Here is a 72,089-nt window from a genome sequence, read left to right on the forward strand (position 1 = left end):
CGACACGTCATATAGAAATTTAATAAGGAAATATCTAACTGACAAATGTGGTGCAAAATTGCAGAAAGAAGATGTGGTGTTGTGTGAAAGTGTCCAAAAAGGGTTGGAGACACCAGCATATCGTAGTGGAAGATATGTGATGCCAATTGAGAAAGGAATCCATCATTTCCACTGTTGGTTGCACCAAGTATTGAAGTGATAGCAGCAGATCAGATGTTCGTTTCTTAATTTCCTTTTATTGGAATTGGATAATTATAATAATAATAAGTAAAAAAGTAAAATTATAATGTCATGTAGTTGAGATTGTTGCTAGAGTTGAGCGTATGCTCCTCATGCACTTAGTTATCAAGTGTGTATGTGTTTGGTCATGGACAAAATGTTTCTTGCTAGAATTTATCATATTATAAGGTGCTAATGTCCAATATAAATAAACACCATAGCACCCCTTTCCCTACTTAAGAAATTATATCCCATTTATTTTCAGGGGTCTATGAGAAAATCATCTATGAACATTAATTTTTGACTCGTGTATGGTATTTCATTTCCATCCCTTATGTAGGATGAAGTAAACAACGAGTGTATCAAGTTTTCATTGAATTTCTGTTTTACCGATTTTTGTTAAACAAAATCACGGGACAATTGGTGTTATTAAATATTAAGACAATACAAATGTTTCTACTATGTTTAATCTTTTAAATTATATATCGTTTTTCTTAATTAATTGAGGAGAAGTTGTCGAGAACGAATAATCATAATTATCTCTTACTCAAAACAATTTTACCTTTTGTTATATTAAGGATAGTTATAATTTTAGGAGATATCTTTCTATTGGTAGTGCCTATTTTATATTGCTACTAGGTTATACCCAGTGCCATACACGGATTATATTTAAATTAACATTGTATAAGTATATTTACATATGTAAATATTATAATAGATTATAAAATAACCTATTTGCCAAACAGATATTTAAAAATATGAATTTTACTATATACTGCACTGTTGAAGGATATATCAAATATTTTATTTATGTAAATTAGAAATTTTGTTTTATACTTAAATTTATAGTTGGCAATAAATATAAAGACGTATCAAATATTTCATTTACGCATAATATTTGTTTTTTATATGGAATTTCTTTTTAAAAAATAAGTTAAAATATAAGGGATATACCAGAAAATAACACGTGTCATTGCTAGTGTGTCTTTTAGTATGTGGTACTAGGTTAGTTCCTGTGCCATGCACGATAAATTTCAATACTATTATTAAACTATCTTATAATTAGTTTTTTATAAACCAAAAAAAAAAAAAAAAATTAAAATTTTAAAATCATTGTTGACAAATTTGGATCAAAATGAATGATTATGAAAGTTATGTTAAATATAAAATGATGTAGAAACTAATCAAAGTTATGTTAAGAAATTTTTTTTTATAGTTTTATAAATATTTGTATTAAAAATATGTCAAATCTTTATTATTTTAAGCTACATTATAAAGATTTGACATATATTTAACACAAATATTTGAATATAATAATACTTCACTTTCTCAAGCTAATTATATAGTGAACTCTATTAAAATATAGTAGCAATACATAATTGTATATAATAGAACACCTAATTGCTTAGCTTGTTACCAAAAGTGAGTAAACTATAAAGTTAATTAAGTAAAAGATATCAATTGATATTTAAATAAAAGATATCAATTGATACAATCAATAAGATATCAATTGATGCAATCAAGATAATTCTAAGTAAATCATATCTTGAATATATCTCAAAAAAAGTTAACTTATTTGTTAACTTATTTAAGAGAATATATCTCAAAAAAGTTATTGTAGTATGAGTAATTACCATTTTTTCATTCAGATTTTCAAAACATTATATTTGTATGTGAGTCAACTATAATATTATATGCTATGATATATCAAACGATATTTATAGTTGCCATTATTAAGTGTGAATATATTTAAGTTAATTTTTTTTAAAAAAAATATACTATATATTTAAGTTAATTACTTCATGGTGTGTTTTTTTTTGGAAAAATATATGAGATCTTCTAGAATACAGAGTAACTAAGTATATTGCTATATTTACATTTTTGCTTTTTTTAGGAAGGATATATCAATATTTACATGTTTGCTTTTTTGGAAAAACATATAAAATCTTCTAGAATATTAAATAAGTATATATTGTTATATATATTTGCAAAATATTTTTTTCTTAAATACAAATTGTTTTTTAAAAAAAAAATTAAGGACACACCAAGAGATGACACGTGCCATTACTAGTGTGTCTTTTAGTATATTGTTATTTATTGATGATTGATTGATTGATTGATATAAGAAATTTACATCTTCTTCTCTTTCCTTATTGGCTCCTTTGTTTCAAAACAAACTCCTCCCTCTCCTCCCTCTCTTGCTTCCCAGACCAATTTGCTAACTATTACACCACCCCTTACTCCCTTAGTCCTAATTCCAACAATCACAACAACAACAACAATAAAGCCATAGTTCTAAAATAATTTCGGACAGGCTAACATGAATCGTCATAAGCAATCGTAAATATAAAAAAACAGATAAAACCATCATTTAAAATAGTTTGAACTCAGTCACAAACCTCCCAAAGGTTTTTTTCATTTCCGTGTATTATGGGTGTATTTTCTTTCTTTTGTTCCCTCTCCCAAATCTTGGATTTTTTCTATACAAATTTTATTGTCCACAATAGTGAATAGGCATTTGTCAACCCTTAAAGTAAAAGTATAGAGTCGAGCATTAGTTAAGATAAGAAGATTTGATAACAATAAAAGGTTTTTAGTAAACACTATGCCTACTATGCTTTTCAGCCCGTTTTATGTGTAGTTGGCCACACTGTGTTACCACTTAGAAAAGAACAAAATAACCCTTATAATATTGATCGGTAACCTCTGTAACACTGACCGAGTAACCCTTATAACACTGACCAATTAACTCCTATAATAGTTGGCCATATTAGTCATGTTCACGGATCGGATATCAAATCCGAAATGTCGGATCGGATACCTGATTCATCGGATGCCTGAAATTGAAATCCGAATCCAATTCGAAAATTACGGATATCCAATATCCGATATTCAAAATTGTTTGGATCGGATATTTTGGATATCCATTATCCAATATTATTGAAAACTCAAAATTGATTATGCCTATCTTATAAATCTCAATAATTGTATCGATTTATTATCGTTCAGCCTGTAATCCTGTACAATATATTTGAGCAATGTAGTAATCTTTTTTGCAAATTAAATTATCAAAAAACCATTAAATATTAATTGACATACAACTCCTCGAATATGAAGCAGTAACATTAGACTTAGTGCATTACAATCCAACTCCTCAAATTAAAAATACAAAGCTTAATAAAGTCTCTATTATAAAATAAGGGGAAAGGGAGAATAAGAGAGAGAGATGTAAAGAGGTAATTGTGTTGTCTCTATTCATCCATTTCATGAGTCACCTATATATATACATGATAGAACATTGTAACCTATATGGACAATGAAGAGTCCATTCATGAGAGGGTTAATGAGACCTAATGACATATGGAGGGTTACAAGGATGTTATTACTACCATACTTAAGGTAGTCATAAAAGAGATATTTACAAGCTATAATGGCCATCCATAATTAATATATTTTATAACACTCCCTCTTGGATGGACATTATCTAAAATAGATTTAATGCGCATATATGCTGCCTCATTAACAATCTTTCCAGGAAAAACCCTATGGGAAAAAAAACCATGGATAAGGGAAAAAGAGTGCAGCGCGCAATTACTCCCCCTCATTATTATATCACTGAAGATCTTTGAGACGACACAATCCAATACGATAAACTAACTTTTTAAATGTTGCTGTCGGAAGAGCCTTAGTGAATAAGTCTGCTAAATTCTCACTTGAACGAATCTGCAATACATTTATATCTCCATTCTTCTGAAGATCATGAGTAAAGAAAAATTTGGGTAAGATGTGCTTTGTTCTGTCGCCTTTGATGTATCCTTCTTTAAGTTGAGCAATACAAGCTGCGTTATCCTCATATAAAGTTGTCGGTGCCTCTTTCCCAGATGATAAACCACAAACTTCTTTTATATGTTGAACTACCGACCTTAACCATACACATTCACGACTAGCCTCGTGAATTGCTAAAATCTCAGAATGATTGGAAGAAGTAGTGGCAATGGTTTGTTTCATGGAACGCCAAGAAATGGCAGTACCACCATATGTGAACACATATCCTGTTTGTGACCGACCATTATGAGGATCAGATAAATAACCTGCATCTGTAAAACCAATCAAATTTTCTTTGGACAACTTTGGGAAAAATAAACCCATATCCTTCGTACCTTGAAGGTAACGAAGTAAATGTTTAATCCCATTCCAATGCCTTCGGGTTGGACATGAACTAAACCTTGCTAATAAATTAACTGAAAATGATATGTCGGGTCGTGTATGACTTGCAAGGTACATTATTGCTCCAATTGCACAAAGATATGGTACTTCAGGACCAAGAATTTCTTCATCATTTTCTCGAGGTCGGAATGGATCTTTCTCTACTTCAAGTGATCTTACAACCATAGGGCTGCTTAATGGATGTGCTGTATCCATAGAAAATCTTTTAAGAACCTTTTCTATGTATGTTGATTGATGCACAAGGATTCCATTCTCTAGGTGCTCTATTTGTAACCCCAAGCAGAATTTTGTCTTTCCTAGATCTTTCATTTCGAACTCTTTCTTTAAATAATTGACGGTCACTGAAATCTCTTCAAGAGTCCCAATGATATTCAAATCATCAACATACACTGCAATTATAACAAATCCTGATCCAAATTTCTTTATAAAAATACATGGGCTGATAGGATCATTCTTATAACCTTCTTTCAACAAATACTCACTTAGACGGTTATACCGCATACGCCCAGATTGTTTCAATCCATAAAGAGATTTGTTCAATTTAATACAGAAATGTTCTCGAGAACTAGATTTTGCTGCTTCTGGCAACTTGAATCCTTCTGGGAGCTTCATGTAAATGTCATTATCCAGTGGGCCATATAAATAAGCTGTGACTACATCCATCAAACGTAAGTCAAGTCCTTCTCTTATTGCCAGACTAATCAAAAATCTAAAAGTAGTTGCATCCACCACAGGAGAATATGCCTCCTCATAATCAATACCAGGTCTTTGTGAGAATCCTTGTGCAACTAAGCGTGCCTTATATCTTACAACTTCACCCTTTTCATTTCTCTTTCGCACAAAGACCCATTTATATCCCACTGGCTTTACACCTTCAGGTGTACAGACTACGGGTCCGAATACTTCTCTTTTTCCAAGAGATTTTAATTCTGCTTCAATCGCTTCTTTCCATTTTGGCCAATCATTTCTTTGTCTACATTCTTCAATGGATTTTGGTTCATGATCCTCATTATTATCCATAACATCTAATGCTACATTGCATGCAAAAACATCATCGACGTCGATTTGATTTCGGTTCCATGTAATTCCAGACATGATATAATTTCTTGAAATTTCTTCATTATCAAGTACCTGAATTTCTTCTTGTATCATGTCTAAAGTCTCTTCTGGAGATCCTTCGGAAATTGTTTCTTCAATTTGACCATCATCAATCAATGCTCCTTTTCTTTTCCGAGGATTCTTATCTTTGGAACCTATTGGTCTTCCACGTTTCTGACGTGGTTTAGACTCATTAGCAAATTTATTTTGTCCTTCCGGGACATCTGTTTTAAATGGAGCATTTACAGCTGGAATATGTGACTTAGTCACTCTTTTTGGGTCAGCAAACGAGTTTGGCAATTGATTCGCTAAACTTTGTAAATGAATAATCTTTTGAACTTCCAGTTCACATTGTTTATTTCGAGGATCAAGATAGGATAATGATAATTCATTCCATTTAATTTCCTTTTCCAGCTCTCTTTTTTCTCCCCCTAATGTTGGGAAAAGTGACTCGTTAAAATGACAATCTGCAAAACGAGCCATAAATAAATCCCCTGTTGTAGGCTCAAGATATTTAATTATTGACGGGGATTCAAACCCAACATATATCCCCAACCTCCTTTGAGGACCCATCTTAGAGCGGTGTGGTGGAGCTATTGGAACATAAACCGCACATCCAAAAATTCTTAGATGGGAAATATTTGGTTCCTGGCCATAAACCAATTGTAATGGGGAGAACTTGTGATAACTGTTGGCCTAATGCGAATTAGTGCTGCTGCATGTAATATAGCATGTCCCCAAGCAGAAATTGGGAGATTGGATTTCATAAGCAATGGTCTAGCAATTAACTGAATACGTTTAATTAATGACTCTACCAGACCGTTTTGTGTATGAACATGAGCTACAGGATGTTCAACATTTATCCCAATGGACATGCAATAATCATTGAAAGCTTGAGATGTAAATTCACCAGCATTATCAAGCCGAATAGTCTTAATGGAAGTATCTGGAAAATGTGCCCGTAACTTAATCAATTGGGCAAGTAATCTCGCAAACGCTAGGTTACGAGTTGATAACAAAGACACATGTGACCATCTAGTTGATGCATCAATTACAACCATAAAATATCTAAGTGGTCCACATGGGGGATGTATGGGCCCACAAATATCTCCTTGTATACGTTCCAGAAAACTAATTGATTCAAAATTAATTTTAGCTGGTGATGGGCGAATTATTAACTTGCCTTCTAAGCAAGCAGTACATGAAAAATTATTATGAAGAATCTGTTGGCTCTTTAAAGAATGTCCACATGAATTCGTAATTATTTTTCGCATCATTATTGAACCGGGATGGCCTAACTGGTCATGCCAAACAACAAAATTATCAGTAAACTTCTGGTTTACTATAGCATGAGTTTCAATAGTATTGATTTTTGTGTAGTACAAACCACTGGAGAATGTAGGGAGTTTCTCCAAAACATGTTTTGTGCCTTGAGTTATATTTGTGATTTGAAGGAATTCGTTATTTTCTTCATTTATTGTCTCAATATGATAACCATTGTTGCGAATATCCTTAAAACTTAATAAATTTCTTTGAGACAATGGGGAGTATAAAGCATTAATTATTTTAATTTTAGTTCCCCAAGGCAATTTTATAGTGGCTCTTCCGAAGCCCTCAATGATATTTGTACTACCCGATATGGTACTCACATTAATCCTTTTCATCATCAATTTAGAGAAATATTTTTTATTTAAGTATTGTATGAGTAGTTGCATTGTCAGCAAGACATAATTCTTCACCATTCATAGCAAACTGAACTTGAGTAATATCCATGTTCTTCATGAAATAAAATATATGTCAAAATATTAAGCATAAAAATAATGATGATAAAATAAATAAATCAATAAAACACTCAAATAGTTCATAAAATCATAAAGCAAAAGTCCTTATTACAACCATAGAAATTACATAAGTAAATAACTAGATAAAATCTAATACTTAAAGTTGACACAAAATAATATAAATTTAATTATTCCCTTCCGGGGCATTGAAGAAATCACCAACTTCTAAATGAGTTGTACTGCCAAAATCAAAATTATTCCCTTCCGGGGAAGTAAGGAAATTAGCAACATCGAAATGATTTGCATTGCCAAAATCAAAATCACCTTCACCATCTTCAAGAACAAGGTTTGCCTCAACTTTCTTTCCTTTCTTCAATGATTCTTAGTAAAGTTCAACAAGATGCTTTGGAGTTCTACAAACCTGAGACCAATGACCTTTTCCTCCACAACGGTAACATATATTAGTATCACTTTTCTCTTTATCATCCCTACGTTCCCACTTCTGGTGGGAATGTGAGTTTGTGAAATGACCTCCACGACCTCTACCATATCCACGTCCACGACCCCGACCGCGCCATTGGCCACGACCGCGACCTCTACCTTGACCACTATTGCCGGAGTGGTCTCTGTTTTTAGTTTCTTTCCCGTTATGGGTTGTCACATTCACTTCAGGGAATGGAGTAGAGCCAGTAGGACGTGATTCATGATTTTTCATTAACAGCTCGTTATTTTGCTCAGCCACAAGAAGGCAAGATATTAATTCAGAATATTTTTTAAAACCTTTTTCTCTATATTGTGTCTGTAGGACAATATTATTTGCATGGAAAATGGAGTATGTCTTTTCAAGCATTTCTGCATCAGTAATATTTTCTCCACATAATTTCAATTGAGAAGTTATTTTAAACATAGCTGAGTTATATTTACTAACAGATTTAAAATCTTGCAATCTCAAATTCAACCATTCATAACGAGCTCTAGGGAGTATCATTGTTTTTTGGTGGTCATACCTTTCCTTTAGATTACTCCAAAGGATTTGTGGGTCTTTCACAGTTAAATATTCATTTTTAAGTCCTTCATGGAGGTGATGGCGAAGGAATATCATGGCCTTTGCCTTATCTTGGAGTGTTGCTTCATTACCCTCCTTAATGGTTTCACCAAGGCCTTTAGCATCTAGGTGTATTTCAGCAACTAACGCCCATGATAGATAATTCTTTCCGGTAATATCAAGGGCCACAAATTCAAGCTTGGTAAGGTTCGACATATTTCACTATACAAAATAACAAGACACGATTAAATAGCATACAATAAACATATACTATATGAAAACAATAATACTACTGTTAATGATTTAATCAAAGGGGATATCATGAGTTATACAATTCTTAACATATTTACAAGACATATTAGTAGTCTAAGCAAAATAGTCATCAAACTAAAATAATATAATCCGAATTATTAGAAAAGAAAAGTAATAATTCAGAAGAAAAGCAAAATAGTCATCAAACTAAAATGGTTAGGAACGAGAGTGAAGGTGGAAAGCATTTGCTATAAATTCCTATGCGTGTTAATATAAAACATTTGCTAGCATACTTACGGACAATATAATTTCTAGCATCAATATTTGATACGTGTTAACTAATGTTATAAAATGAATACCTTTGGACTTTTTTCTTGGCTAGTACTTACGGAGTGATCAATGTAATAGTTTCGTTTAGAGTATGGCGCTGATAACGTATTATAAAATAAGGGGAAAGGGAGAATAAGAGAGAGAGAGATGTAAAGAGGTAATTGTGTTGTCTCTATTCATCCATTTCATGTCACCTATATATATACATGATAGAACATTGTAACCTATATGGACAATGAAGAGTCCATTCATGAGAGGGTTAATGAGACCTAATGACATATGGAGGGTTACAAGGATGTTATTACTACCATACTTAAGGTAGTCATAAAAGAGATATTTACAAGCTATAATGGCCATCCATAATTAACATATTTTATAACAGTCTCAATATTACAAAGTTTAATAAAGTATGAATATTACCGTTTACTAAATAAAAAAAAAGGATAGTAGCAATAATACTCCTCAAATGAATGCCTTAAATGTAGTCATCAACAACCGAAACCTGCTCAACCAAACTGGACAGTTCTACACCAAAAAAAAAAAAAATCAGATAAAAATCGAAATTCCCAACAAATATAAGTAGATTGAAAATCTAACAAAAAATTGATTTTCCCAACAAATAGAACGAAATCCAGATAACAAAACGAAATGAACAACAAATACTAAAATAAAATTGACAAGCAAACCACCAAAAACATCAAAACAATGAATTCGAAATACATACCAAAGATTTGCCGAGCAAATGCGAGTACAAGAAGAAGAGATCTGAGCGTAACTCTCTTGGAAGAGTTCTGGGCGTAACTCTTGTGAAAGAGATCTCGGCGTAACGGTGGCCACCGGCCGGTGAGAGGTGGCTATGAAAGGTGGGGTGGCACCTGAGTGTAGAGAGAAAAAGGGGAGAAATTTAGGGTTTTTACTTTAGTGAGAGATTGAAAGTGAGTGAGGAGTTTGAGTGGTTTGACTGATTATTAATTTGTTTTAGGAATATTCATTTTTTTTAAAAAAAATATATCTACTTTCAATATTTACCCTTTAAAATATCCGAAAAATATCGAATATTGGATATCCGAAAATTTAAAAACCAATATCCGAAAATGTATCCGATATTCGATTTTTCGGATCGGATATCCGATCCGAAAGGAAAACTCGGATTGGATATCCTAAAATTCGGATCGGTTACAGATCGGATTTTGGATTCTCGGATAGTTTTGTACAGGCTTAGACAACATGATGTGGCTAGCCACATACTCCCTCTATTTTTAAATACTTGCTCCATTTCTCTGTGTGCGGAGTTTTAGGAAAAATTGGAGAAAATAATAAAATATGGAGGTAGTGAGGTTAGTTAAAGGTAAATTTGGAGAGAGAGAATCTAAATATAATAAAATATAATTATATTGGGTCCCACTAGTTGAGAGAAATGAATTAAATATTATAAAAACTTGTCAAACAAGTAATTGGAGCAAGTATTTGAAAACGGCCTGTAGACACCTGATTGTGTCTCCCCAAAAACCAAACCCAGTGATGAGTACCTTTCGCGTCATTAAATATTGAACACGGTGAAATGTTGAAGAGTCTCGTGAATTCTTCTGTTTTCTAATAAAAATAATTCATTTCTGTTTTTGAAAATTGTTTCTTTTGTATCCTATTTATTAAAAACGTCCAATCCAATTTAGTTTGGTTCATAATATGGGTTTAATAATTATGTAGTTGGATGAGGTTTGAAAAGACCTTTCCAACGATATGTTATAAGCCCAATTCCGAGTTGTAAATAAGGAAGTTATGGTCAAAATGCTAAATTGGGTCCTAAATGAGTTTTATGGGCGACTCAATGATCATGTGGAGGGTTCATTAATTTTGATTATATTCCTAAAGTCATTAGGATTTATCCTAAACTTCTAGAATCTTCTAGAAGGTTATTTTGAGTTCTAATGGGATTAGGATTTTTATTTTTTTATTTTTATTTATTTATTATTATTTTTTTTTGAAAACAAGGGATTAGATTATTAATTATAATTATATTTGATTTTGATTAAAGATAAAGAATTCTATTTGGAATAAAACAAGTGTTTTTAAAAGATTAAATCCGGTTTGATTAAAGATAAATACGGATTCCGAGTAACCTAATTTGATTAGGTGAAGGACTCTGTACAGAAACTTTATCGTACAGCAACCATCGCGCCGCGATAGGTTCATCGCGTCGCGATGGGCTTATCACTATGCGATGGACCTATCGCGTCGTTATAGCCATGTCGCGTCATTCTGACTATTTTCTATCGTTCATGATCGATTTTTCTCTATAAATAGGGTCTTTTTCCTCCGTTTTGAAATCACAAACAATCACCCACAATCATCATCTATTCTCTCTTTCTCTCTCTAAGCTAAAGGTTGTTCTTTCTCTCTCTCTCTTGTTTTCTAAGCATAGCCTTTTCTAAATACACCATACATCCATCACTAGACTCGAATAAACATAACCAAGCTCGAAGTTGCCTTAGACCTTGACGCGAAAGGTTAATAGTTCTGAGGGTTTGATCCCAAATCTAATTTCAATTATTATTTCTATTGTTTAATATTTTTATTAAAATTACTAACGTGTGTATTGTTTTGATAGAAAGAGATAAGAGGCTTCAAAGTGAGTAATTCAATTGCTCTATTTCTTTAGAAATCATGCTTTGTTTTATTAATTCCTAGTATCATGTTAGGATGCTTTTATTGTTTTCTAGTATCATGTTAGGGTTAAAGCTTTGATTTTTATTGTTTAGTGACATGCTAGGATTTGTTAGTAATCATGTAAGTATCATGCCTAGGATCTTGCTAATATTATTATTATTATGCTTTGATGAGATTGAGATTGTTATGATTATAATGATTTGTTGTACCAATATTATATATTTCTTATTATTATTCTTATTGCTAGATCACGCCACCTCTTACAGGTTTAAAGGGAATTTGTACTTGAAATCACGCTTAATAAGATAATTAATAATTTTATTTTGGCTAATATGATTTTAATTAAAGTGATCGCCAATAATAGATTTGTTTGTGTATTAATGTTCAACCAACATAGATTAAACAGGTTTAGGATTAATATATTGATTGTATGTTGATTGGAAAGCACACATGAATATGAGAAGAACAAAGTAGAGGCCTATTTAGGGCAGGTTCAATCTCTTTTAGGTTGGATTTGTACCTTCATCCCCGAATATCCAGTCATGGTTCAGGACCACTATGGAGTTAGCAATATCTGTGATCGTGAATGGTTTAAAAGTTCCTAAAACTTGTTGGCGACTCTTTTGCTCTAGCTTCCTTCCCTTTGGACGCCACCATGCTTGAATGCATGATCACAGTAGGGCTCAAGTTTGGGATGTTTGAAATATTCCCTACAGTTTTTGGCGACTCCACTGTAGAGGATTTCTATTTTAATTTCTAAAATTTATTTTGGCAATGATTTAGAATGAGTGGATGAGACTTGAAATGTTCTAAATATTCATGTGCGTAATTTTGATTAACATTAACTGCATAAGCATTCGTAATGAGTAAAAAACATAGGATTTTACACGTAGGAAATTTGGGAAATTTCTTTCACAACTAGAATCGAAAAAATGCTATGAAAAATCAGAAATCCCGAGAACATAAAAAGCTGCCGAGGCATGTAGGAAGGTCGCGAGACAGCAGCGTCCATTGCTGTGCGATGGTTTTATTGCGGCGCGATAGAGTCATCGCTATGCGATGGACTCTGTTTTCTCTTGCCGAGTTCTTTCAATATCGAGCAAGAAGTCCGCCTTCTTGTTTTACCGATTCGAGTACTGTTTGATCGATTTTACTTCCTGATTGAATTTTTTCCTTCTTTTCCAAAAACCATATGTGTTCTACATGTGGCTTTAGCCCTCGGGAATTCACGCTCCATCTACCCAATCGAATGCTCTGTGCAACGAAGGGTACATCCGAGTTAAATTCACTTAACCATGGAAGCAAGTTTAACTTGCGGGGTCCCATCCATACGCGCCAACCCTTCCAAAGGTAAGGCTTTCACGTGATGCATCCAGACTTATAACCATGGACCCTATTTTGACTACAATAATCCTTGAACTTTAGAGAACTAGAGCCATGGTTAGGTTGCAAACTCATTGCATCATATGGTGACTATCACTACTAGAAATAGGCTGATTTCGAAGGACAACTTTCGACGGACATGAAATTCGGTCGGAAACATCGAAAATTCCGACGGATTTTTATTCTGTCGGTTATCTCCGACAGAAAATAAATCCGTTGGAAAAAATACGCTTTTCGACCGAAAATTCGGTCAGAAAGTTAAATTTTCGACGGAATTAAAATCCGTCGGAATTTTCCGATGGAATATTCCGTCGGAATATATAATTATAATATAAAAAAAAAACTGGCCATCTTAAAACCCTAAATGATTTCCTCCCTTTTCATTTCATTCTTCCGCCCCTCTTCTCTTTCTCTCTCTTGCGCCCTTCTCTCCTTCTCTTTCTCTCTCTCCTCCGCTTCTCTCTCCTCCGCCCCTTCTTGTTCTTCTTCTCTTCCTCTCTCCTCCTCCATCTTCTCCTTCTTTCATCTCTTTGCTCATTTCTATTCTCTGTCTTGGTGGTTTGCTTGGTCGAATTTAATGGTTTCTTTGGTCAAATTCGACCATGAAAAGTGTAGATCTAGACTTTTCATGGTCGAATTTGGCCTATTTAAACCAAATTCAAGAATTCAAAGCCAATTTCAATTAATAAGGTATGTTTTTCGACTTTTTTAAAAAAAATTTTAAAAAAAATTTCGGTTGTTGGCTGGTCGGTGCAATTGTGGTGGCTTGGTGCCGTGGTGGTTTGGTTTTTTGGTCGAATCTGGTGGTTTGGCGCCGTGCTGGTTTGGTTTGGGTGTGTGAGTTTGGGTCGGTTAAGTTGGTGGTTGGGTCGGTTAGGGTGGATCTGGGTTTGGGTGTGGGTTAGGTAAAGTGGGGTGGTGGGTTCGATTAAGGTAAAGTGGGGTAGTGGGTTCGGTGGGGTGTAGGGGCTGGTGGTTGTGGGGGATTAGGGTTAGGGTTAGGGTTACGGGTTGGTGGTGGTCTGGTGTGGTGGAGGGGTTGGTGGTGGACTGGTGGGGTGGAGGGGCTGGTGGTTGTGGGGGATTAGGGTTAGGGTTAGGGGCTGGTGGTAGTTTGATGGGGGTGGTGGAGATGGTGATACGCCGCGCCGGTGGCGGCGCGGCGTTTTTTTTTAATTGTAGAAAATTACTTTCCGACGGAAATCCCGTCGGAAGTTTCCGACGGATTTTACTATTCTGTCGGAAATTTCCGAAGGAATTTTCCGATGCTTGAAAATCTCATATGACGGAAAATTCCGTCGGAAAAGTGTTTCCGACGGATTTCAGTCAGAAAAGGTGGTTTTTCCTACCAAGCCGTTTCCGACAACCACTTCCGACGGAATTCCGTCGGACACCCCTTTTGGACGGATTTCAGGATGTTTCCGACGGAATTTTTCCGTCGAAAATGGGCTGTTTTCTAGTAGTGTTTGACTACTTGTGCATATCTTATGTGTGATTAAGCTAACTGTTTGTTTGACTTGTGTTTAATAACAAGTCTAAATAAACTGATTAATGACTAAAGGACTTTGCTTAATTAATTAATTAATTTGGATTATTAAAGTCTAATAATACTTGACTTAACATGACTTAGCACGACTTTAGGTTCACCCTTTTCGAGCAGAACACTAGAAACAGGTTCAAACCGACGTTTCATTTATGACGCTGAGGTATGGCTTGTGGTGCGAACCGTCAAGGTTCATCGCGACATGGCTTTGTCGCAACGCGACAGTTCCATTAGTCACGCGATGGTCCAATTTCTTGCTCTTGTCTTCGCGTCGAGTCTAATTGATTAATTAATTAAGTAACCGAGTCATAATTTGGTCTTTAATTGAGTCTAAGCAAATAGTCCCATGGTCTTACACAAGCGTCAAGCATGTCACTTTCACTCACTAATCAATAGCACACACTTTGTATATGAGTTTCACCATGACCAATGTCTAAGAGTCTTGTGTATGTGTTTTCCGTCATTTTTTTAGGGGATTAAGTCGGATATTATATCCTCCCAACATAACTATGTTGTTTTAAACCATAACTTGATTTGTAACTTGATTCCCAAAATAAGCACCCATTTTTTGCCTTTTGTCTTTTAAACCAATAAAAGTCAAGGTCAATTTGAGTCCAGTCATTAAGTCAATGGTTTAATATTACAACACTTGGTCAAGAAGAGAAAGGCGTTTAACCAAGGATAACACGTTTGTTCAAGTTCTACTCTTCGATAAACCAATCCGGCACAGAAGAAAGTTCGTGATCATGGACACTCAAGAAGAAGTTGATGAGTTGAGACAAAACATGGCTAACCTTACTGAGATGATGAAGACTCTTGCTCTTCAAGTCAATGACCCTACCAAGCAACTTTAGCTTGAGTGCATGGAAGAGAGCCTTAACAAAATTTCCAATGACTACAAGTTTCAGGGAATTAGCTCACAAGGGGTCTTAGTGGACAAGGAACTTTTTTCGTAGAAGTTCAATGCCATTGACGTCCCTAAGTTCAAGCCAACTGATAACCCCTACTCTCACTTGAGGGCTTTTGAGACCATAATGAGCATCAAGGTGGTTGACAAGAAGATCTTTCCTTCGCTTTTCTCACTATCACTTGAAACCATTTGTCAACAATGGTTTTTCTCTCTAGACAAGGAGAAGACTTTTTCTTGGGAAGCCATTACAAAGGCTTTCATAGATAGGTACAAGTGCAACATATAAGTCGAAACTGACCACAGGGAGCTCGAAATGCTGAAACAGAAGGAAAACGAAGGGTTCACTTCCTTTTTCAATAAGTGGAGGGAAACTTCCGCTAAAATGGTTGAGGTCCCTATCGAAAAGGAATCTGTAAGGATGTTCATCTAGAACCTCTAAGAAAAGTATTCAAAGCACTTGAAATACCAAAGTAACTTTTCAAGGCCGTCTACAACATAGGTATCGATATTGAGGACAACCTTGCAAAACAAAAAGATGCTAACAATAACAACAACAGTGGCTGGAAAGGAAAAAAGAATGACAATCCTTCTTCTTCCAAAACCACCCACTCAAACAATGTTAACACCTTTGACTTAAATGAGGTCCTTGCCATGAATAATCAAGGGCAAAAGAAGCCAATTAGGAGAAAATTCACACCTATTGGCATGAGCTATGATACAACATTCGATCGCCTTCGTGCTAAAGGACTCATAACCCCTATTGGACCTATGGGCGATCCACCAATCGAAAGGAGGACGGCTAATTAGAACCCCAACGCGCACTGTAAGTATCACCAAGGCAGGGGCCATCCTACTGAAAATTGTTGGAAGTTGAAAGAAGCCGTTCAAGATTTGATTGACAGCAGCAAGCTTCCATTACCTCTTGCCAGTAAGAAGACAAGTATATATTAATAACTCTCCACTTTCAGACTCCTTGGCAATTTCTAATGAGGAAGACCATGTTGACCCATCACTCCTCATCTAACCAATTGAAGATACTCATGCTATTGAAGAAGAGGAGGAAACTTTCTTCGATGCCATGAGTGACTTTCCCCAAACCGAGGAACTCGCCTCTAAAGAAGAAGTATATATCCTCATGCATATAGTAAGGGAGTTAACGAAGCTACTCCACGATACCATTAGGCAAATAAAATCAGCTGAAAATAGGCACATCGTTGAAGAGATGATGCCCACTAGAACCACTGAAAGAAAGCCATTCACTTTCAATGTGGTTACACCTCCCAAAAGAAATGACAAGGTCTATACACCTATTAGGACCTCCTACGAAAAGATGTTCAAAATACTCTTCGAGAATGGAAAGATCAAACCTCTCGAGCCAAAACCATTTGAATCATTAAAAAGAACGGACATATTCTATTGTCCATACCATCAATCCGGAGGAAATACCATAAAACATTGTTTTAAATTCAAGGATCTCATCCAAGGATTCATCGACAGTAAAAGGCTTGTCCGAGCTAACCCAGAGAAGGATGTGAGTATTAATGGATTTTGGGAAAGTGATGATGAAGATGTCTACCTTAAAGATGTAGAGGAAACCCCACTCACCACAATTTATCCCGTCGATGACATTTGGGACGAGGAAGATTCATCCATAAATGTTCTCACAAGATCGGGAAGAATACAACCTACCATCATAAACCAACCTATCCCTACCACTCAACAAGTCCCAATACCACTTATAGAAGACAATGATATTGTCAAACAACTTAAGAAGACTAAGGTTGAGATGAACGTATGGAAGCTATTAGCCACATCCCACGAGTATAGGCTCGCAATAATGGACGCTTTGGCTAAAATAGGGATAAATTCAGAAACCACTCCCGAGGGATTAGCTAACTTTCTCACTAGTGATCTTCCTAGTCCCATCAACTTGATCACCTTTTCTAACAAGGACTTACCTCCTGAAGGTAACAAACATAACAAGGCCTTAAACCTCACAGTGATTTGCAAAAGGATGAACGTCCCAACGACTCTTGTAGATAATGGGTCGGCGATTAATGTTTGCCCACTCCGAATCGCAAGAATATTGGGAATAAAAGATGAATACTTGTCTCCATCAACACAAGGCATAAGAGCTTACGATAACACTCGTCGTCAACCTCTTGGGACTATCACCATGAACGTTACGGTAGGAGTCATTGAACATGCTACTACTTTTCAAGTGGTAGATATCAAAGCCTCATTCAACCTATTGTTGGACGCCCTTGGCTTCATGACCTTAAGGCCGTCCCTTCATCCCTCCATCAACAAGTCAAGGCTATAGCTGGAGGAATTCCGATCACGATCGATGCTTCCCCTATGAGAATCAAAGCGGTACGTAAACCGATCATAAATGTGGAGCATGATGAAAACGATGAAGATTTATGGGGCTTTAATGCTGAAGAGGTCTCTTTAATCGAGGGAGATGAAAAGACCCCTCTTCGCTACAACCTCCATTCAAATATGACAGTTGATGCTATTCTTTGGAGACAAGGACACTTTCCTAGAATGACTCTAGGAAAGAAGAAAGGAATAGCAAAGAAAATGGAATTACCTGGCCTCCCTAAGTTAGATACTTTTGGACTTGGTTTCGAACCAACTCAAGAGGATCTTAAGCGAGCTCGGAAAAAGTTTAATGCGCAGAGAAATGCTCGTACCCAGAAAAGAGCAATCCCAATGGATCACTACTTTATCACCCTAAATGGACAATTTATAAAAGAGGGGGAAGATTATCCATACCACGAATTCCCTAAACCCTTTGTCAAAAATGGAATAAGACAACCAGGGTTCGAAATATTTTTGGATTGCAACTTCTTAGATAAGGTCCCAACTCCTATCCACAAAGAACAAGCACCTCCATGCTTTGATTTCAATGTCATGGGTCTTCTCCTTGGCTACGAGAAAAATGAGACAAAGCGTGTCGATGACAACTCCGCGCTTATCCAAACGGTGTTGCAAAATGAAAACTTTGACCCCTCGAAACTCATCACTCCGACAGAAGGATTAGTTTAAGGATGGCGAAATACCGTGAAGGTTACTACACCAAGTGGAAGAAGAATCTCTATCACTACAGGACAAGGACCAATGTTCGATGAGTCTAAATCGACTGAGTCTGAATTTGAGTCTTCTGTTATCGAGTCCTCTAAGTCTCCTATAGTTGCATCTCCTTCTATTTCTCCTAGTTTAGAGCCTACTCCTAGGATAGTCAGTAGTTAATTCCCAACGGACATTTCTCTCTTTGATGTAATGGTTTTTTAATATAATAATATGTCTTCTTCCGCTTACTCCTCGTGTCATTCTCTTACCCAAGATGATGAGCATTGCTTTGTTAACAACGAAAATGATAAAGAAATAATTAAAGCAGTGGAAACACTTGAAATAAAACACCGATAATTGAGGATATCGAAACGGTTAATATCTCAAAAGATCCAACAACTAAAAGAGAAGTTAAAATTGGTTTGACTCTTAATAAAGAAGAAAGAACCGATTTAATTGATCTGTTAAAAGAATATATCGATGTTTTTGCCTGGTCATATGAAGATATGCCAGGAATAACCAGTAACTGGGGGTCTGTGGCTGACCGATATTGCACACCATCATTTAGCTATTGCAATTCTTTTCCTGATAGCGGGTCACATGTATAGAACGAACTGGGGCATTGGTCACGGTCTAAAAGATATTTTAGAGGCTCATAAAGGTCCATTTACAGGCCAGGGACATAAAGGCCTATATGAGATCTTAACAACGTCATGGCATGCTCAACTATCTCTTAACCTAGCTATGTTAGGCTCTTTAACCATCGTTGTAGCCCACCATATGTATTCGATGCCCTCCAACACGGCGAACAAACAAGAGAGGGGACATGGGATCTCCTCGACCATTCCGGAATGAGTGAGCTTTTGTATCAGTACTGAAGAATCCGGTTATCGACTCGGCCAATACTAAAACCAGACATGTCCTTGATCCTCCCAATATCGTCCTCCTCCATGTCGATAGGCATTTCAGGTTCCGGAGCGCTCACGTTTATAATAGACCCCGGGGGAATAAGGGTAGAGAAATTTCTCAACACACTATACCACTAATTCCAGGAATAAAACCTGTAAAACAAAAGTTACGTCGAATGAAACCCGACGTAGCTCTTAAGATAAAAGAAGAAGTTCAAAAACAAATAAGTGCAGATTTTATCAAAGTATCCAAATACCCCGAATGGGTTGCTAACGTGGTACCAGTTCCTAAAAAGATGGTAGGGTAAGAATGTGTGTCGACTATAGAGATCTAAATAAGGCAAGTCCAAAGGACGACTTCCCTTTACCACACATCGATATTCTGGTAGATAACATAGCCAATCACGCGCTTTTCTCATTCATGGATGGGTGCACAGGTTATAACTAGATCCTCATGGCCGAAGAAGATATGGAAAGGACTACCTTCACAACACCTTGGGGCACTTACTGTTACACAGTGATGCCATTCGGATTGAAAAACGCGGGTGCCACTTACCAAAGAGCAGCAACTGCCTTACTCCATGACATGATGCATAAAGAGGTTGAAGTATATGTGGACGATATGATTGTAAAATCAAAAGACCGTCCAGGACACCAAGTAGCCTTAAGAAAATTCTTCGAAATACTAAGGAAATATAACATGAGGCTAAACCCAGCTAAGTGTGCTTTCGGAGTCACCGTAGGAAAACTCTTAGGGTATGTCATTAGCTCTAGAGGAATAGAGATAGATCTAACCAAAATCAAGGCAATCATGTCAATGCGCTGCCCAAGACCGAGAAACAGATTTGAGGATTTATTGGCCGGTTGCAATACATAAGTATGTTCATATCTAAACTCACCACGATATGTGAACCAATATTCAAGAAACTAAAAAAGAACGTGACGGTAATATGGGACAAAGAATGTCAAAAATCCTTTGATAAGATCAAAGCCTATCTCGCTAATCCTCCCATGTTAGCACCCACACTTCCAGGAATCCTTCTTCTCCTATACTTAACGGTTACCAAAGAAACAATGGGAGTTATGCTCGCGCAAGAAGTAGAAGACAAGGAAAATGCCATTTACTATCTAAGTAAGAAGATGTTCAAGTATGAAGTAGCTACACACCTCTTGAAAAGTTGTGCCTTGCACTTATGTGGGCCACAACCAAGCTAAGACACTAAATGCTCGTCCATACAATATATGTAGTATCTCGAATGGATCCCATTAAGTACCTTTTTGAGAAATCCACACTCAACGGGCGAATATCTAGATGGATAGTCAACTAAGCCCAATTTGATGTAAGATTCATGCCTCAAAAAGCCATTAAAGGATCGGTGATTTTAGATTTCTTAGCAGAATTCCCGATCGAAGGCTCAACGCCAATGATGAAAATGACTTCCCGGATGAAGACTTAATGCTCACGAAAGAAGATACTTGGACATTATATTTCGGTGGAGCATCAAACCAGAAGGGATGTGGTGTAAGAGTCCTATTGGTATCACTTAAGGAAGAACACGTCCCAATCTCAATCAAGCTAGATTTTGACGTTACCAATAATGCAGCGTAATATGAAGCATGTGTTGTAGGCCTCCAAACTGCTTTGGCATTGGGAGTGAAGACACTTTGAATATTTGGAGATTCTTCCCTCGTTATTAACCAAATCTTCAAAAGTTGGAAAGTAAGAAGTGAAAGTTTGGCTCCTTTACCAAACATATTTGGAAACACTTGCCAATCAACTCGAGAAAGTAGAATACACCTACTTACCAAGAGAAGAGAATCAGTTTGCTGATGCCTTGGCAAGACTAGCTTCGATGGTTAGGATTCCTAAGAAAATTGAATAAATGCCTCTAACAATAGAGAAAAGACATAAACAAGCTTACATTTAAGCTATCGAAGATGAAGAAATAGTCCAAGAGGAGGAAGAGGAAGAACCTTGGTATACCGACATCCTCAATTATGTCACCAAAGGGGAACACCCACCTCATGCTGACAAAAGAGCTAAACGCGCTCTAAGACTTTTGGCTTCCCAATTCATGATCATAAATGATGAGTTGCACAAAAGGGTACCTAAAGGTAGAGCTCTCCAATGCGTAGGCAGAAAAGAAGCTCAAAGGGCAATAAAGATAATTCACGAAGGAGCATGTGGAACCCATATGAATGGAAAAATGCTAGTCCAAAAGATAATGCGACAAGGATATTATTGGACTACCATGAATAGGGACTGTCATAAATATATGAAAAGATGCCCTAAATGCCAAATATACGCTAACTTACAACATGTTCCACCATCCCTCCTTTATACCTATACATCTCCATGGCCATTCTCAACATGGGGAATAGATATCACTGGAAAAATAACCCCTCTTGGGACAGAAGGCCATGAATACATCCTCGTTGCAATAGACTACTTTACAAAATGGCTTGAAGCAGCCTCATATGCAAAACTCACGGCAAAACATGTAGCACTCTTTATCGAAAGAAATATCATGTGTCGATATGGAGTCCCACATGAGATGATAGGTGACAATGGAATTCACTTTCAAGCAGAATGCGAAGAATTTCTTTAAAAGTATGACATTCAACATTATCACTCTTCTCCATACAGACCTCAAGCAAGTGGTGCACTAGAAGCAACTAATAAAAACTTAAAAGTTATAATTGAAAAGATGACTGAAAACTACAAGGATTGGCCTGACAAACTCCATTTCGCTCTTTGGGGTTATCGCACGTCAATCCGTTCATCTACAGGAAATACGCCATTTTCCCTATTCTATAGAATGGATGCCGTGTAACCTATAGAATTGGAAATACCTTCCTTAGTGCATTGGGTGATGATGATGATGATATGTTGTATCAATATTATATGTTGCTTATTTTTATTGTTATTTCTTGATCATGCCCTCTCTTGCAGGTTTAAAGGGAATTTGTATTTGAAATCACGCTTAATAAGATAATTAATAATTTTATTTAGGTTAATATGATTTTAATTCAAGTGATTGCTAATAATAGATTTGTTTGTGCATTAATTGTCAACCAACATAGATTAAACATGTTTAGGATTTATATATTGATTGTATGTTGATTGAAAAACGCACATGAATATGAGATGAACAAAGTAGAGGCATATTTAAGGCAGGTTCAATCTCTTTTAGGTTGGATTTGTACCTTTATCCCCGAATATACAGTCATGGTTCAGGACCACTATGGACTTAGTGATCACTGTGATCGTGAATGGTTTACAAGTTCCTAAAACTTGTTTGCGACTCTTTTGCTCTAGCTTCTTTCCCTTCGGACGCCATCATGCTTGAATGCATGATCATAGTGGGGCTCAAGTTTGGGATGCTTGAAATTTCCCTACACAGTCGAAAATGGAAAGTGGAGCAAGTATTAAAAAATGGAGAGAGTATAAGAGTTTGTGTATGTGTTTTGAGTATCTTGCAAATAATCGACAAAGTTGCACCTTGTACACACGTTATTTGATGTACTTAAAATAATTGTCAGGGGAATAAAATTTGCTCAAAATTGCTCCATTTTCAAGGTGTATCTTTAATGGAAAAAATGAAGATAAAATATATTATTCATTATGATTTATAATGTGTTAAATATTCATCTAAAATGAACTATATGTTCACTTTATTTTTATCAAATGATTGCCCTAGAAGTAGCACGATAAGGCCTATCCAAAATGATGGGAATTCTCTCATCTTCATCCATTTCTAACAAATAGAAGTCAATGGGAAAGGTGAACTTGTCAACTCTAAAAGGGATGTCTTCCACTTTCCCTATGGGCAACTTGATAGAACGATCCGCAAGTTGGAGGGTGATGTTTGTTGGAGAAAGCTAAGGTTGCCTACACCTAGCTTTTGGTAAACCGAAAAAGACATAAGACTTACACTTGCAACCAAATCACACAAGGTATTCCCAGATTACCCCAAGTTAGACTCACCACTAGTTGAGTCAACTCTTCTCCACTGATTCACCACCAATTGTATCTCAGCCTGCTTCATTAGTGCATCTTATTTCTATAGCCTCATCATCGACTTCACTACTGGTGGCAATAATATGACATCAAGATAACAAAGCACCACAGTACGATGATTGAAAACATTAGCCACCAAGGATCGAAGAAAATAATCTATTGGAGGTTAATCTAGAAAATTCTAGATGTGCAATAAAAAATCTTGAATACAGTAGCAAACTCAAGTGATGTTGTATCTAGAAATATCTTGTAAAATATCAAAAATATGTGAGGTAGAAATATCTAGAAATATGTAATATTAGACAAGTGTAGAAAAATTTAGAGAATAGTAAACAACAATTATAAAATTGTAAAATTTAGGATGAAATTTATGAAATTATAAAATTATTGTATGACATTCGGGTCCATTAAACTTCCATGTGTGCCCAATTCTATCATGGTATCAGAGCGGGAACGTGATTACAAAGAGTTTGAAGACCGAAGGCCCAAGCTATGAAAGATCTCAAAATCGACATTGAAGAGGATGTTGATCAAGAGTAAAGCAAAGGTATGAGATTGTGAAGATTTTTGGAGAAATATCAAAATAGAAAATTTAAGTTGAAGGAACATTTGACTGAAAAACCAAGATTAAACTACATCTTAATAAGTTATTAGAGTTTTCTAATGACAAGAGCATTATCGGAGATGGTAGTACCAACCAAGCAAAATTGTTGGTAACATGTGTACCAACGAGAAAGTTACAATTACGAGGAGCAAGTTGGTAACACGGGTACCAACACAAAACATTAAAGATCAACAAGATTTGATGAAGAAATAAAATTGAAATAGTTGATAACATGAGTACCAACACTAAACATCAACAATATAGGTAGAAACTGAAGCAAGTCAAGAAAAGGTTGGCAACATGGGCAAATGCGGAAAATCAAATTTGAAACCCTTCAATGAAAATTTTCAATATTAAGGGGAGGTTTAGAGATTAATCTAGAAAAATTTAGATGTATGTGCAATGAAAAATCTTAAATGGACAAGAAAAATCAACTGATATTGTATCTAAAAAGATCTTGCAAAATATCAAAGATATGTGATGTAGATTTATCTAGAAACATGTAATGAGGGAGAGGGATAGCTCAAGTGGTTAGAGCTTCCCTTCCGATTCCAGGAGATCCTGAAATCGATTCTCACCCCCGTCCTTTGTGGCTCTCTAAACACCAAAAAAAAAAAAAAAAAAAAAAAAACTAGAAACATCTAATATTAGACAAGTGTAGAAAAATAGGTGAGGTAATCAAGAGACAACTAATTGTTGATAGAAACTAAGGGTTCTATCTTTGTGCAATTTATGATGAAATTTATGAAATTTTAAAATTATTGTATGACATTCGGGTCCATTAAACTTACGCGTGTCCCAATTTCTATCGGAATCAGCAAAGCTATTCGAGAATCCGATCTGCAACCGATATAAATACTATGTATTTAGATATCCAATCTAAGTTTTCAGAAAAAGAGGATATCAAATGCGGATTTGGATATTGACTTTCAAATTTTATGATATCCAATACCCGAAATATAAAGACTGAAATAGTAAAATATAAATAAAATATATTGTAAATATAAAACTAACCATGTATTATTAACTTTATTATATTATTCTTAATTTTTTTATGTTAATTTTTATTGCAAAAGACTATTATGTTGTTAAAATATGTTGTACAACGTAGCAATAAAAAAGCGATAAAATTAGTAAAATTTAGAAAATAATCATAATCAATTTTAATTAATATTGGATAATGCATTTGGATATCTGAAATTTTCGGATCGAATTTGGATGAGTTTTTGATATCCAATTCGTGAACAGGCCTATCGATAACCTCACCTTCTTCGTTCAACGGAGTAAGGCTTGGAGAATGTTGTGAAGGGTATCTTGTGCGGTGGCAGAGATGCAGTGGTGGTAATGGAGGAAGAAGACAAAGATCGGAAGCTAGGGTAAGCGGCGGTCCAGCTATCTGCACTAGGGTGAAGCTTAGAAATTGCGATCATAGAGTACTCCCTAGGCTCCAATTCCTACCAATAGAGCTAGACATTCAACATGGAATTCATCAATGCCTCATTTATATGACAGTTATAACATTATTATGTCATTAGTTTGGAGCAACGATCACACCGGTGCAGACTTCCCCATATTTATAAAGTAGTAATCTAGCACATATACTTCATATTTACTCATCTTATTCCACAAGCAGAAAACACTACAACTGTCATCTTTCAGCATTATCCATATTCCATAAGGCAGAAAATACTACAAATGCCCTTCTTATTTGTTGTTCTTTGTTTTCTACTAGTATGATTAAATCTGTACGAGATAAAATCTTAACATTCTGCGATAGTTGACTACAACAAGCTGGTACATTTTCAACATTCACCATACCGCTTCTTTCAGGAGAATTGCAGTAGCAGTCCTGATACAAGTGGCCTAAACTGCAAATAAAAAAAAGTTGGAGATGACAGTTCAGTTAGTAAAGAACTGGGAATTAATAGTCACAACCTATTTTTGGATAGTAATGGTTTCAAATTATATACTAGAATATAATTTGAAACCATTAGTCACAAAACCTATTTTAGGATAGTCTGAGAAAGCTGTCACCTTCCCTGATATAGTAATGGTTTCAAATTATATACTAGAATATAGCCAGCTAAACTAAAAATGATCAGGATAAGATTAATATGATCTAAAAGGGTCCTTCTGTGAAAACACATCATATCCTGATCCATGTTTGCCTGTTGGGTATGGGTATTGTGATAAGTCTGATAACTAATGTTGGAGGTGAAATTGATTAATATAAAAGAGAAGATGCATAGCCTTAAAGTGCTAGTTGAATGTATTACAACATTAAAAGTCAGATTTATATACATAATTAAAACAAACAGTAGGATTAAGAAACAGAAAGTCAGATTGAAGCTAATGCATTGGAGATAATGCAGATGGAAAGCACAAGTCTTAATGAACAAAATGTTGAATCAAAATAACAGAGCATTAGAAATGAAGATTTAACAAGAATTTAAATTCATTTCAAGTATACTTCCTTAGTTCCTTGGCCTTTACTCCTCTGTGGTACCCAAGACTTGCAATTGAATCCCATCTACTTCCTTGGCCTTTGTGCTCTTTCAACTTTTAACACCAAAAAACAAACAATATACTCCGTGCATATATATTTTTTATTTGTTGATATTAACTAATCTAACAGTAATTTACGCTTTCATTTTTACATGTATCCTAAAAAGGAAATGAGGTCGTATTAGGTGCATGAGTATCAATTTTCTCACAAAGGATGATAATCTCTCAATTCCATTTGGTCATCATTCGGATTCTGACATATATATTTGGGTGGTTATTCACTGCTAAAGCCACTATCCTAGTTGCATAAGTTGAGCATTTGAACCTTTCAACAAGCTGAGAAGTTTAACAACGTTTCCTGGGACACACATTAGCACATTAGTTACACTTCCATACAACCAAATGACAAATTCACTTTTATATTGGCCAGTCATTGCTAGTGTGGTGACTAAGTTTGTCCCATGCCTTTCCCCTGATACACAACTTGATGACCTAACTCCAAAACATCATATCCCAACAACAAATCCATAACTAATGTCCTATATTTTAAGCAGTACACCATTCCGCCATCCTCTTTGAGTTGAACTCAAAGTATAATTGATACTAACATAACTACTTTTGGAGGAATAACTCAATGGCTTTGCAAAAAGATCATAGATTCGTACCACCTCCAACTGAATAAGAAATACAAACATAATTGACTTGCCACTCTCTACTTCCAAAGTTGAACCTATATTCCAATTTATCCTTCAAATTGAGCAGCGGGGGAGGTCGGGGTTCACTTTCTGGATCTGCAATTCGTTTCTTCAACTCTAAATTTAATGGGTTTCTAGCAAATTCTCCACATCTATATTCGACCCCTTCATACATTAGAGTAGAAGGTTACATCATTGCTGTTGAATCTTGACCTTCGTTCAAAACTTGTTATTTCTGTTCTTTCTATATTAGATCCCCCCCCCCCCCCCTACCCCCCCCAAAAAAAAAATTAAATAAATAAATAAATCAATTAATAAAAAAAAACAAATAAAAAAAGCCACCCAACTTTCCTCAAGGATACTCCTTTAACTAATTTTTTGCACAACACTATTAATTTGAGGAATTGAAAATAATCACACCATCTTATAGTACCAGAAGTTTGAGGCCACACGCTTTGTTATCGATTAGTAAATTAGTAGTGCTAGAATCAAATTCAGTTAGATTTACGAAGGTTTCTGACAGAAATTCTTCATCTTAGGCTCCATGTATGAATATTCTCTTCATTCAAGTATATTTTACTGATATGAAGATCAATCAACTAACCTAGGATTTGGCGTTATCTGGGGCATCTGGTTGTTTTCCTGGCTCAGCACTCTGAAACGCTGGTAGTTCAGAATAAGCACCATTTAACTTCTCTAATAATGGGAACTCGGCCTGAGAACATTCCAAGAAAATAGATAGTTAGGACTTTACAGGAAATTAATAAGTACCATTATATAAATCAATGGCAATCCTTAGTACACAAAAAAAGAACACTTTTACTATGAAACATGAACAAAATAATATGAAGTTGAAAAAAGCTAATAATACCATGTTTATGTTGAATCTCTTAACTGCTCCTGCAATTTGGGGAGCTAGGAACAAGTCCGCCTGCATATAGTCAAATAATCTGCATTACATTACTGAAACGACCATAGGTGATAGGTCCATGCGTCCATCAAATATCAGACCTTCATCTACCATAAACTAACCGTCTCACTCGAGAAGCAGGGGCCTTGATGTATAAAATTAAGCGCTATCCTCAACCCACCCCCCCCCCACAAAAAAAAAAAAAAAAAAAAGGAGAATAGGATAAATGCTCAACAATAGAAATGTTATCAGATTGCAATTCTATTTTATAACTGAATGCTAGCAGGAGAGACCGAGAGACAAACCAAGGCAACTTCATCCCCAGTAGCATATTTGCCAGTGTGTTCAGCTAATAGCTTCTCCAATGCTGAAGTTAAAAGCAAAATGGAAAACAATTAAGGATCAAACCGATATCATTGCCACATGAAACTCAAAATTTTGTCACAGCATGCATTGACTGGTGAAAGTTTGCACATAGTTGACAACATTTTTTGTCAATTCGAAAGATGTACACCAACTTCTTCAACCATTCTTTGGACATGAGGTAAAATACATAATGAAAAGTAAACAGATCAAAGCCAAGCTGAATTTAGGGCAAAACAATCATTTATAAACATGCCCATTCCCAACTCATCTATACTAGCTCCTCGGTAAGTGAAAACAAAAAGTAGAGTAACAGTGGCAGTTGTAAGATTAGAAATTTAATTATACGAAGTAATTCCCATTTGCTTGGACAACCAATAACTGGATAACTATCTTAATTTAGTAAATTGTGGCCAAATTAAGTTAATAGGCCTCTTTGGATTTTAGAATAAATTTCTGGCAAGAGAGCAAGTTAAATAGTGTCTTAGGTATTTTAGTAGTCATTATCATACCTTGGTACTCCTTTCCACTCTTACATAAACATGTGGGTGAGCCCATATTATTTCCGATCTGCTTTATTTACAAGTTCTTTTCATTTCAGTCTATTATAATAGAAGTGAGAATCAAGCTAGATCCTTGGTCGTCCATGCCAAATAGGCATTGTTCTCATAATCACAAGTTCACAACTAACACTGGTCTCACAGAAGTTAGACAACACAATGGCTTTGCAACTCTATAGTGGTTAGAGGTGAATTTGTGATTTGTACTTTGACAAATTATCTACTCTTACTGCTTTATTTCATTGTTTGTGTCAGCATTCAAGCATATATAGTTCCCAGCAACTTCTGGGCCATGACACAGTATCATGTATATAGCAGATATATATATCTTCAGACTACAACATATCTGAAAAAGGGCATGATTCAAATGAGAACAGTGGTTCTTGATATAAGCAAGCCTGATGCAATTATATCATGCAAGAATATTGAATCTTAGAGCAGAAGGGAAAATAATCTAATAAAAAAGAACAAAGCAACACCACAGTTCTTGAGAATGGCTCTTTTCAAACAAAAAAAACTTCTGTAAGAGTAGCAAGTAAAGGCTAACCAGCAAAGCCTTTTTTGATATGATGTTGCACCCAAGAAAGCCTTTCATCAGAACCAAGTTTTTCTTCAATATACTTCTGCATTCAGAGAAAATGCATCATATTTGCTTATCTACAATGTAAGAAGAAAAAAATGGTACGGTAAAGAACAGAAAAATATAGCAAATAATGGAAAACACATTAGTACTAACCGCTACAGCTAAGTTCTGGAAAGGTTGTATGTTTGAAGCCACAATATTTGCAGCCTAGAAAACAGAGAGACAAAAGTTAGATGGGATTTTAAAATAAGTACTCTTACCATAAAACATCACATTATTTAACCTTTTCAGCAACACATTTTGGCCCCCTAACTTGCAAACAGGGGTGGGTGAAGATAAGAAATGTTTGCACGTCAACAAAAGCCTGGACTACTAGGCCAGCCATTTCACATGGATACATCCTTCACCCAGCCTGTATCCGGCCTTACTCTATTATTATACACTTACACTCCCTTCTTTTCATAAAGAATTGCATAATTTTCTATTTTGGATGTCCAAAATTAATTTGAACATTGCTTTTCATGTTACTCTCTCTACCCACTTTCTCTTAATCTTGATTTCCGTACAAAAAGGAACCAGGTTTACTGAATTCCACACTAACAGAAGAAGGATTATTTTAGATGAAAAGGTGAAATTTTCATGTGCACATAGCCGACATAGGTATAGTAGCAGAATGCTCCTAAAAAGCCTACAAAAGTCGGAAATATTGAATTTAATTGCAACGTCACAATAGTTAACAAGAAAACTATCAGCAATTGATGACAAGGTTATTGCTAATTTAACTTTTGGCGTATAGACACATAAAAGAACAGAGACAAAAAAAGAAATGTTTAAAAATAAATATATATAAATAAATACAACAAATACATAAACACATAAAGAGATACTTGATAATCAACGATTTTATAATTTATCTGGGGAGATGCAGCCTGCATATTTTATAATATAGAAAGACAAAAGATATACACTACATAAACTAGCACAAGATTGAAAAAGTAATGAAACAAAGAACCGTGGAGAGAGGGAGGGAGAGAGAGAGAGAGAGAGAGAGAGTGACAGCGACAATAATGACATTCAAATGATTATGACATTTGTTTATAATGAAAACTGTTAGAAAAACTAGCAAGTGCAACCAGTATATACCCAATTGATGTTTGCCTCAACACAAGACTACAAGAGAGTGAATTAATTTCTATCAGACCATACTAACATAGTAACAGCTTATACATGACACAAAATATGCAATCAAATTACCAAGTTTAGTGAAAAAACATATGCTACACCTGGTAATTGATGGCTCTTTTCTGAAGATTCCAGGGCAACAATGGATGCTGTGGGTACTTCTCTTCTAGATACTGCGTATTGAATTATGAAGCTTCTTTAGTAAATACTTTAAAATGCTAGAATAAGAGCTACAAACTCTCATCTTGAATAATATGACAGCGTATACTGACCATTATGATAGCAAATGAATCTGCAGTCACAATATCCTCATCCACCAACACCGGCACATAACCAAGAGGATTCAATTTTTGAAACTCTAACAATAAAAAAAATAAAAAATAAATAAAAAATAAAAAAAAATAAAAAGTGAAAAGGAATCATTGCACCCACAATGCATTGTTGACACTAAGAAAAAGCACTATCAATTCTATATATAATTGAAAAATAAAAATATAAAAATAAAGAGTTAACTAGTGTGCAATCTGTGCATTACCCTAAGGCCGGAAAAGTTAAATGCATGTCTCTCACAGCTTCTATATCTCAATTATATAAGGGAAGGGGTGAGGGATGAGTAAAAGGTTGGTGCCAATTTATGAACTACCCATAATGCCCCTTCTTCTCTAATATAAAATTAAAAATTAATGTATAAAAACAATTATGATTGCAAATATTGATTTTCAGAAATCATCACAAAATTTATTTAACCTTAGCAGAGATAGCTAGCAATAATTGAAAGAGACAATGTTACATATATTGGTTGCCTTAAATGAAGATAAATATTCCGGTTCCATATCTACTAACCTAAAGGGTAAGGGCATTACTAACATCTTGCCATGTACATAATAGAATTCCTTATAAGGAAAATGAAGTTATCTCCATACAATATTTGGAGAAAAAAAAAAAAATGTCATTAGTTATTATAGAGTTTGGGGTGACAGCCTTGTTATAAGGTCCCTAACCCTAAAAAACCTAATTTAGGTCAGCTTCGAAAAGTAATTTTGTGGGATATGTGAAAATTTGAAAGGCTTATAGGCTTTTTGGTTTTGGACTCAAATGTTAAGGAATATGAGACTCATTTTTCAAATAAAATTATAATGTGATTCCAAAAGTGTTGATGAGTCATTGCAAACATCATGAATAGAATTAAATTCTAATCCTATTCATATGAATGCAAGGACAATTCCAAATGTTTCTAGGATTTATATAAGAAGGGTAAGAGCTAAAAAAGTGATGAATTTGGAGTAGGATTTCATCAAACCCCAGGATATAGTGGAGGGATACAAAGAAGTTAATACCAATAAAATTCTTATGATTCTCAATGTGGAAGTTGAGAATGATGAACCAAAGACATGCAGCATTTAAAAGGAAGCAATAAATGATAAGATAAGAGTCTTTAATGACTAATATGAATGGGACTTATCAAATTTGCCTCCTAGTTCCAAAGGTGAAAAGAATGTTAATGATTATTCAATACAAATTTTCAGACAAGGCTCTACACAAAGAGATAGAGTATTATAATGCACATACTCATAGCTAGAATTGGATACATTAGGTATTGTTAGTTTTAACTTATTTATTTGGTTTGCATGCTCATCAAATGAATGTAAAAACAATAATTTTAAATGGGGATTTGGATGAAGAGGTGTACATGAAGCAGCCATAAGGGTTCGTAAGCAGAAATGTTGTAAATTACTCAATTGAAACAGGCTCCAAAGCAATGTTATGAGAAATTTGACTATGTAATTTTTTTCTTATAGTCTCATGGTTATATGCATAACTTTGGACAAATTATATATTCTACATTTACAAAGGGTTTTGATATCATTTTATGTCTTTATGTTGATGATATATTGAATTTTGGTACAAACATGAGAGGCATAAATACAACCAAGCATAATTTAAGTTCTTGCTTTAAAATGCATGACTTAATGAGGTGGATATGATTTTGGGTATCAAAGTTAGAAGACAAGGTGGAGGGAGCAACCTCCTCCCTTTACTGTGGTGAGCGTGGATGCAAATACCACCTTGTGTTGTGCCTCCTTTTTCTTATCCAACTCAACCATGGGGTAAGCAATTTGGGCAAACCAAGCAACCTAGCATGTTCAGCTAAGGATCACAACAAAAGTAATAGCACAAGCAAAAACAGACACGTAACTCTGTTCACACCAACTAACATCGAATCATCAAGCTTCTTCTTACTTACATTACCATCTCCAATCTCAAGCTTCTTCTTACTTACACTACCATCTCCAATCTCAAGCTTCTTCTTACTAACTTACTTAAACTACCATCTCCAATCTCAAGCTTCTTCTTACTCTCGCATGCCACAAATCAAAACACCACTAATCCGACTCCTTTGGCCCATACTCCAACCACCCTCCTCTAGCCCACTTGCCACCCTCTCCTACACCTACAATACCTCCTCTGTACAATACCTCCTCCATCAGAATTAAAACACCACTAATCCGACTCCTTTGGCCCATACTCCAACCACCCTCCTTCTCTAGCCCACTTGCCACCCTCTCCTACGCCTTCTACTCCACACATTGACAAACAACAGCCCACATGACATTACATTTACATCCCATCCCACCAAATTACAAACCAACATCCGATAACCCAATCCAATATAGTATATAATATATAGTATATATAAGCCCGATCCAAAGTATAAAACAAATGAAGCTCATAATACCACACTTACAAAACCTCCTACCCTGTGTAACCCGTTAACTGCCTTTCATGACCTGAATTGAAAATTAAGTATAGATGATAAATTTAATGCTCTACTTAAAAATAAGACATGGGATTTAGTGCCCTCATCCACCGGATGTTAACATCAATCTCTTTGTGTGTGTTTACTCGTAATGAAAAATCAGATGGTTATTTTGAAAGGCATAAAGCCTATCTTATAGTTGATGGTAAAACGCAATAGGTTGGCATTAATTGTGGAGAAACATTTAGTCAAGTGGTTAAACTAGTAACCTTTGGACAATATCTCCATTGTGAAAAAAAACAGGCAAATTAATTAGTTCAATGTCAAGAACATGTTTCTAAATGGTGAGTTGAAAAAGACGGTAAATATGTACTGACTTATGGGCTTCGAGATTCGGACATCCGCATAATGTCTATTAACTCAAAAGTCTTTGTATGGACTTAAACAAGCCCCTAGGGCAAGGTACAAGAAGTTTGTTGATTTTGTTTCCATCATCAGTTTCACTAAAAGAAATCAAACAATTCTTTATTATTTAGAGGAATAGGTGTGATATGGCATTTATATTGTTGTATGTTGATGATATTATATTGACTGCTTCCTCTAATACTTTGCTAAAATATATCATGGCTAGTCTTACCTTTGAGTCTGCAATGAAGGAATTGGATCCTTTGAATATTTTTTGGGCATTATTGAAACACGACACAAATGTGGCTTATTTCTGTCACAACAATAATATCTTGAAGATTTATGGTATCCTACAACCAAACTTTACTCCGATTGACACTAAACCGAAGGTCAGTACAAAAATAGGTAGTGTAATCTTGTCAATGTTGTACAATATATCTTTGTTGCGAGGTATGATATGTTGTCCAACAAGTTTGTCTACATATTCATGATCCTTGAGATGGGCATATGAATGCTCCAAAGCGCATCATAAGCTATGAGCTTATGATTAGGGCACTTTAGATCTTGATTTACATATGTATCCTTCGAATCTTGTGATTGGAAGGATTTCCTATTAAACGATCAACATTGGGTTATAGTGTGTTTTTGGGTGACAATCTGATCTCATGGTCATCCAAACACCAACGTATGCTATCTCATTCTAGTGCATAGGCGATAGGCCAAATAAAGGGAAGTAACAAATGTTGTTTGAGAGTGTGCAATCTACTATTAGAGCTACATTATCTGGTTAGTAAAGCTAAGTTGGTTTATTCCAATGATGTAAACGTCATTTAACTTCCATGAACCCCGTTCAACACCATTACACAAAGCACATTGAAATGGATATTAACTTGGAAACATTGACAAGAATAATCCCAACTTTGCCTCATTCACCCAAATAATCCCAACTTTCGATTATTTTTTAATAATCCGAACTTTAATATGAATTTATTTCCAATAGTCCTAACCGGTCATCTAACTTGTTATAACAAATTACCTGACATGACACGTGTCGGCACCTTATTGGTTAAAAAAAAAATTAAGTTTTTTAAAGAAAAAAAAAATATTATAATAATTAGTTAAAAAAACCACCTCCACTAACCAAACCACCTTCCTAGTTCCCACCACCCACCACACTAGCCGGACCCCTGCCCCCTTACACCGGCCGATCCCAGACCCCTCTCCCACCGCGCCGCCCGCCAACCCCCTCCTCCACAAATTTCCAGTCCCGATCCCGGCCCGTTTCCCTTCCCCCGTCCCGCCGATTCCGCCCCCATCCCCTTCCCCATCCCGATTTCGGCCTCCCTTCCCTTCCCTTTTTCCAATTCCGCCCTCAGTGCTCTCACTATCACCGCCCTAAAAACACGAGTTTGGGTGGTTATGGGTGGGATTTCGGGTTCCGGTGGTTGTAATGGGGTTTCAAGTTTGGTGGTTGTAAGGTGGAAGCTTTCGAGTCAGGTTGGTTGTGGTAGGGGTGATGTTTTGGTTACGGTGGTTGTAGTAAGGGATGGGTGTGGGGCTGGTGGCTCACGGGAGATAGGGCTGTGGAGGTGGCTGGGTTGGTGTTGATGGTGGGTGCAATTTTAATTTGGTTTTTTTTTCTTTTTTAATTATTTTAAAAGTAATTATTTTAAAAATAGTTAGTTTTAAATTAGTTATTAATTAAGTGTTTTTTCAATGGGAAATTAATAAGTATTTTTTCTTAATATCACGTGGTGACACGTGTAAATTAAATTTTTCTTAAAAAAATTTTCCTACTTAACAAGTTAGCGGTCACTTAGGACCATTGGAAACAAATTCAAATTAAAGTTCGAAAGTTGGGATTATTTTGGGCGAATGAGACAAAGTTGGGATTATTCTAGTCAATTTTTCTTATTAACTTTGCCAGGAATAACTATTTAATCATTATCTATGTCACGTCAAATGTTCTATGGATATAAATTATTTAACATTTCCAACACTTTTTATCTTTTTTTATTTTATTTTTTATTCTGCTATCTTTTTACCATTAATAGGTATTCGGATTTACCCGATTTTGTTCTCTCACTATTAGTTGAAAAAATAGAAGCTATTTTATCTAATTATTTATATAGATAGATTTCCTTTCATTTAATGAAATGAAACAAGCACATGCCAAACATGGGGTTGTCTCTTCTTTTATTTGATGATTTTTGGAATAGTAAAGGGCGTGTTCGGCGCTAGCGTTTGTATATCTTTTAGGTAGCTTCTAGTGAGTAGCTTTTAGTAGTTTAACTCTACTTAACAAAAAATGTGAGTGTTTGGCAAATTGGTGGTTGTGGTAGCTTTTAGTGGTAGAGTTACCTTTTATGAAAAGTTAAAAATACTAGCTTTTGAAATTAGAGGTAACTTTTGAGGTATCTGTTGAAAATTTAATCTATAGTTTTAAAAATAAAATATTGATTTTTATATGTAAAATCTAGTCAACCGCTAAGAGCTTGTTGACAGCTAAAAGTTACCTATAGAGCTAACCGCTACCTTCACAGCTATATTTTACCGAACACGGCCAGTGCTCCTCTTGTTACAAGCTTACAATCACGGGAGATTACTGAATTCTTTTAATCTAGCTTTATGTTAAATAGCCGATTGGTAGCTTAACTATTAGTATTGAAATCACTACTTAGTTTTATACATATATAAATAATTCAAGTAAAAATCATCACGAAATTATATTCTTTCAGTATTTTCTTTTGTTTCCATCATTGTAATTTCTAACACGCATATCGTGCACCACGAGCTCGTTCATATTCAAAATAACAAAACATACCCAAAACAAAAGAAACACTTTGAATCTCACCGTCACTAAATTGATCTCCTTTTAGCAAATTCACAGTTTTGTACTCATAATCCAACCCTGCACCAAAATAAAAAACGTAAATATAATTAGTCCATAATTTTGCAGAATCAGAATACCAAAATTATTCAAAGAAAATTACAAATACAAATTAATTGCAATAAAAAACATAGAAAAAAGAGAGAAACCTTTCAAATTGAGAGCAATACGGACACGCCAGGCGCAAGAACTCATCCAATAGGAGTAGAGCTTCAACTTTGGTTTTTCTCTTTCATCTGAATTCGCCTATTTGTTCATCAAATTCATTTAATAACGGCAAAGTTTCAAAAAAAAAATATTAAAATTAGGCAGGAAATTTGAAATTTAATACTAATGAATTTACGATTGTATAATTTTCGAACATTAGATCAAAATTTGAAGTGAGAGAAAAGGATCTACCATGATCACTTGAACAGGGATGGAGAGTTAGGAGACTGGGAGAAAGAGTATGTAACCGATTACTGATATACGAGATTGAGTTGCTATCACTACCTCTTTTTTTAAATATTTGTTCCACTTTTCTTTTTCGACTGTTTTTAAATACTTATTTTATTTCCTTATTTAGAAAGTTTTTATATTACTTAATTCATTTCTCTCGTCTAGTGACTCAACATAAATCATATTTTATTAATTTCATATTCTCTCTCCTCCAAATCTCTACATTTCTTTTGTTTTTTATAATATTTTATTCTTCCACATACCCCATTACCTTCATATTTTATTACTTTTTCAAATTTCTCCTAAAATTTCGCACATGGAAAAATGAAGCAAGTATTTAAAAACGGAGGGAATACCTATTATAACCTCAACATTTGTATTCAATGACTATACGTCTATACAACATTTGTATAGTTTAGTCTTTTTATGTTTTAAAACATCATGACTTCATGGTTCACGAGTCATGACTAGATTAATGTAATCTTGTTGTAATTTAGGCAATTTTAATGGTACAACATACTCCCACCCTATTTGTAATCTCTCTATAAATTCACTAACCCTTGTATAAATTTTGTTCAGTTGATTCAAATGAGCAAATTTAATTTAACACAAAGCAATTTGCTCCTAATGCATATTTACCAAATTACTAGTGATTGACCGTTGTTAATTAGGTATTACATACTATCAGTTGTATACTTGTATGCAATGGGGCGTGAGCTGATTGGTTTTACAATCACTTTATTTTTTAAATGTTTAATGTTGACTAATAATAAATTTTGTATATTTTTTCTTTATTTGTAATTTACAACAAATGCAGGTATTGTTTTACCTAAATGCTAGATAATATAATTTACAACAAATTTTATAATTTTACCCTTCTTTTCTCTAGTCAAAATAAAAAATAAAAAATTACCCTGCTGCTACCTTTCAGTCTTTCACCTTAATAACTATTTAATCTCCCATAACTCATTCCATATAATTTAACTTGTAAATCATATCTCATAAGTTTTAATGTTTAAGCATTGGATGATTCTACAATGGTCATTCTCAAAATAACTATCACTATACTTAATTCTTGTTGGTTGATTTTTTTATTTATTTTTATGCTTGGTCAAACTTCTGTTTTAAATTTTTTTTTCCTTTTTAATTAATTTTTTTTTATTTTCGAAAATCATTTTCTATTTTTTGAAAAACTAATTTTTTTTTTTTAATTGTAATATTATGTTATTAAAATCAGTTTCTAATAAAATCAAATAAAACGGTTATATTAAGATAATTACAATCATTTATTGTTCTTCAATATTTTTCAATGTTCTCCATCAATGGATGAAAATAACCACCACCATCATAATCTTTGTCCTATAATACACTCGCACATCAATGAAGATTGAAAGTATGTCTCGATCTACATATAATATGTGAAATTTGAATTCATTCGAAATCAATATCTATGCGAATCTGGGTTTGCATTAAATCCTAAATCAATATAGGTTAATTGGACATTTACAATCAAGGGATGTCAAATTGGCCAATATATGAAGAAGAAGAAGAAATAATAATAATAATAATAATAATAATAATTTATAATTTTTTTTTTTAATAAAAATCTGGGTTTGCGAAAACCTTTTCGATCCAAAAAACGATGATGGAAATGTAAATCTTGTTTGTGTATAAGGCAATAGCCTATCTTTTACTAGGACATTACCTGTAACACACAATTATATTATTTTGAACATTGCCACATATTAGAAAGTATGAACAAAGATTTATACAAATCTAATATAATTATTTTAAAAAAAAAATTATGAACACAATATCTTTTAATTTGAGAAAGATAATTTAAATTTTAAAGAACTATTTTAGTAATAATTGAAAAAAAAACTTTAATAATCGTCCAATAAAAAAGGAAATGTATTGATAGGGGTTAGAGCAACTCCAATGATTGTAATTAGGGACTTGCTTGTAATATTAAATAATTCCTAGCTACTAGCTCAACCATTGGAGCTAGAAAATGTAAGTAGCTTGGCCAAGCAAATTAGGTTTGTCAAGCTAAGTTGCTTGGAAAAAAACTTGCTAAAATAAAATAAATTAGAATAAATAAAAAGAAATTTATCAACTTAAATTAAGGAGGTGTGGTCCATTTAAATAGTAAGCTATTAGCTAGCCATTGGAGCTAAAATGACAATTAGCTTAAAAGATTATGTGGCATGACAAGCTAATTATCATTGGAGTTAGAGCAACTCCAATGGCAAGCTAATTGTCAAATTAGCTTGCCATGCCACATAAACTTTTAAGCTAATTGTCATTTTAGCTCCAATGGCTAACTAAAAGGTTAGCTATTTAAATGGACCACACTTTTTTAATTTAAGTTGATAAATTTCATTTAATCTATACTAATTTGTTTTATTTTAAAAAGTTTTTTTTCTAGCAAATTAGCTTGACAAAGCTAATTTGCTTGTTCAAACTAATTGCATTTTCTAGCTCCAATGGTTAAGCTATAGCTAAGGAAAATTTAATATTGCAAGCAAGTCCCTAAGCTACAACCATTGGAGTTGCTATTAGAGCAACTTCAATGGCAAGCTAATTGTCAAATTAGCTTGTCATGCCACATAAGCTTTTAAGCTAATTGTCATTTTAGCTCCAATGGTTAGCTAATGGCTTAATATTTAAATGGATCACACCTCCTTAATTTACGTTGATAAATTTCGTTTTATTTATTTTAATAAGTTTTATTTTAGCAAGTTTTTTTTCCAAGCAAATTAGCTTGTCAAGCTAATTTGCTTGGCCAAACTAATTGCAATTTCTAGCTCCAATGGTGTCAAGCTAATTTGCTTGGCCAAACTAATTGCAATTTCTAACTCCAATGGTTAAGCTAGTAGTTAGGGATTATTTAATATTGCAAGCAAGTTCCTACCTACAACCATTGGAGTTGCTCTTAAGGGATAACATACGTGAGTTGTATATTTGACTCCTTTTAATTACCAAATATCTTCTTTGTTGATTGGTAAATCGATTTAGTTTAGACCACTCTCCTTTTGGTAATTTCATATTTTAATGTAGCTATTTTAAGATATAATACATAGTTAAAATAAATTTTAACCAAAATAACAAAGTTAGGTTTGGACAGTAATTTTTGTTCTTTGGTCTGTGTAATTTGAAATTTAAACCAGCTTTATATAAGGTAATTTTTTATTTTATTTTATTTTATTTTTATTTATTTATTTTTTTTGAAACAAGGTAAAAAAAAAATATTTAAAACAACTAATAAAATTGAAATTTAGATTAACAATGAAAGGTGTTAGATTTAAGATCTATATTTGAAGAATATTGCCTATATATGATGATAGTTAGCTGTTGATTACTTATTTTCAGGAAAATGATGTTATTGTTACTAAATGATACATAAGTTTATCCTATATAAATTGTTTTTTTTTTTTTTCGTCCAAATCTTTTCAAATATATCTAACGTAGTGTTTAGGAAATAAATCAATAAGATATGAAAGATAATGAAATATTTTCCTTCAACATTATAATTGCTTTTGGTAGCCATATATGCTAGACTTATCAAAAGCCCCTAATTTAGCTACAAATCAGGTAACAAATATATACAGCTAGACTAAAGTTATCCTAGGCTACAGTTACGGTAACGAATTACACACAAAATACAAAGATATTATTTACAAATATATCTTAACAATATACAATAGTGTTATCCTACTTCGTTATTTTTTATAACACATAAATATAGATTATAAATTAAAAATAAAAAAAACTGATACTCGTAGTACCTAACCATTGGTTATTATTTAAGATATGTCCAATATTAGGATATGGCATTACTTATATACTAGATTAACTCACGTGCAATGCACAGATATAATAAAAGAATTTATAATTGTGTAAACTTTAAATACATATCAGTCAAAATATGTAAAATCTTTGTATTACATACGATATTATTAACATAAACCAAACTATAAAAATTAAAATAATATAAACAAAAGAAAATTCATATCTACAATAAAATTTTGCAAACTGTATAAAGAGATGGAGTAATCACATATATAAAAGGTTGATATTTGTTTTCCTTAAGATTTTTAAAAGAAAAAGTATTGAAAACTAAAAAGTTTAATGTACTGTATTAAACTACTTTGGAATCAATAGTTAGATTTTTTAATAAAAAAAAAAACCTAAAACGAAAAAAAAAGTTAAGGAGGGAAAAAAAAAGAAAGAGAAGCTGACATGTGTACAATTTGAAAAAAGTAATGATGTCAGCGGTTGTTACTTTAGTAATATTTATAGATAGATTTAAAACAGGTCTCAATCTCCTTAATTGTAAAGTTATAATAGTAAACAAAAGATGGTTCATTATTTTAATTAAAAACAAACTAGTATCCAACCACTAGATCACACGATAGGTACAAAGATAACCATCTAACTTGACGATTAAGTTGTCATTAGATTGCTCTAAATGTTGTTTGATTGAGAGTAATTTTAAGGTATATGCATACAGAAATCAAACTACAATAGTAGATATATAAATGATCGATGATATTAAACCTAGTAAACATACATTGTGACTTGGCTAGTGAGGACCACAATCCTATTTGCTATCAATTAAGAAAAATATTTAGATATTAATGCATTATAACTAATAATTAACAATGTCCAAAATAACATATGGTCGTTGTTTTGGGTGTTTTTGTCCCTCGGGAGAGTTACAGCTCGAGGACTGATCCGACTGCGCCTGTACCTGCAAAACAACGGAGACTCCGGGTGTTTGGAGCTCCGCCTCCAACGATCAAGTTAGTACTTGAATATGAGTGGGAGAAGGTGCGGAAAATGAAATGAGATCTTCTCGAATTCCGAGATCAGGTGCTCTCCGATGTGGGAGAATGTAGGATAGGTGTAATAAATGATTGAATGAATGTGTCCCAAATTGGGGGATATCTCCCTATTTATAGGGTCATTGGGGGTCGTGCCCTCTCTTAGGTCATTTGACCTATATTCGGTGAGCTGCGCCGCTTTGCGGCGTTCTTGGGAATTGGGCCTTGAAAGCCGCAATTCTGGAAGGCATCTGAGGCTGCCACGTGTCAGCTGGCAATTGGCCCAAATGGACCTACCTATGCTTGACACGCAGCCCTCTCTGATTGGTCCACATGGACAGGGTATTTTTACCCAAAACATTTGCCCCTCACAGGTGGCACATGGCTGGCCACGTGGCGCCTATGACACGCGACATTCTGGGAATGGTGAACAGAAAAACCGTTCACCTTTTAGGGTATGACGGGGATGCCCCTATTTTTTACCCTTTTATAAATAGAAATTTAACCTTCTCTTTCTCCTCATTTCACACCAAAGCATTTGACTTTTTAGAGAGAGAAAGGGAGAACTTTTAGAGAGAGGAGTCTACATTCATCTGCCGTGAATTTGCGTTTTTTCCGCCTGCGTTTCGAGGGGCACATCCGGTCACCGCGTGTAGCAGTTTTCAGATTTTCAGAGATAAGTTTAAAGGTAACCGCCTCTACTCCCTCTAGGCTTTTTATACTTTTCCGCTTGTGTAGTTAGGCTTCAAAAACAAAATGGACTCTCCATCGGTCCATACAGCACCGCTTAGGTCATTCAGCCGGTCTCCAGTACGGCTGAATCTAGAACCGGGGATGCCTTTTCTGGACATTCGGACCTACTTTGCTCATCCCCGAACACCTCCGTCTCTGTGTCTATGCAGGGCACAATGCCAAGAGTTAAGAAAACGGCAAGGAGGCGGTGCGCTAAAAGAGTGCCCGCTGATGAAGTTATTCTTGATGAGGAATATGAGAATTCGGAGGAGGAGCAAGAGCAGGCGGGTTCTTCTCCGGATGGCACCCCTTCAACCCCCAGTGATACACAAGACGATGCCTCTTCCTTAGGGTCTGATGAAGAGGGGTCAGGCGGCGAGGAAGCCGCCGAGAGATCCGGCTTAGAGGCGTCGGGCTCTGGCCAAGAAAATATAGCGGGTTACTATCAACAGCCGGCTAAAGGACTGGATCAGCCCAATCCCTTAACGACTAAAATGCTTCCTAGGGACTTAGCTGTTATGCAAAGCAGCTTTAGAGCCTTTGCAGAAACGCATCCGGTAGGAGAGGGATGGAGAATAGAAGTTCCTCCGCCTGAGGCAACGATTGCCTGGGAGGATGATATTGAGAACGCCGACAACTGTTTCGGCTGTTATGAAGCCGTGATTTAAGCCGGCCTCCGCTTTCCCCTTCACAAAGGGATTAAGAGGATTTTGAAGGGGTATGACTTGGGCGTCTAACAGCTTACCCCAAACTCATGGATAAACATTCTGGGCTATATCGCCACCTGCGAGTTTCAGAACATAGAGCCTAGCTTTGCTGCGTTTGCTCATATACATTATATGAGCCGTGCCCCAGGCGGGTATGGTGCGTGGTACACTCTAACCACACACCCGCAATACTTGATGACCTTGGACAAGCCGTCCAAATGGTCCGGCTGGAAGGATAGGTTTTATTTGATCTGCTCTCCAACTCTGGGGCACAACCGGTTCCTTCGCCGGTACAATCAAGATCCGGCGCTGCGTGGGAAAAAGTGCGCCCTGCCCCGGATGTCTTCTAGGGCTTAGAGGATGGGACTCAAATAATCGTTCCTAAGAACTGGATACCTCATCCGGATTTCTTTAAAAACGAGGCCTTCCTCTCCGCCTGTGGGCTTAGCACCATGTTCCCACAGGGTAGACTTACTACACATCCGGCCGTCTGTATTGATGCTTTAATTGTTTTTGTTAATATTTTTAACCAATTGTTTCCTTTCTTTTTGCAGAAGAAGCAAAGAACATGGTTCCTCTAGAGATGGCGCCTACTAAATTGGCTGCTCTACTGAGGAAGGAGCAACTTCTTGAGAAAAGGGCCGCCTTGGAAGCCAAGGAAGCCAAAAAGGGAGGCATAAGCCGCCTGCTAGACTCAAACTTTCCGGTTGTACCCCTTTCATTCAACTTATAAATTTCCGTTTGTAATTCCCCATTTTGTCATTTGCAGGGCGGAAGCAAGTCAATCCCCCGCTCCATCACCAAGCTATTCAAGCAGCCGGGGGATGAGCTGGCCAAAACTCCATCTAAGACAGGGAGAAAAAATCCTTCTACCTCCTCTTCAGTCAACCCAGATCGACCTACAACCGGGGGCAAAGGCCCGGGTGTGATGAAAACTCTGAGCGAAAGCTCATGGCGATCTGCTGGGAAACAGCAGGATGTCTCTACGACATCGAAGAGTGGCGAGCCACTCACTGCTGCAGTCGGCGCTTCAATGGCTCAAGGGGAATCTCCTCAGCTATGCGTCCAAGGTAAGACACGATTCGACCTCCCCTGGCCGGTTGACTATATGCGAGTCAAGACTCAGGTCAATTCGCCTGAAGGTTCGATGAGCAGCCGACATGAGTCGGGTGCCGCCTATGTTGCTTTCTCACCAAGTACTTCTTTTGGTGCAGATACTCCTTCAGCACCGCCTGACATGCAGGTGTATGCTAAGAGGATGGTGCGGACACTCACCCAGACAGAGAAACACTCTGTACCGGATGTGCAAGTCGTGGACTTTGACCGAATCCAGGGCCTGCTAGCTGAGGTAATTTTTACTTAGAACCTCATCTTTTTAAGCTTTTAACTCTCCTTGTTAACCGTCTGACCCCAACTTTTCAGGCGATGGTGAGGGTAGACGAGCTTAGGGTCCCCTTCAGACAGAAGGGAGAAGAGGTAAATGACGCTAAATAGAGGGCTGTTCAAGCTCTCAACTCTGATGAATATAGTAAAATACAATGTAATGTTGAAATTAAAGCAGTGGAGTTGAAACAGGAGGAGCTGATAAAGAACTTGACTGCTGCAAATGACGCCGCTAATGAGCGGGTGGCAAGCTTAAGAAGGAGTTGAAGACTGCCCAATCGGATCTCAAGGCCTTGGAGGGAGCTGACATAGAGAACGCCCAGTTGAGAGCAGACGTTAGCCGCCTGGGGGTCGACCTCGTCCAATTAAGGAATAAACACAAGGACGAGATTGCCCAAGAATAGAAGCGTCTGGTTGCTGAGAACGAATGGGATACTGAAGCCCGGCTGCGCATTGCATGAAGTCTGCTCCATCCTAAGGTTGAGTTTGATGTGCTTAGGCTTCGATACGATTAAGCCTCTGAGGTGTATGACGCACACCAGCTCAACGAACAAGCCCCGCCTCCCTTCAAGGCATGGGTCCTTGAACAAGGCTACGAGGTTTCTGACGGCGAGGAGGAGACGGCTGTGGACCCGGATGATCATATCCAGGCTAGTGAAGCTCAAGCTGATCACGTCCAGGATGGTCAGGTCCCGGATGCTCAAACTGAAACAAGCCTCCCAACAGGTCAAAACCAGCCGGAGCAAACCCAGCAGCCATGATTCAGCTTCCTCCCTTTTTTCTTTCAACGGCAGTATGCCAATTAATCTTTCCGGCCCGTGAGCCGAGTATCTATGTATTTTTACCGACTAAGGAGTCGAATGAAAATTTTATTCTCTTTTGTCCCGGATGTTTATCCGGTAACACTACCATCCAGTTTTTTACCGGTTTTGAATGAAATTTGCCGACTGAGTCGGCTTGATGAAATTTGTTTCAATTTTTGCACTTGAATTCTGCAATTTTAATTTTAGAATTTTTGCCTAACTTTTCAGAGCATGCGGCAACTTAAATAGTATACCGGCTACCCTTGCCCTTGACGGCTGTGTGGTTGGTTTTAGTACTTCTTTGATTGATTGACTTTGGAAGGTTTGATACTTTAAAGAGTATGGAATGTTCCTAAGTCAATAAATCATAGTAGTGATTGCCCCAAACCAAGTACACACCCATCCACAGAACCAATAAGTAGTCGTTTTACCCAACCGGGGAGTAGGCTGCATCAAAGCCTTAGTTTCCCCTTTGTGGTATTCGCATTTCATCTCTTAGTAAACCAGGCGGGAAATTGCCGCCTGGCCGTGTAACACCCTAGAAGTTCCTTTTTAAAATACCTGTTTTGCCCTGTTTAAAACTTTAAATAGGAATATCTAAGACATTACCGCTACCGTGAAAACGGCTAAGGCAACTATCAAAGACACACAGCGGAAGACTAATTTCAAAACCATTCAAACAAGTCAACTTGAAAAGTCAATTAACGAAAGTAAAGTCAAACCAAAGTTAAACGAAGTAAAATAAAATCAACTTACAACTTGGAACCATTATAGGCCCTTATTAAAACTAAACCAAATTTAAAACCTTTTTGTTAGTCATGCATAATATCAATATCATAAATAATTAATAAACACATCATATACTTATAGAAACTAGCATGATTAGCTCTTCACTCATGCCCATTCATGAATATGCTTCATCACCTGAAAAGCTTATCTCTACCTATTTCCACTACTCTCCATTAAAAATGGGTCATCATAGGGCCAAGATAAAGACAAGGCCAACAAACACACAAACACACAATCAGCAAAGCTGAGTACATAAGCGTAGTTAACACACTAGCATACAATTACCTATTAACACACGACTTACCTTGTTGCACCTGTCTTTTCAAGCATACAACATTCAATAAAAGTTCTCACTAGACACTAAATAATTTATTTAGCGTTGATTACACATCGAACGGGTTTCCCACTAACCTTCCCCAATAAATTGAGGTTACTGATATGGGAGCTAACCGTGCCAGCATCAAAAATCGCTCGTAAGTGGTGGAATTCCTACGCATAATAATAATAAAAGGAATGTACAACGTCCTGTACTCCAGTAGAAGTTATGGTTAAATATAAAACCTCATAACTCCCCCCATATGTTCATACTCAAGGTATATACGTTCCAAGAGTTTTGGTGCGTAATCTCTTTCACTTTACATTATTTACAGATTATTAAACTTGGTGATGACCCTCAAACCATAACCATTCAATCAACAATAATTAATCAAACAATCAAATATACCAATTTAATTGTTGAATAATTAGTGACCACATAATATTTAATGTTGAACCCTTTTTAATTCTACCTCGGTGCCAATGACACCTTAAACGCATAAAGCGATACAAATCCTATCCCTCGGTGTTATAAACACCTTAAGTGCACTAAGGCACCAATATACAATTTATTCCTCGTGTACATAGACACTTATATAGCTCCTTCCTCATGCTTAAAGCATCAATAAAATTATATGACCATAATAAAATTCCTTTTCAATATCTCAAACCAAATTAAACATTTAGTTTAATTAAACATACTCTCTAACATGCCACAAATAAATATGTGGTTCATAAACAATATTCCAAACTATAATTTTCCATCCAATAATCCATCACAATTAAATCATGCTTCATAATCCAATCACCAACAACATCCAATTCATAATTTCCAATCCAAACCTAGCATGATACTACTTGAAATCAATTAAACACCTTTTACATGCTACTACATCAATATAATTATGCTAAGTACGCGAATGTACCTTGTATACAATCTTAAAATCGCCACAATTAATAAAAATCGCTCACTTCGAAGTCTCCTACAATTTAAAATCATAGAAGAGTATTATAATCCTCTCTACACAAATTTCCAGAAATATATACTATTATAAAACCCCTCATAATTTAATTAAAATAAGCTGAAATTATATTTAAAATATCATACTTTAATCCCAATTAATGGGTAATTAAAATTCCTTATAGAAACTTGATTTTAAATGCTCTATTAAAAATTCCAGCACTATATTCTAATTAAACTTGATGTAATTAATCCTTAAAACACTTTAATCAAAGGTTTAACCCATTATACATCATAACCCTTCAATAATTTATAAATCAAGAACCTAGGGTTTCAAAAATTGGGGCTTTTTAATTTAAAACATAATCTGAAAATTAATTAACATAATACTCACAATCAAACATAAAAAATCAAATCACAAAACCCATAATTAATATTTAGATCTAGGATTAAATTGGTTTTTAAAACAAAGATTTAATTTTTTTTTTGTTCGAAAAGGGTGGCTGGCCGGCCACCACTGCAGGCTGCTGCTACTGGTGGCTGGCGCCGGCGGCCCACTGGTGGTGGTGGTGGCCGGCGGTAAGGGGGAGGCCGAAAAGGGGAAGGGGAAAAGAGAAAGAAAAAGAAAAGAAAAATAAAGAGAAAAGGGAGAAAAGTTTACCTTGGGTTTTCTCCACTCTGGGCAAAGTTGATTTGCCTCATATGTGGGATATTTATACCTTTTCTCAAGAAACCCTTCTCCCAAAACTTTCCTCTTTTAATTTTCCTAATCCCTTCCCTAATAAAACTTTACTTAAAATAAAATTTTCTTAAATTAAACCCCAACTTAATTAAAATAATTAATTAAATAAACTTTCCTTTAATAAAATATTTCCAAACTTATTAAAATAAATAATTAAAATACTTTAAATAAAACATTCAATTTAATTAAATACTTCTTAAAATACTTATTTTAATTAAAATACGTATAAAAATACGAGGTATAACAGGCCGTTAATGGAACAAGAAACATATTGTCCGTCTGTCTGATGCTCCCCAGACAGCTTTAAGGCCGTTTGGGGTGCCTGCAATCCATTGCACCTGGTTCGTCTGCCCCATTGGGGTGACTGGTACAATTTCGTTGAATAACCTAACAGAGAACTTCAGTTATTAACCGACTAATGTCTTTTGAAATCCGGTCTCTACACTTAACCGTTCTATTAGACTATTTTGGTCAGACAACTATGAGTTAACCAATTAGGTCGTTCAATCTTTGTCGTCTGCATATGTTGGTAGAGCAAACGATAGAATTCCCTCTGCGACGATAACAGTCGGAGGGGCGTCGCCGGACGCCATACTCTTATGGGAGCAGACGAATTTATAAAATAAGTTTGCATCCGGCCATTGGCCTCATTTTAAATATCAAGTTAGCCACTAAGTTTTTATCCTAGCTTATTTATTCAATGGACCATCTGTGATTTCCACAGTTGATAGTAGATTGTTGCGCATGTATATATACAAAGCAATTGGAAACAAAAAGCAACTTTTCATTGATGGGCTTTTTATTTACAAAAAATTCACAGGTCTCAGAAGTAGTACTTTTTCAAGTTATCTACATTCCAAGTTCTAGGCAGCCTCTTGCCGTCTGGGGTTTCCAGCCGATAGGTGCCGTTTCTCACTTCTTCATAGATCCGGTAGGGGCCTTCCCAATTAGGATTAGCTTTCCTTGTTCATTAGCCCTACCGGTTGCCTCCATCTTACGTAACACAAAGTCCCCAACCTTTAAGGGCCGTTTGTGTACTCTTTTGTTATAGGCATGAGTCATTCTCAAACGGTAATCTCGTTACGCAAGGCGGCATTGCCCCTACGCTCCGGGTTTGAGTTCAATGCTAGCCGCATGGCCTCCCAGTTTGCCTCTTCATCGTATAGCATGACTCGTAGAGTCAGCTCATAATGCTCGATGGGCAAGACGGCTTCAGCACCGTAAACCATGAGAAATGGGGTTTCACCGGTTGTCCCCTTTTTAGTTGTCCGGATGGCCCATAAGACATCAATTAATTCTTCAGCCCACAAACCACTAACTTTTTCAATTTTCTTTTTGATACCGTTTGAGATGAGTTTGTTGAAGGCTTCAACTTGGCCGTTTGCGTGGGGTCGGCCGACTGATGCAAAACAATGTGAGATCCCTTGATCTCCCAACCAAGTTTTAAGATGAGACGTCTCAAATTGAGGTCCATTATCAAATACCATGGACATAGGTAGCTCAAACCGGGTGATAATGTTCTTCCATATGAAGGAGAAGACATCCTTTGTATTGATGCCTTTGACCGCTTCTGCTTCCACCCACTTGGTGAAATAATCCACAGCCACAAGAATGTAGCTCTTTTCGCCTAGTGCAGGCGTATAAGGACCTAAAATGTCCATGCCCCATTTAGCAAACGGGACTAGGCTGTGGATTGCCGTCAGGTCAGTAGCAGAGCGATGGATTAGCTTGCCAAATATTTGACACTTGTCACATTTTTTAACAAACTTCATGGCATCTGACTCAAGAGTGGGCCAGAAATAATGCCGCCTGGCCCTAACGGCTAAGGACCTGCTGCCTGCATGAGAGGTGCAGTATCTCGCATGCAATTCTTCGAGAACTTCTCTCCCCTTTTCTGGGGTAACACACTTCAATAGAGGCTTCAGAAACCCCTCCTTGAAGTGCTCTCCTTCTCTCATCTCGAAGTTTGCAGCAATTTTCTTCAGCACGGCCTCCTCCTGGGTTGATTCAGGAGCATGCCGTCTGTTAAATACGCCCGGATGCCATCCATCCAAGTAGATTTTTGGTCCAGCACTCTTATGGGTTCATCATCAGATATGTTTCGTTTTTCCATCACTTCCCAAAAGACTGACCGAGGCATATCACAGGAGGCGGAGGATGTCAGTTGTGACAGAGCATTCGCCTGGTTGTTTTCAGACCGGGGCACCTGACTTAGATGAAATTGTTCAAGTGTCCCAGCTTCAGCCTTGACCGCCTGCAAATATTTGATCATAGCCGGATGGTTGGCTTCATACTCACCATGGTATTGGCTAACGACCAACTGAGAGTCAGAGCAGGTGTCAATTTTTGTTGCCCCTACCGCCTTACACATGCGGATACCGGCTAGCAGGGCTTCATATTCTGCCTCATTATTTGAGGCTTGGAACTTGAACCGCAATGCATATTCATATTTATCTCCTTCTGGAGATTGACAGATAATACCTGCACCACAGCCGTTCATAGTAGAGCTCCCGTCTACATGCATCTTCCAAACCTGATCAAGATTGTCCGGAGCAACCGACCTTGTCATTTCGACAATGAAGTCGGCAAACGCCTGACCCTTCACTGCCTTCCTTGGTTCGTAAGTGATTTCAAGACTTTGCATTTCAATAGCCCATTTGAGCATTCTGCCTGATGAGTCCAGGGTTATCATTGGCCGCTTGAGGGGTTGATTTATGTAGATCACCACCGGATGTGCCAAGAAGTATGGTTTCAACTTCTTAACAGCCATGTAAAGAGCAAGGCCAAATTTTTCAACCATGGGGTACCGAAGTTCAGCATTTTTGAGTACATGGCTAATGAAATAAACCGGGAGCTGAATACTGTCTCTCTCAACAAGGAGAACGACACTGAGGGCATGATCTGAGATGGCTAGGTACATATAAAGTGTCTCCTTTGGCAGAGGGCTAACAAGCCTCGGCAAGGAGTGTAAATATTCTTTTAGCTTCTGAAAGGCCGCCTCAGCATCATCTCCCCATTCAAATCTAGTCTTCTTCCTGATTGCATGGAAGAAGTAAAGGCACTTGTCACTTGACCGGCTGAGAAATCTCCCAAGCGTAGCCAGATAACCGGTAAGCCTTGAGCTTCCTTGACAGAGCAGGGTGGCTTCATGTCAATCACCGCCTGTATATTTGACAGGCTAAAGTCGTATCACCTAATCAAAAGTATTACCTAAATCCTCTAACTAAAGTAGATAGGGAAGTAGGGTCGAATCCACAGGGAAACTGGTCTTTCTACTCCTAATTAATTAATATAATCTAAATTATTAAAGTAACCAATTTGTTGTTTGTAAAGTGAAACTATACTACGAAGATTAAGTTTAGGGAGAAAGTTGATAATAAGAAGGCCTAGGGTCACAGGTTCACCAATAATTAATATTCTGGGATAAAACATAACAATCAATTAATCAACATTGCACAAATAACATGATTAACAGGCTCTCGCAATTTATTAATCAACATAGATCTAACAGGCTCTCGCAATTTACTAGATCTAAGTTCCTATTGAAAATAGCCTTTAATATCAAATTAACATCTGCTCGATTCATCAATTCAATATTGCTAAACATTCACAATCAAATTACATCTGCTCAATTCATAATCTAATTGCAAAGAATTAAAACAATTCAATAAGAAATTATCATGCAATATCAATAATCAATAATAACAAATTATCCCTTCATATTAATTATGGATCCCCATAAACCCTAGAATTAAACTACTCAGACATAATTAAATCTAAAGCAAGCAAAGTAATAAAACAAGTCATAAGGAATTGAAAGGAAGAAATTACTAAAATTAATTAAAATAGAAATCGTACCAAGACGGCGGAATTACAAAGTAGTCAAGAACAAGAGTAAGGTAGAGAGAAAAGTCTAGAGAGAGAAAATATTAAGTAGAGAGAGAAAGTAAAGGGAAAGAGTTTAAGAGAAGACAGAAAGAGAAAAGTTAGAGAGAGAAAAGAGAGAAGTAAGGGAAGGGAGAAAAGAATTCCCCCCTAAATTCGCTTAACAAAAGTGTATTTATACTAAGCTAGAAAATCCTAAGTTAAAACAAATTAAACGACGCTTAAAACGTCCTCCAGAAACACGCGCCCGATCAGGCGAGGCACCGCCCGATCGGGCGCGCCTTTTTGATCGGACGAAGGGCTGCTGCGATATAAGTCTTCTTTGCCCGATCGGGCGCGCTATCGGGCGGACCATCGAGAGGATCATCGGGCGGACACCTTTGGGCCGCTTGGACTCCTCGTTTTGGCTCGTAACTTGGCCCAAACCAAATATCCTCTTTGGGGCTTAAATCATTCGGTCTAAATGCCTCGTCTTCACACAAGTCGAGCCCTTATTCACCGGCTTGATTACTCTAATCGATCTTGGGCTATGAAAGATGGTCGTGCTCCTCCAATGCTCGTAGTTGCTCAATAAAATCCCGGGAAAATGCTCCAAAGGTGCAATTCCCTACAAAACTCAACCAAAACTACGAAAACACTAGAAAACACATATTAGTAATAAAAGTGGCTCTAAAGAGCCAAAAACACTACTAATTATGACCAAGGGACGGGGGTAAAATACTATATAAAATAGACATATCAATATTCTCGGGGTTAGCCTCTGTCCCCCTTTGATCAATCAGGAATCCGAGAAACTTCCCAGACTCAACACCAAATACACACTTTTTGGGATTTAACATGACCTTATGCCGCCTGAGTGTGGTGAAGGTTTCTCGGAGATCAGCAAGGTGATCGGCCTGTAGCTTAGATTTGACTATCATGTCATCAATGTACGCCTCTACATTCCTCCCAATCTGATTAATGAAGACTGTATTAATCATCCGTTGGAAAGTAGTCGGCGCATTCTTCAAGCCAAACCGCATCACTGTATAGCAGAATAACCCCTGATCAGTGACGAAGGCCACCTTCTCTTGATCTTTTTTCCATAGGGGTATCTGATGGAAGCCGGAGTAGGCATCCATAAAACTCATCAAGGCATGCCCGACTGTAGAGTCAACAAGGCCGTCGATCTTTGGAAGTGGGTAACTGTCCTTTGGACATGCCTTGTTCAAGTCAGTGTAATCAACACACATGCGCCAAGTACCATTCGGCTTTTTTACAAGCACCACGTTCGCAACCCAATTAGGGAAGTTACATGACCGAATGAACCCTACATCTAACAGCTTTTTGACCTCGGCAGTTGCCGCCTGACTTCTTTCCTCGCCGTGATTTCTCTTCTTTTGCCGGATGGGCTTCTTTTTTGGATCCACGGCGAGTTTGTGGACAGCGAGATCCGGGCTGATGCTTGGCATCTCTTCCACTTCAAAGGCAAAAATGTCTTTAAATTCTTTCAGCAGATGGTGCAAGTCTGCTCCAAGCCTTTCAAAGGCAACCGTCCCCACCTTAACAGTTCGCTCTGGACGGCTGTCGTCCAGAGGAATATCAATGTGCTCTCCAGCCGGCTGGGGACGGAGATCATCTGACCGTTCCCCGGTCAGTGATTGCTATTTCTTCTCTTTCTTCACCTCTACCAGCTGTTCAGTTTTTCTTTTCTTTGCGGCTGGAGGGGGCGAATCAGGGTCTTTGACGTCGTCAAGGTCTATTGGCTCCTTCGGCTGACCGGCTGTAGCAGTAGTTGGCTTGACGTCTGAGAGATAACACTCCCTTACCGTCTTCTGATCCCTATTGAGGGAGCCAACAGAGCCATCATCCTTTTCATACTTGAGAAGCATAAGAGCTAAGATGATGACGGCCTTGCACTCGTTCAGAGTGGGTCGGCCAAGAATGATGTTGTAGGTGGTCAGCTCTTTAACCACCAGGAACTGGACGACCATGTGTCGCCCTTTTCCCTTCTCCCCCAGCCGGATGGGTATATCGATTTGTCCGACTGGGTGCACGACCCCTTCACCAAAGCCTATTAATGGATGGGAGACGTCGCGCAAGCTGTCCCACTTGTAATTAAGCTGGGACAGACACTTGTAGCTGATAAGATTAGAGGAGCTACCCGTGTCTGTTAGGATCCGGCCAACCAGCTGGTTGGCGACCTTGCATTCAATGACGACTGGGTCGTCATGTGGTCGGCGGACTTTGCCCCGGTCCTTCTCTGTGATGAGGATGTCTGGGAATGTATCACTGGAGGAAGCCTATCCATCATCAACTGAATGGATCATCCTCTTTAGATGATCCTTGGTGCCCCGAATGGTCGGGCCACTGCATGCAAATCCGCCTGCTATAGTGTAGACCGGATCCTTGTCGGTATCCAAGCTACAAGTAGGCTGGAAAGTTTTTGACGACTGCCCCGGATTCATCTTAGAAGCCGCTTTGGACTTTAAGACATAGGACTTCAGCAAGCCCTTGTCAGCCAGATGGTCCAACGTCCGCTTGAGACTGTAGCATTCGTTGGTGTCATGGCCCACTTCCTGATGGAAGTGGCAGAATTTATTCTTGTTCCGCAACTGAACAGAACTCTTCATAGGATTTGGCTTCTCAATGGTCAGTCGGTCCTTCACCTTTGTAAAGATGGTGTAACAATCTTTATTGAATTCATACCATGAGACATACAATTTGAATTCTTTCTTTTTCTTTTTGGACGGTTGATCAGGTTCCTCAACCGCCCAAACTTCTTTTCTCTTTTTGCTCTCTACAACTTTCTGAGCCGGCTGAGCAGACCGACTCTCTTTTTGCTTGTCGGACCTCTTGGAGTCTAGCTGATGGCTGGACGAGCAGAGTTCGGTGGCTTGGATGAAGCTTTTTGCCTCTATCAACGCCTCTTGAAGGGTGAAGACCCTCTTCCGGACAAGGTCGAACTTAAAGGTCGACCCGTCCTTCAGACCCTTGAAGAAGTCTTTATAGGCTACCTCGTCAGACAGCCCCTGGATTTGAATTTTCACCAGGTTGAACCGCCTGACATAGGAGCGAAGTTCTCTATCTCCCTGGCGGATGGTGCTTAATTCGAGACTTGTTTTCTTGGCGGGGATGTTCATTGAGAAGTTGGAGGCAAACAGGAAGGCAAGCTTCTTGAAGCTGTCAATGCATCTGGCTGGCAGATTGCCAAACCATTGTTGGGCAATGCCTTTCAATGTAGCCGGGAAGCACCGACACCACATAGCATCCTCCAACCCCTGTATGTGCATGAGGTTGGAGTAGGCCATAAGGTGGTCCTCCGGGTTGGTGGTACCGTCATAGGCACCAACCAATACATTCTTAACCTTGGCCGGCTGTGCCGCCTCGGTTATCTCCTTGGTGAACGCAGAAATTTGTTCACCAAGTTTGAGCAGACGGAGCTGCTAGTCCAAAGGTTGGACATTATATGCCGCCTGACCCCCAAAGAGGGCCGGTTGTATGAAATGAGGAGAATACAGACCGTAGACCATAGGGGCTACGTACGGTGCATTCCCAATCATCTGAGGGCCAGAATGGACGGTGTTTAAGCCTGTATGGCTCTCATCCAAGGATTGAATGTTCCCTGCAGATGTGTTTTTGAAGCTATCTGGAAAGCTTGAAGTAGAGGCTGACTCAGACAGTTGCTAACTCCTCCGGCGCTCGATGATCTGTCGAGCGTCAGGGGTAGATTTTTTGTTACCCACCGGTTGATCCTCCCGGGTGGGCTTTCTTGGACCTTTCTGGGGTAGAAGGATCGTGGATTAGTCAAGGGTTGCGGCTGCCTTGTCCTTTGGATGTGGAGTTGGCTGCCTGTCCCTGACTGACTTCTTCCTCGCAGTTCGAGGAGACTTCTTTGTAATCCCCCGTATTTTTAAATATTTTATAAATGAAAATTTATTTTATTTATAATATTTATTTGTATTTTTCCGGATTTTATTTTAAAAAGTTTCAAATTATTAATTTGGGTCAAAAATTATTTTAGTACAAATTATTTTATGAGCTTTCATTCTACAATCTATGCCATACAAACAAAGCCTAGTCCATTTCATTTACCTAATTGACCCATTAATTTTACTAGGCCCAATACTCCTACTTACCCTACAACTCTCTCCCCTATAAATACCCCATACATCCCCAAAATTTTCCCCACACAAAAGGTTAGTCTTATTTTCTCCTTTGTTTTATTAATTTGTGTAATTATAATTATTGATTTATGGGTTTTGATTTTATTGTTTGAAATTAATTTAATTAGTATCAAATTGTATTTTGATGATTAAACTTTATAATTTCAGATTTTATAAATGTCATAATTTTCAGATTTTGTAAATTTTATAACCTAGGGTTTTTAATTATTGAAAATCACGATTTTAGGGTTTTTACGAACAATTGATTTAGGGCTTTTATAGTAATGATGTTTGAAATTTTGGTGATTATAACTACTAATTAGTTTAACTTAATCCCAGAATATTTTAAACACGTAAATTCGTGTTTTAATTCTTAGACTTCCATTCGTTAATATTAATCCCGTTTTAACCCCGATTAGGTTTTGAACTCATCTGATTTTGATAAAAAAGTAGTGTTTTCCATGTGGAAACAATGTTTTAAGAAAGACTCACTACCTTTGGTAGTGAGAACCACCTTCTCGTGGCCAAATTCAGCCTCTAAATATGATTTTTGGGCAGTTTTTGATTTTTAGCGAATTTTTTTTTATGCTTTAAATTTTATCCTTGAGTTTTAAAGGGTTTTTGATTAGTTTAAAATGCTGGAATTTTATTTAAAGTAGTACAATTGTGATTTTAATGAAAGGGTGTGATTACTCATTAAAAAGGAGTTTAATTAGGGTTTTAAAATAATTTTCAGATTTTTTTAAAGTAGTCTAAAGTAAATTTAAGTTGCTGGAAATTATGTATACAAGGATAATTAATATAGTATTATTGTCCCTTTATGTAGGAGACTTGATTCGGGAATTGTTGTAGTGTAATCGGCTATTTTAAGGGCTTATTTGAGGAAGTGATTATTCCTTAGGAGACTTTTGAGTGATTAAAAGTGGCACAAAGGATTGGTTATACGAGGTACGTACATGTCTACTTCGTTGTAAGTAGTATCATGTTTAGGTACCAAATAGAAAGAACTTGGATGGAAATTGTTTGGTTATATATTTAATTAATTCATGTGCTTATGTTTATGACACATGTTTTGATGAATTGATTATGTTTCTATGGAATTATGGATGCAAGCATGTTGAATTATATTGGATTAATTGTTTGTATGGAATATTGATACAAGCATATTTTTTTTTATTGGATTTGTTTATTAACCACATTTGGATTATTGAAGGATTGGAATTGAATGGTTTAAGTGGAATAAATTTATTAATTATTCCACAAGGTTATTATTATTTTATTTATTACTCAAGCATGACTTGTTAGTATGTTGAGTAAAAGTGGATCAAGCCAAAATGGCTAGGTGGGTTGACTATGTTCAACAATTTTGGACAATTTGGAAGTTTAAAGGAATTAAAGGTCAATTTGTGATGTGATCACCAATGTCCTAAATAAGATTAAAAGTGAATTGATGTATGATTGTTATGTATGGTCTACTTGAATGAGTCGGCTATTAATTAAAATTGTAATCATGTAAAGTGAAACAAGGATGAGCAATAAAACTCTGGAAAGCGTGCACTTCTAGAGTATTGACAATTATGGGTTGGGGTACACGGTGGTAGCCCGTGGCTTTTCGAGGCTTGTTTGATCAACATGTCCTCTTCTCTTTTGGTATTTACATTTTTATTTTATAATGAAAGTTATATGGGATCCTAGACTAACTTTGTGAGAATGGAGTCGCGCCCATTCTTGCATTGCGCTAAAATTTTATTTTCAATGGTCATTTGGGACCAAAATGATTTGGTGGGTTAGACAACCTCGTCTATTGCTTACTCCAAATTAAATTAATCAAACTAAATATTAAGAGTCAAGTGTTTGGAACTGGTTATTAAGTATGTTGAGTCAATTAAATTGTTTAAGTGTGGAGTCTTGATTAATGAATTCGTTTTGTATGTTTATTTACTTTAATTAATTGAGCATGTTAGATTTTGTACGTTGTAACTTGTATGTACTCAGTTTTGCTGATTGTGTGCTTTTGTGTGTGTTTTGTTTTGGTCATGGCCTTCGCTTTTCAATGACCCTGTGATGATCCAATTATTACACTTGTATTATTGGGGAGCAGTATTGCACAGATTAGCTTGATGATGTGAGGTTCGGGGATTTGACATACGCATTGTCAAGGGATTGGTGTGATTGAGTGTATTCATTCTTTGTGTTGAACTTATATATGTTTTACTATTTCAATTATGTTTTGGGATTTTAAATATTAGTTTGGTTTAATAAGGGCCTTTGTGGTTCCAATTTGTAAGCTTTGACTTATTGGTTTTCTAAATTATATTATTTTAAGATTTAAGTTGGATTTCCGCTGCAATACTTTGATAAAGCCTTAACGTTTTAACACGTGGAGGTAACATGCCGATGGTTCTCCACTATTTTATTTAAATTAAGTGGTTTGGAAAAAGGGAGAATTATTGGGGTGTTACATTCTTGGCCAACAGACCCTTGCTTGAACCAGCCGTTTTCTTTTCGATCAGGTCCTTAATCTCACCCTTGAAACTCGTCATGAATTTCAGGAGCTCGTCTCTGGTGACTGGAGCCTGACCCCTTGCCGACTGGGTTTCCCCTTCCGGCTGACCAAGGGGCCTACTTGTACCCGCCTGACTTTCACCTCGTTCCAGAGTGTCTCTGGGACGGATGCGCTTCGTGATGAGTGAGCCATCTTTGGCTATGTATGTTTCGACCTGAGGATCATCATCCTCATTATCTGTAAAGACCTCCGGCTGGTTAGCCTTGGGGTCAGGAGGCGGTATAGACTCTTGAACCATCCTTGAGGTACTCTCCCCACAGACGACGCCAAATGTTTTGGGTGTTTTTGTCCCTAGGGAGAGTTACAGCTCGAGGACTGATCCGACTGCGCCTGTACCTGCAAAACAATGGAGACTCTGGGTGTTTGGAGCTCCGCCTCCAACGATCAAGTTAGTACTTGAATGTGAGTGGGAGAAGGTGCAGAAAATGAAATGAGATCTTCTCGGATTCCGAGATCAGGTGCTCTCCGATGTGGAGAATGTAGGGTAGGTGTAATAAATGATTGAATGAATGTGTCCCAAAATTGGGGGATATCTCCCTATTTATAGGGTCATTGGGGGTCGTGCCCTCTCTTAGGTCATTTGACCTAGATTTGGTGGGCTGCGCCGCTTTGCGGCGTTCTTGGGAATTGGACCTTGAAAGCCGCAATTCTAGAAGGCATCTGAGGCTGCCATGTGTCAGCTAGCAATTGGTCCAAATGGACCTGCCAATGCTTGACATGCTGCCCTCTCTGATTGGTCCACATGGACAGGGTATTTTTACCCAAAAAAGTCGTAGACTATGTTTTATAGGTAATGTCCTATTAGTATTTGGGTTAATGCCTTATATACAAACCGAAATCAAAATTACATCTTCTTTTTTTCGGATCAAACAGGTATTCCAAATAAAAAATCGCAATTGTCTTCTCTGATTTGCCTCACGAACCCAAATTTCGAAAATTTCGTAATTTTTTAAAAATTTTTGCATACATATAATGGTTGATTTTGCATTCTTTGATTGCGATTGTCCAATTAACATATATTGTTTTAGGATTAAAAACATACCCATGTTGGGTTTCGATGAGTCCGACTCACCGCGGAAAATAAAACTCAAGCCCAAGAACAACCTCACAATTAATATATCAAAATGCATAAATAACAAGATTAGAGAAAAGACTAAATTACCCTTGTGGCGTGCTTCGCTCAACTGAATGGAGCTCTTACTTGAGAAAGCCAAGTCTTACAAAGGGCGACGACCTCCGACGAAGTCCACCCACAACTCGACCCGACCGGTCTACTACTTGAAGGTTAGCCAAGTCCGACCAAAAAGACTACCCGAGTAATTAATGAGCTTATAGGTTTTCTCTCAAGTGGAGATGCCTAATTGAGGTCTTACTCAAGTGAGTTTTCCCAATTCCCAAGTGGGATATTTATAGGGAAACTCAAGTGAGAAATCCACTCTCCCATCAATGTGGGAGAGTTGGTAAAATCAATTTTCTCCTTTTATTTTTAAATCAAAAACAAAAGAAAATAGCCAACAACTAATTAATCAACAAGTGGCATTCTAAGAGGAGGGGTTAGGTAAGGACCACAAGGGAAGGGGGGGCAATACTTGATCCCCAAGGCTTCCCAAAAATCGGCTTAGTGTGGGGTTGTGCGCAAAATTAAACCGCAAAATTAAACATAGCCTTAAAACCGGGGCTTAAGTGCTTAGTGTGGGGTTGTGCGCATCGTGCCGCAACCACGCAACACCCCCACACGCACAGCCCGCAACTGCTGCACCAAGCAGGCACGCACATAGCCCGCACCAAGGTAGCAGCATGTGTGCACAGCCGTAGCACAGCAGCACCAGCACGCTGCTGCCTGGCTGGTGCTGCTGTGTGGCGCACCAGCCACGCATCTTGTGTGGCACGCACCAAGGGCACCCATGCCTTGGCAACCTCATGTGGGCTGCTTAGCAGCCCGGCTTGCCGAGGGTGGTGCGGCCTTGGTTTGCGTGCCACACTCTCGGAATTATTTTCGAGTATTTGCGTAGCTTAATTAATTTATTCCAAATTAATTTTAGAATTAATTTAATGAGCAAAATGTAAATTATAACACGTCCAACTTAAATAAATTCATCCAAGTGCACAAAACCAAAATTATTCCCAAGAACTTTTTTTTAATAAAATTGGTTCAACTTGATGCAATAAAATGAATAAGGCTATTCTCACTATTAATTTAATTAATTTGAATTAGTCATGTGATTTGAAAAAAATAAAGGGGAGTTGGAATTATGAACACAAAATTCAAATAAAGATTCCAACTTTAACTTGTGAATCCTTGAAAAATTATATTTTCCAATATGAAGATAAATGAAATTTCTATCACAAGACTAAAACTTTATGATTCCAATCAACTTAACAAATGATTAAATCAAAAGTTCAACAAAATTCATGGAATTTAGTAACTCAAAGTTCCAACCACTTAAAACAATTAAAGATTGGATCTTTAGTACTTAGAAGCCTCAAATAATAAATTTTTCACACTTAATGCAATGGATTTGCAATTATGTGAAAATTTAACCAATCTTTCAAGCACTAATTACTACAAAGTAACCATGCTTAAAGAGGTCAAAAAATGCAGAAACATTAAGGGAAGAACCAAATACATAATCACCATAAATATGCCAGTAAGATTGAAGGTTAAAAGATTTTAAATTTTTCGTCAAAAACGAAAAACCCTCGAAAAAAGGCATTTTTGGTCGGAATTTCGTTTTTTTACAGTCCCAAAAGGCTTAAAATGTTTCCAAAACGCTGTTTCCACCCAAAATTCAATATTTTTAGGCGAAAATCTGGGTTCGGGGCCAAAAATTAGATTTATAACGGGATTAAAATTATTAAAACCGAGCTACTAATCTAATTAGTAACTTAAACCAGAAAAATAAAATCATAAAAAACACCTTGAAAATTTTGCTATAAAAATAAATGAGCAAGGCTCCGATACTGCTTTGGGTTTCGATGAGTCCAACTCACCGCAGAAAATAAAACTCAAGCCCAAGAACAAACTCACAATTAATATAACAAAATGCATAAATAACAAGATTAGAGAAAAGACTAAATTACCCTTGTAGCATGTTTCGCTAAACCGGATGAAGCTCTTACTTGAGAAAGCCAAGTCTCACAAAGGGCAATGATGTAGACACCCATTTGTGTCTCCCCAAAACCAAACCCAGTGATGAATACCTTTTGCGTCGAATGATAATCGAATAAGGTGAAAGTGTGAAAGGTCAGGTGTTGCGGTTAGTTTTTATTAAAAATTCTTTCTTTCTGTTTTCGAAAAACAACTCTACTTTATGAAAACAACCAATCCAGTTTAGTTTGATCCACAACAAGGGTCCAATAATAGTGTAGTTGGATGGGGCTTTCAAAGAGCTTTCCAACGATATATTATAAGCCCAATTCCGATGAATAATGAGGAAGTTATGGCCAAAATACTAAACTGGGCCTGGTTTAATCTTTACATGCGGCCCGATGATATAGGGGAGGGCCCAATGTTAATTGTTATTCCTAAAGTTATTAGAATTAATTATAGTCTTCTAGAGTTCTCTAGAAGGTTCTCTTTAATCCTTATAGAATTAGAATTAATAATTATATTTTGATAAGTTTTACTTGGAATAAAATATTATTTAATGAAAAATACGATTTCAGTTTTCGTACGGACTTTACAAGTCAATTTTATTTGATAAGTGGACTCCGTGTTTGAAAGCGCGTAGGAATTCAGGCTGTCGCCAAACGACAGGCCTGTCGCTACGCGACAAGCCTTGTCGCCACGCGACAGAGCTTGTCGCCAAGCGACAAAGTTGGTTTTGCGGCGACAGAGTGGAGTTTTATTCCTTATCAAATTCTACCTATTTCCGGACTGTTTTCTTATAAATAGGGTCTGGAACCTCCGTTTTTAATCATCCACAATCTACAATCATCGATCAATCATCTACAATCAACAATTCTCTCTAAGCTCTCTCTCTCTAGCTTTTCATAAACACAATTCCGCATACACGAGATCTAGACACACCTAGCCAAGTTTGAAGTTGCCTTCGCCCTAGACGTGAAAGGTTATAATTTCTGAGGGTTTGGTCCCAAATCTCTATTTCCATTATTTAATTTAATTGTTTGGTTTTATATTTTCCTTGAAGTTACTAACGCGTGTATTTTGTTATTAGAAAGAGATACGAGGCATCAAAGTATGTAATCTTGTTGCTCTATTCTTGTAGAAAGCATGTTTAAATTTGTTTAATTCCTAGTATCATGTTAGGATGACTCTATTGCTTTCTAGTATCATGTTTAGGGTGCCTTTTACTCTTTTCTAATATCATGTTAGTATCATGTTAGGGCTAAAGCTTTGATTTTTAATGCTTAGTGACATGCTAGTAGTGCTGTCAAATTTCAAACCGAAACCGTTTAATTGCCCGAAACCGACCGACCCAAATGAGAACCGAACCGATTAAAAACCGATTTTTTTGAAACCGAAAACCGACCCGAACCGTATTTTAGTAAACCCGAAACCGAATCGACCCGAATAATGTTAAACCGTATAAGAACCGAACCCGTTAACAAACCGAACCAAATATAAACCGAACTGAAAGAAAACCGAACCGAAAAAGAACCGAACCGTATCTAACCCGAAACCGGTTCCAACCCGAAACCGTTTAAACTGGCAAAAAAACCGCTTACACCGAACCGTTAGCAAACTGCTACCCGTTTGCACCGAACCATTTAAAAACCGAACTGTTTGTAAATCGAACTAGTTATAAACCGAACCGTTTATGATTCAAACCGCTTCTAAATCGAACCGTTTACGAACTTTTTTATATAATTAAATGGATTTTTTTTTACGGGAATATAATTAAATGGATTAAATATTAGAAATCTTAGAATATTTTTTTTAAAATAGCAAGGCAAATCATTCATTAAGGATAATCAGTGTTCACAAACAAGAGCAAAACAAGCAGGCTCAGGCCCTGCCTCAAACTATTAGCAACACTACTGCCTCTAGTCATGTATATAAATGATTAAATAAGAAGCATATAATAACCTAATTGTAAACACAGTAATACATTAATACACTAACTCTTATAATCTACTTCGTAATAAACTAGTAAGATCAGTATGACTAAACTTGAAACAGAACATAATATGTATTTATAAAATCAATGAGAATTTGTTTCTAATATGATGCCTAAATAGTAAATATGAAATGATTCGCGACTTTATATAAAACTTGTGAACGCAAAAGGTTAGCAAGTACTATCAAATTTCAAACCAAAACCATTTAACTGCCCGAATCCAAACAACTCGATAAACATTTTATTTTTTGAAACCGAAAACCGACCCGAACCGTAATTTAGTAAACTTGAAATGGAACCGATATGAATAACGTTAAAGTGGTTAAACCATCGAAAAACCGAACCAGTTATAAACTGAACCGAAAAAGAACCGAACCAGTTAAAAACTGAACCGAAAAAGAACCGAACCAGTTATAAACTGAACCAAAAAAGAACCGAACTGTTTTTAACCCGAAACCGTTTCCAACCGAAACTGTTTGAACCGGGATAAAAACCGTTTGCACCGCTCCGTTAACAAACCGCAACCCGTCTGCACCGAACCGTTTACTATCCGGACTGTTTACAACCCGAACCGAATTAAAACCGCTTAAGAATAAACCGAAACCGAATCGAACCGATAACTATTTAAACCGAACCAAAACCGACCCGTGAGACAATTAAACTGATTCCAAACCGACCCGATTGAATACCGAACCGATTTCAAACCGAACCGAAACCGAATTGTCAAACCGTTTTGACAGTGCTACATGCTAGGGTTTGTTATTAATCTTGTTAGTATCATGCCTAGGATCTTGCTATTATATTTAAGCTTTATTATTAACATGATTATAATTGTTATGATTATTAATTTTATTCTTGTTGCTTGATGCTTATTTATTGTTATTGCTTGATCACGCCTTTTATGCATGTTTAAAGGGAATTTGTACTTGTAATCACGCTTAATAAGATAATTAATAATCTTGTTTAGGCTAATATGATTATAATTCAAGTGATCGCCAATAATAGATTTATTTGTGCATTAAAGTTCAACTAACATAGATAAACAGGTTTAGGGTTAACCTGTTGATTGCATGTTAGTCAGAAAGCGCACATGAATACGAGAAGAATGAAGTAGAGGCCTTTTTAGGGCACGTTCAATCTCTTTTAGGTTGGATTTGTACCTTCATCCCCGAACCCTATTTGGTTCAAGACCTTTTGGAGTTGACGATCTCGTGGATCGTTAAGGGGTGTAATCTTCACCTTGTGAACGGTTTACAAGTTCCTAAAACTTGTTGGCGACTCTTTTGCTCTAGCTTCCTTCCCTTTGGACGCCACTATGCTTAAGTGTATGATCACAGTGGGGTTCAAGCTTGGGGTTAATGGCTTAAAATATTCCCTACAAACGACCTCCAACGAAGTCTACCCACAACTCAACCCGACCGGTCTACTACTTGGAGGTTAGCCAAGTCCGGCCAAAAAGACTACCCGAGTAATTAATGAGCTTATAGGTTTTCTCTCAAGTGGAGATGCCTAATTGAGCTCTTACTCAAGTGAGTTTTCCCGATTCCCAAGTGGGATATTTATAGGGAAACTCAAGTGAGAAATCCACTCTCCCATCAATGTGGGAGAGTTGGTAAAATCAATTTTCTCCTTTTATTTTTAAATCAAAAACAAAAGAAAATAGCCAACAACTAATTAATCAACAAGTGGCATTCTAAGAGGAGGGGTTAGGTAATGACCACAAGGGAAGGGGGGGCAATACTTGATCCCCAAGGCTTCCCAAAAACCGGCTCCCTTAAGCTAAGTGTCCCAACGGGCTGCTGCCATGTGGCAGGCCGAGCATAGGCACCCAAGTAGCCCAAGCAGTTGGCCTGCTGCTACCTGCAGCTGGTCGTAGCGCTATGCGCACTACGCTGTTAGCAGTGCTAAAACGCTGCTAGCTAGCTAGCACTACTAGCTCATTGCTGCGGCTGCCACACACATGCTAGCATAGCTTGCTACCCATGTGCTGGCAGCCTTGCTGGCAATGGTGCACTAGCACGCCGCAGCCCTTAGCCAGCCATGCTAGGCTCGGCTTGGTGCGCATGCTAGCCACCTTGCTATACCAAATGCCCCTAGCACTCGGTTTGCTCGGGGCATTCGATGCTAGGGGTATTTCGGTAAATTGTTGATAAATTAGTGATTTTACCATCTCGTCTTTTATTAATTTAACTCGACTTGCGAAGCTCGGTTTCGACGCTCCTAGATTGATTTCCGACGTCTAAATATTTATTACTCGAGCGACTCATTAATTCCTTCCGAATTAATTCGTCGTGTCGGATCGTTAGTTTCTTAGGTGTGACCCGAATGGTTCAGTCAAGATTAAGCTGTAATATTAATTATACATTAATATTACTGATCGGAAGCGGCCTCCACCTAGGAATTCTGATCACTTGAACTTACTGAATAAATAGCTTTCCAATAGTTCCGAACCCTTTATCGGAATAATACACTTGTTCGAAGGACACCATTCCTATCAACCAAGATTTGCACATGAATCCCAATTTCGAACGAACTTTAACTTCACATATAATATGTAGATCGATGCATATTTTCAATTTTCATTGATGTGCGAGTGTTTTTATGAGACCAAGATTACAATAATGGTAGTTAATTTCATCCATAAATGAAGAACATTGAAGAACATTAAAAAAAACAATGTAGAACGATATTTTGATTTTGATTTCCTTAATTTAATCTTTATTGCTGAATTTATTAAAAACTAATTTTAATAACTAATATGAAAATAAATAAAAAATTATCCAAAAATCTTAAAATAATTTTAGAGAGTAAAAAAGTTGATTAAAAAAAGAAAAAATAATAAAAAAAAAGTTTGACCAAGCATAAAAATAAATCAAAAATCGACTAATAAGAATTAAGAATAGAAGTCATTTCAAGGATGATCATTGTAGAATTTTTATTAAGCATTCATCCACGGTTAGATGGATGATGATGAACCTTATTATGATGATTTGTGTACTATCAAGGTTGACAATTACACGATGATTCAGCAATTGACCCCGCCCTCCGTATTAAATTTTAGATGCCATACATATCCTACTGCTAAGGGGGCGCTTGGAATGGGGTAATAAATTAAGGGGGTAATAAAAGTCAAACGAGATATTATAGTTGATTAGAGGTATTATTGTAGGGAGACAAAGTGTTTATGAATGAATTAGGATTGTAGTAACATAAGGAAAAGAGAGGGGAGGAGGAATTATTACCCTTAAAATGAGGATACTAGGTTACCCACCCTCCCCCTAGTGTAACCTATTACCCCCAAAATAAGGGTAATAGTTCCCTTTCTTCACCTATCACCACACCATCACTATATAAATCTTCTTACAATCACATCATCACTAGCTCTCCCTCTCCTATGTTTACTTTAATTTTGTTTGGTTTGACTTTTATTACCCCTTAATTTAATACTCCCAATCCAAGCGCCCCCTAAACCATTCGGGGACTTTAAATAAACTACAGTAAAATATTTCCGGGGCCTTCCTCTTACCACCGGCTTTGATTTCCAGGCCTCTTCATTGCCTACCGGCATGAATTTTTGAGGCCCTTTAGTGCCTATAAACTTTCAGATTATAATGGCAATAACACATCATGGTTGATGATTTTTAAGATATTCAACTTCATAATATTGCATTAATAAAGACCATAAAGTCAGACTCATTCATTGATTAACAATTCCAGCCTCAAAAATCCAAAACACAAAGAAAATATTTCCGGATTTTCAATTCTTTTATTCTACTTCTTTGATCTTCCGATCAGAGTTATCAAACTCATGAATACTTTGTATGTGATAAGAATTCAGCAATGGGGAAGATGAAGGGACTTTAATTTTTCAATAATGAAAACTAAATTAAGTTGGGTTATAAAAGGGTAGTATAGTCCTTAGCGAGTTTAATTATCATTTTATAAATCCTACATTTAGGTTATTTTATACTGCTTTTAGTACTTTTGTATAACTATTTCTCGTAAATTATCTTGTGTAATATATTGTTGAATTTATTCCAACTTATAATTTCACATATAATTTTATCATAATTTATATTAATACACTTTTGCATATATTTAAGGTCAGTCATATACATTGACAAGTGTATCAATTAGTAATATATTGTGAATCATGAACAGAGAAAGTATTACGAAGTATTATATAACGGGCAGTGAATAATGATCTTAAGTTTCTCAACACAAAGGTCAACTATTACAAGTTGAATTATAGAATCTCATTTTTTTTTATCAATGTATTAGTCATGTTGCTGTTACATTAGTTGATTTATTCAAGATAATTTAATACTCCCTCCTGTTTCGGGGTTTTTTGTGTCCTGCGGGAGAGTTACAGCACTAAGACTGGTTCGGAGTCGCCTGTACCTGCAAAAACACGGAAGTTTCGGATGGTCGGAGTTCCGCCTCCAACGGTCAAGTTAGTAAGCGTTCGGAGTGAAAACGTGCGGAAAGTAAACATCTTCTTAGATTCCGAGATTAGGTGTTTTCTCCGTTTTCGAGAATAATAAAAAATGTAATGATTGTAAGGTGTCCTAATAATTGGGGAATCTCCATATTTATAGGGTCCTTGAAAGGTGTGCCCCTGTCCTAGGGTTTAATGACCTAGGGATTTGGGTTGCGCCGTTTTGCGGCGACCTTAAGAATTGGGCCCTGAAGGCCGCCAATTCCTGAAGGGGTATCTTCCTGCCACATGTCTTCCCCTAATTAGTCCATTTGGAGGCCTTCCTAAGGTGACACGTGTCAAGCTCGGAGTAGGCCACGTGGCAAGGTAAAATACCCAAAAAATTTGCCCCTCACAGGGTGATATGGCGCGCCACGTGACGCCTGTGCCAAGTGTCAGGCAGGCATTGGTCCGTTTTTTACTGTTTTATCCGGAGTAAAAATTAAGGTTTTCACCCTAGATTTTCACCCCTTTGTAAATAGGAGTTGACCCGTCCTCATTTTCACACGTTAGTGAAAAATCTTTGAGAGAGAATCTTTAACTTTGAGAGCATTTGTCTTATTATGAGAATCTTTCTGACCGCCTGTTACCTGACCGCCAGTTTCCACAGATGACCGAGGACTTTCCAAGCGTCTACAACCGGCCACAAGGTAACCTCCTGCTATCTTCTCTCTTTTTCTTTTTTCTTTTCTTTTTTCCTTTTCGAAAATGGTTTCCCAAACGCGCATGGCAAGGCCTAGGTTAGCGATCATCCGGTCACCAGGGACGGCTGAATCTAGAACTAGGAGTGCCGACTACTCCTTATTGGAATTCCCTTCGAGAACTTCCCCAAGTTCGACCATCTATGTGGTTGTGCAAGACACAATGGCCAGGACAAAGAGAACTGCCCGGCTTCAAAATTCTGACGGCTCCTTTAGGGCGCCTATAAGCGAAATTTCCGATCATCCGCCTAGTACCCCAAGTACCCCTAACTCTTCGATTTTGGAGGAGTCTGGGGGCGAGTTAGAATAAAATGTTTTCGGGCCGATTGATCTGGCCTCGGATGAGGAATCGAGGGAGGACGTTGCTAGCCCTAGCCATCAAGCCCCTCATTCGGACTCGGAGTCCGAGAGCTCTGACGGCGATTCTGAGCTATCCAACTCTAGTAGGGCCTCTTGGACTCGGAGGAAGCACGCTCCAGGCTAGAAACAGTAAGGGAGTCTATGTCACTTGACAGAGGCGAGGGCTGGGCCGAGCCATATGCTTCGCGCCGAATGGAGTTTGTTGCCTACTACCAAGCATGTACCTAAGGGCAGGCGGAAGGTCATGGAGGACAAATTTGGGGAGTTTATTTCTAAGCATGTCACATGGGCCATGACATTCTTCTCAACGTCCCGGATGTTGAAGATACAGTAGTATGGCCAGAAGGGTCCAACTACCAAGACGAATGCTTTGGCTGCTATGAGGCGGCCATTCAGGCTGGTATTCGTTTTCCTTTCCATCCGGCTGTGGAAAGAGTTCTAGATGGGTACCAACTGGGTATCTGGCAACTTACCCCCAACTCTTGGGTCAACATCAAGGGATTCGTTTCCGCCTGTAAAATGCTTGAGGTGGAGCCAAGCTTTGAGGCATTTGCACATTTGCACTATCTCAGCCGGACCCCAAAATCAAGCGGAACCGGATGGTTCACCCTTACAAGCCATAAGGGTTATATGATGGCTGTTGGGAAAGAGTCCAAGTGGAAGGACTAGAGGATAAAATTTTACATAATCTCTTCCCCCGATCGAATGCGAAACAAAAAATACAATCGGTGAAACCGGAACCCTCTCCTGCTCTCTAGAGGGGCTGTTTTGCCGCCTGTTCCAAGAAAGGTGTAGACACCCAAATGTGTCTCCCCAAAAAACCAAACCCAGTGATGAATACCTTTCGCGTCATTGATTATCGAATGAATTGAAAGTGTGAAAAGTCTTGTGATGCTGTCGTTTTAATGAAAAATCTTTCTTTCTGTTTTTGAAAATATTTCTTTTCTTACTCTATTTATGGAAAACGTCCAATCCAGTTTAGTTTGGTCCATGATAAGGGTCCAATAATGGTGTATTTGGATGGGGCTTGAAAAGACCTTTCCAACGATATATTATAAACCCAATTCCAATGAATAATGAGGAAGTTATGGCCAAAATACTAAACTAAGCTCAAACTGGATTTTACCTACGACCCAATGATCATGTGGAGGATCCAAAGGTTTAATATCATTCCTAAACTAATTAGGATTTATTAGAAGTTTCTAAAAGTTTCTAAAAGATCTTAATTATCCTTTTTTAAAAAAAGATAAGATCAAAGAATTCGAAATTGAATAAAACTTCTCTTTTTGAAAGTCCTTGTTCTGTGCAAAATGGAAGATCTTCAGATATTATTTTTGTGCCTCATAATTTTTATCCAAATCCTATATGGTTGGATAGATCTTGAAATTATCTTTCCCATGATTTATTATAATATTAATTCCGAGCTATAACGAAAAAGGTATGAAATGAATACGAAACACTATCCAAAACTGACACCCTTCCACTATTTCGGCCATATCATTTTATCTACAAAATATTTAAATCTGATTCTAATTGGGTTGAAAATTATACTTCAAGAGCTTTCCAACGACATATTATGTGACTTATTTGGACTTCTAGATCAAAATATATGATAAAAACAAAATATGCAAAAAAACTGTCCCAACGCCAAACAACAGCCTTGTCGCCAAACGACAGAGCTTGTCGCCATGGCGATTTCTGTCGTTTGGCGACAGAGTCTGTCGCGCGCGACAGCTCTGCTACATGAGCCAATTCTATTCCAATTCGAATTCTAACTCTTTTCTATCGATTTGGGACTATTTTCTTATAAATGGGGTCGTATTTCCCCGTTTTTATTCATTCACAATCATTGACAATCATTTAATTCTTTTCTCTCTCTAAAAGCTAGAAGCTTATTCTTTGTCTATTTTTCTAAACCTTCCCCTTTTTACAAAATTCCGCATTCACAAGTTCTAGACACACCTAGCCAAGTTCGAAGTTGCCTTCGCCCTAGGCGTGAAAGGTTGATAATTTCTGAGGGTTTGGTCCCAAATCTCTATTTCAATTATTTAAATTAATTGTTTGATTTAATATTTTCATTGAATTTACTAACATGTGTATTTTTTTATTAGAAAAAGATACGAGGCAACCAAGTAAGTTGTTTTTATTGCTATATTTCTTTAGAAAGCATGCTCAGATTATTTTAATTCCTAGTATCATGTTAGGATGCTTTTATTGCTTTATAGTATCATGCTTAGGTTGCTTCCTATTTTCTTCTATCATGT

General features: G+C 36.8%; 2 protein-coding genes across 2 annotated transcripts in view; one reads left to right on the forward strand and one right to left on the reverse strand.

The window, feature by feature from the left end:
* The window catches only part of LOC145562443 (choline monooxygenase, chloroplastic-like), a 6,262-nt gene extending 5,737 nt beyond the window's left edge, over positions 1-525 (forward strand). The window contains exon 10 of the mRNA XM_081622727.1: positions 65-525. Within this exon, the coding sequence (XP_081478853.1) occupies positions 65-199 (135 nt within the window). The 3' untranslated portion in view covers positions 200-525. The remainder of the gene's footprint in view (positions 1-64) is intronic.
* Positions 526-25,660: 25,135 nt separating this feature from the next.
* LOC145563945 (glutathione S-transferase 2-like) lies at positions 25,661-37,437 on the reverse strand. The gene is made up of 11 exons (XM_081624328.1): positions 37,314-37,437; positions 37,064-37,160; positions 36,879-36,935; positions 31,134-31,219; positions 30,963-31,034; positions 29,833-29,886; positions 29,644-29,719; positions 28,479-28,540; positions 28,135-28,194; positions 27,868-27,978; positions 25,661-25,931 (listed from the first exon to the last, which is right to left on the reverse strand). Exons 1-10 carry the CDS (start codon positions 37,314-37,316, stop codon positions 27,868-27,870), a joined length of 678 nt encoding a protein of 225 aa, XP_081480454.1. The 5' UTR covers positions 37,317-37,437; the 3' UTR covers positions 25,661-25,931.
* Positions 37,438-72,089: the final 34,652 nt, after the last annotated feature.

This window comes from Chenopodium album, chromosome 10, assembly GCF_948465745.1.
Source record: "Chenopodium album chromosome 10, dcCheAlbu1.1, whole genome shotgun sequence".
NCBI lineage: Eukaryota > Viridiplantae > Streptophyta > Magnoliopsida > Caryophyllales > Amaranthaceae > Chenopodium > Chenopodium album.

Excerpts from the sequence above, each read along its gene's own strand:
- LOC145563945 (XM_081624328.1), bottom strand. Across the intron at positions 29,887-30,962 it reads AAAGAGCCATCAATTACCAG|GCTGCAAATATTGTGGCTTC; the intron begins GTGTAGCATATG and ends TCTGTTTTCTAG. Across the intron at positions 28,195-28,478 it reads CTGGGGATGAAGTTGCCTTG|GCGGACTTGTTCCTAGCTCC; the intron begins GTTTGTCTCTCG and ends GACTATATGCAG.